This window comes from Phascolarctos cinereus, unplaced genomic scaffold (assembly GCF_003287225.1).
Source record: "Phascolarctos cinereus isolate Bilbo 61053 unplaced genomic scaffold, phaCin_HiC Scaffold_726;HRSCAF=1367, whole genome shotgun sequence".
NCBI lineage: Eukaryota > Metazoa > Chordata > Mammalia > Diprotodontia > Phascolarctidae > Phascolarctos > Phascolarctos cinereus.
This window is the reverse complement of record NW_027556098.1, coordinates 415,111,589-415,183,080: the sequence shown is the minus strand read 5'-3', so window position 1 is coordinate 415,183,080 and position 71,492 is coordinate 415,111,589. Positions and strand designations below refer to the sequence as shown.

The window sequence follows — 71,492 nt, the reverse complement described above, 5'->3', positions numbered from 1 at the left end:
GTGCTATAGTGAGGATGAAATTAGATCATGTATGTAAAGCACTTTGCAAAAATTAACATGATATATATTATTGTTAATTTCTTAAATTTCATACTCCTTTCAGAAGCAAACTCCCCCTGAGCAATATCCTTTCAACAAGTTACATTCATAAGCAATATTGAAACTCTTGACAATTTTTCATTAGGGTGTGACCACACTGGACACAACCGGATTGGAATTTTTAAAGAACTGAGATGGGAAAATGGGTTCCAGGTGAGTGATTCACTCTGACATCCTACGAACCTCCCCAGGAAACCCCTCGCTGTCTTTGAATGGCAGGGGACAAGGGTGCCCTAGTTAAAAGTCAAAGTCTACGTTTTTGAAGTATTTTTCTATTTGAGAGGTGCTATCTGAGTTTCAAAAGAGACCTCTGAGACATGTATAAAAGTCTGGCTGGACTAGTCCCACTTTACAAAGGAGGAAATTGAGGTTCTGAAAGAAGGTTCTACTCTAACAAGCACAACAGGGCTGAGTCTAGAACCTCAATCCTGCTCTAAGCCCAATGTTCTCCACACTTTACCAGGAGTGGTTTGGACTCTGGGGCAAAGTGTCCTAGTTAAGGGATGATTGAAAGTTCCCTCTGCTCTAGATTGTGAGTGGTGTCAAGGTGGATGAAGGTATTTCCCCACATGTAGGTGAGAAAGCAGAAAAGGTAAAAAGGAGACAGCAGCTCCGATAAGTTGGAAGTGCATTTAAGTACCGAACTACTTGCATGATGACATTGGCAAGATTTCTGCTTCAGTTTTCTCATCTGCATAGTGGTGAGGTGCGTCTCAGATAGAATCATATGTGTCATAGAGTATCAGAGCTAAAAGCACAATCTAGTAAAACCCCAGCCCAGAGAGCTGGGATGCCTTTCCCAAAACCACAGAGTAAATTAGTGATGGAACTGCAATTAGAAGCTGAGGCTCCTGACTTGTATTGCAGGGCTTTTCCCATGATGCCTCAGTGTTTCCAAGCAGGTTGCATTTGTAAAGGGCAATGTACAAAATGAGTAGCATTTTTATTATCATCATAATTTCTAATCTCCACCAAAATCACAGGGTCATAGATTTAGAGCTGGAAGGGTCCTCAGAGAGCAACCAATCTGAAGCCCTCACTTCACAGAGGAGGAAACTGAGGTCCAGATTGATCTGTCCAAGATCACACAAGCATTAAGCAATTTGTCTCTTCCAAGAGAGACAGAAGGCAGAAGTGATTCTATTTTGTCTTTGTATCCCCAGCACCTGTACAGAGAGGCATCTGAAAATAGTGGGTAGAGAGTGTTGGCCTGACCCGAGGAGACTTTAGGTCAAGCTCTGTCTTTATACACACTGGCCATCAGTATTGAACAAATCACCAAACCTCTCAATTGCAGACAAGGTGTTGACCTGTCATGTGGAAGATGTTTACTCCTCTGGGAGATCCCTGTACCAATAAAATCACCAGTCCAGTCCCCATCCCTGTTCCTATCTTATTCACAGCCCTTAACACAATACCCAGCATGAAACAGGTACAAACAATTCTCATTGATTGATTGACCAAAGCAGCAGCAGTGGGATCTGAAACCAAGTAATGTGACATTTGGGGCAGCTAGGTGGCACAGTAGCTTGGAATCAGAAAGATTCATCTTCATGAGTTCAAATCCAGCCTCAGACACTTACTAGCTGTGTGACCCTGGGTAAGTCACAACCTTGTTTGCCTCAGTTTCTCATCTGTAAAATGAGCTGGAGAAGGAAATGGCAAACCACTCCAATGTCTTTGCCAAGAAATCCCCAAATGGGGCCATGAAAGAGTCAAACACAACTTGATAACAACAATGTGACACTATAGCCAGTATTCTCCGCTACGCCGTTATGGAAAACTCATCATTATGAAGGTTGTCATAAATGTCTGACTACAGTCCTTGCAATACAAGATCTTTCAGGTCCTACCAAGGTAGAACATTCTCAGTTAGAGACTTAACAATGGAGAGGGTGTCCATTAGAGGACTAGCTTCATTAAGTAAAGAATGGATTGTCACCAGATTATTGGCCTCCAGGCGAATAATTTTTTCTGACCTCATCAACTCAGGAAGACTCTACTGAGATGTGGAAAAATTCATGGAAGCACAGAGATTTAGCACTATAACAGTGAAATGATCAATGTAAGCTGGTCTGGTATGAAAAATACAAAATGCAGGGGAAGAATACTGTGATCCAATGAAGCTTATTTTGTTTTGTTTTTCTACTTAGTGATAAAAAAAAATAAAGAAGGAAGGCGATGGATGGAACAAACGACACAGCTGTGACCTACTTCATTCTGGTTGGGCTTTCAGAGCACCCCGGGGCTCAGGCCATCTTCTTCTGCCTGCTCCTGATGTCCTATCTTGTCACCTTGCTAGGAAACACTCTTATCCTCTTCTTGATCCATTATGATTCCCATCTCCACACACCCATGTATTTCTTTCTCGGCAACCTATCCTTCCTGGACATCTGCTACATTTCAGCTAGTGTCCCTCAGATGATCGTTAACTGTTTAGTCAGAATTCCTATCATCTCCCTTGGCCAGTGCTTGGCACAGATGTGTGCTGGCCTCTACTTGGGGGTTGTGGAACGCCTCCTGCTGGCTGTCATGGCCTATGACTGTTGCATAGCCATTGGTGACCCTTTGCGCTACTCAGTAAGGATGGGTCCCCAGCTGTGTGCCCAGCTGGCAGGAGCATCTTGGGTTTCAGCCTTTCTTCTCACCGTGGTTCCAGTACTGACCATGCCACTAGAGTTCTGTGGCCAGCACATCATCAACCACTTCTCTTGTGAACTCTTGGCCGTCCTCAAACTTGCTTGCAATGACCTGTGGATCTATGAATTGTTGATTATGGTGACCAGTTCCCTGACTCTGCTGGCACCTTTTGCCTTCATCCTTGCCTCCTATGGGTGCATCCTTGGGGCTGTGCTGAAAATGCATTCAGCTGAGGGTAGAAAGAAGGCTTTCTCCACATGTAGCTCCCACCTCACTGTGGTAATTATCTTTTATGGGACAGCAATCTCCATGTACATGATGCCCCAGGACAAAGCCAGCAGGGACAAGGACAAGATTATCTCCATGCTCTATGGTATTGTAACACCCATGCTGAACCCCCTTATCTACAGCCTTCAGAACAAAGATGTGAAAGGGGCCTTACAGAAACTATTGGGAGAGAAGAATGTTCCATAGTGCAAGATCTTTGGATGCCTTTTCTGTAGCCCAAAGGTGATGGGATCACTGTTGTTAAAATATAACTGTTGAAAAAGAAAACAACTGCGGTTATCAAGACAATCATTGGTTTTACACAGATTCCTCCAACTACCAGGATTGTTTGCTCTGTGGTACTTTCATTTTGTTTATTTGTTTGTTTGGACTGAGTCTCCCTATATCACCAAAGCTGAATGTGCAGCAGTCAATCAATGGACCAATCCCACTTTGACCGGTATGGGAACTTTGACATGTGCTGCTTGCAACCTGGGCTAATTCTCTCTTCCTTAGGCAGCCTGGGCAGACCTTGTCTCTAAGTGATCACCATATTAGTACTGGACTTACTGTGGACACCTAAGCAGCTTAGTTTACTGTAGCTCAGAACTCCCCAAATTCTGAGATTAGAGGCATGCATCACTATACTCCGCCCACAACACTTACAAACACACCCAAATGTAAATGGGACAAAGCCTTTGATAGTTTCAATCTCAGAGATGTAGCATTAGCTATGTCAGAAAGGTCTTATCCTAAAGATTGGCAAGCCTATACCACTACAGAGGTACCAAGCATTGTCACAGCACCAAGGTGCCTGGGAGAAAGAAAAATTCAGATGTGACATACAGTTCCTCCAACCTCCTTCTTATGGATCAGTATATTTTTTACAGAAGCAACTGGAGATACTTCCCAAATACTGAAGCCACATCTTTCCCACACATGGCATGATGGAATCATGGTGAAAATAGCAATGGATTTTTAATCAGAAGACCTTCAGTCTGACTCCATCACTTACCACCTGTAAGACCTTAATTATGTCAATTAGCTTCTTGGTTTCCTCAACCACAAAATGAGAGGTTTGAACTAGATGCTATTAAAGTCCAAATTCTTTGAACTCTGAATCTATGACTCTAGAAAAATCACTCCCCATGAACAAACACATACACTCAAAGGCTGCACAATTGTGGACAGTCTATTTACTATCAACAATAAACACCCATCTTCCTCTGCCTCAAGTTAACCTCTGCATGCTTATAATTGCACCAAAATACAACTGAGTTATAGCCAGCTAAGTACTTTCCTTGTCTACAGCATGCAATAAAGCTAGCTGCTGTTCACTCTGCCACCACCCTTGTCCATAATGCTGACACAAAGAAAGAAATCCTCCTTGTTACCATGACCTACCAAACTCTTACATAAACGGTATTTTCCCCTCAGATAACTTCCTCCACAGTTCCACAACCTTGGTCACTTTTCAAAGAGCTGCCCAAACAATTGCCATCACTTCTCTTGAAAGTCTTACTTTACTCTCTTCTTGCCTTCCCTGGAGTGCCCTCTGGAACCTCGATGGTTCGCATGTACCTAGGCGCAACCCCTGAGCATAAGCATATCAGACAATTTGGTCAGCACATTTGACAGCTCCTCATTCTTAGGTTAGACCCTGCCCTTAAAGCATCTGGAAGCCATAGTTTTTCAGAACCATAGGCAGTCTTCCAAACATTAGGGTATTTCTAGCAGCCCTCTATATCTCCCATGCAGAATCATAAAATATCTGAGCTAAAAGACAGAGTTCTTGTACTCCAACCCTTGCCTGAATATAAACCATCTCTATAGCATTTCTAGCCATCTAAACTCTGCTCACAAATCTCCACATATTGAGGGAACTTACTTCTTCCCAAGACAGTCCATTCTGATTTGGGAGAGTATTGATGTTTTGAAAGATCTTGTTACAAAGCATTGATCTGCAGCTCCACAACTTCCACCCAAAATGCTAGTTTTTAACCTCTGCTCACAAATCAAATCTAATTTTTTTTTCTTATGACAGAACATCAATTACTTATTGACAATATTACTTCATGTTACCTCTTCTCCAGTTTTCAGGACTTTCAACTAGTTTTCACGTGGCATAGAATCTATTTCCTTTAGCATTCTGGCTTCCTTCTTCAGGATGTGTTTCTATTTGTCAGTATCCCTTCTGAAACAGAGCATTTAAAAGTGAAGAGCATACTCTAGGTGTGGTCTGACCAGGGTAGAGGAGAGCACGATGCTAGCTTCTTAAGAGGAAGGAAGATGATCTGCTCATGGTCCATTTTGAAGTAGATGGCTGAGGCACTTGCCTTCTATTCTGATTATTCACAGAATGGGCATTATCCACTTCTAATAAAGTTCCTTACTAAAGAGAGAAGAGTAATATGGAATCCCCCTCCAAGAAAATGGAATATAATCTTCAAAGACAATCTTGGTGTCTGATAGTTATAATGGTTCCCAGACCTGTTAAATGAGAAATGGGGATACACACACACACACACACACACACACACACACACACACATACACACATGCTACACAGCACACAACACATCCCCTATTCATTTTCAAAGTTCAGGTCTCACCAGAACCCTGAAACTACCCCCAAACATTTCAGACCACATTAATATTTCCTCCCTCTCAACTCTTACATTTGCTTTTTTAAGTCCTTAAATTTTAATATTTTATTTTTCCACTTACATGTAAAAACAAGTTTTGATCTTTTTTTTTATAATTTTGAGTTCCAAATTCTCTCCCACTATCCTTCACCTACCCCCTCATTGAGAATGCAAGTGGTAAAGGTTATACATATGCAGTCATGCAAAACATATTTCCATATTAGTTAAATTTTGAAAGAAAACATAGACCAAAAAAAAAAACAAGAAAAATAAAGAAAGTTTAGAAAACACAAACAGTACGCTTCAATATGCATTCAGATTCCATCGGTTCTTTCTCTAGAAGTAGAGAGCATTTTTCATCACAGCACCTTCAGAATTCTCTTGGATCTTTTTATTTTTGGGAATAGCTAAGAGTTATTCACAGGTGATCATCATACAATATTGCAGTTACTGTGCACAGTGTTCTCCTGCTTCTGCTCACTTCACTTTGCATCAGTTCATGTAAGTCTTTCCAGGCTTTCCTGAAAGCATCCTGCTTATCATTTCTTATAGCACAATAGCATTCCATCACATACAAGTGTGAAGTCATTTTTACCCAAGTATAGGCCTCAACTTTCATCACTATAACATTCATCTTATTCAATATGTCTCATTAATCAAAACCATTTTGGAGAAAGATTCTGCTGTCCAATGTGTGAGTTATTTCTCCCAGATTCAGAGCATCCACAAATTCAGTAATACCATCTATCACTTTGCTTTTGTAATCCAGCAAGGTTTGTTTTTTTTTTAATACAAATTTCACATGTCTTGATTAAATTAAGGGAATATATAAGGATCGATATTAGATCAAGTTTAAATACCCTACTATATTTCAAAGCAGTGTTATATACACATGTAATTGTGAGAGTTTCCATACCCATTCCAATTAATATAATCACAGAAGGCCTAGTCAGCTAGATTGAATTAATCCATCTAAGGTGGGAATTAGATCTGAATAATTTCTTAATCATTTTGGTAAAGTCTTTTATTACTTCATGAAGCCAGATGATCCAATACAAAAGAAATCTCTTTCGATTGCTGAAAGAATAAGACGATGGTCCCATATATAACACAGTAAACTAGTTTGAAATCTCACATTCCATTATCAGGTTAGGAGAGCGATGGTTGAATTCAACGATAAGTCCTCCTGAAAAGAAATTGCCACTCCCTCCCCTCATTAAAAAGGTTATGACCTTGAGAATTTTGATAGGTTAGAAGATCTGAATTTCTTATTATAGTGGATAGCAGTGTCCCTGAAATAGCATTGACAGATTGACAGCATGTACATTGGTAGCTAAGAGAAATATCAAGGACAAGTGAGGCACAGCTTCAGGACTCTACAAGAGTGTCAGTTCTTGGAACTGAAAAGGATACTCCACGAAGATCCCAAAAACAGAGAAAAGGACAGTCAATAGCCAGAGGGAGTGGGTAGGTCTTTGGTCCAGACATGCCCTCTAGGTTTGAACCAACTCTATTCAAGGACGTTATGAGCAAGAGAATGTTCCCCATGTTGGAGGCACATTTCTGTAACAGCTGTCCTTGCTATGCCTATTTCTAAAATACTTCCCTTTCTAAAATCCGAATTATTCTGAATGATAATTAACGGAGAGTGCACTGATGAGGAATCATGAACAACAATGCTAGAAAATAACCCAAACTTATAGAGTTATCCATAGAGTCCTGGGGGAATTAAGCAGTAATATGCTATCCTTTTTGAATCTTAACCTGTAAGTAAAAGATCAAGTTGAAAAAGTGACCTCAAGGCAGGAAACTATACATCATAAAAAAAAGGACTGGGCAAGTACTTGGAATTCTGTCAAATGAAAGAACCTTTGAGTTGCATACCACAGTCATAGACAGTTGGATCCAGCATTACGTCATGAACGATAAATCTCTTCACTCAAGTATGTGGCCCAATACTGTTTTCCAGGCAATGGAATTTTCTCTCCCTTCCTGCTTGGTAGATTCCAAGCTCACTACTAGAATCCATCCCATCTTCTTGCCACCACCTACCTCCCTGTATGCTTCAGAGCTGATGTTGCCCTCCACATTGAAGATGCCAAGAAAATAGAAAGGGAAATTATTTGGTACTGCAGGAGCTCCTCCATATTGCCAGCTTCATGCTTTCCCAGCGTCTTTACCCAATCTAACCCAGGAAGTTTTCTGAAAACATCTTTCCCAAGTTAAATGAAAAAGAGGCATGAGAGGATGGGGCACGGTGCCTGGCCCATAGTAGGTGCTTGATAAATGTTTGTTGGATTGGCGAATTGGGTAGGAAAGTGGGGATCTGTGACAGTGGGGCCCAGATTGAATCAAATATAGTCAAGAGTCAGAATTTACTCTCATGACCAAGTTCTACCAGCAAAATCAGACTCTCTCACTCCATCATTTCCTCTCCTCCCCTAGACAGTTCTACCTTTATTGCACTAAATTTTTTAGCCCTCTTCTTGAGATTCCTGGCTGATTTTTGCTCTGCCTATTAATTTCCAGTTCTCTGAAAGTTGATTGTGTCTTGGATTGTTGACTGAATCTGCCCACTACTTATCTTCCTCTGCCCACTTCCTGTATTCTCCCATCTAGTTCAAGTCCTTTCAGGCTTTTATTGTAGGGGAGGAGATGAAGATATGAAATACGGAGATCCAGAATCACGTTGGTTAAAGAGTGTCACAGTCTCAAGTAAACCTCACATCAAAGCCTTGTCAGCTTAGTCTACCCTTTCCTATTTCCTCTCTCCATCTGTCCACTTCTCTTCCCCTGTCCAATTCTACCACAGCTAATCATTTCTCTTCCCTGTATACTTTCAGCCTTATTTTACCAAATCCCTGTTTTCTCCTCTGACCACTCCATACCTTTACCTTTTAATTCCCTATTATCACCTGCCCAATTAATTTCTTATCTTTTCTACTTTCCACCCTTTCCACTTCCTTCATTTCTATTTCCTATCCTCACCTGACTACTTTCTATACAAGCTAGTCTTTTGGAACTCATGTGTTAAATGAAGACAGATGAGCTGGGGCCAATCAGGCATTGTGCTAGGCACTAGGGATACAAAAAGAGGCGAAAGACAGTCCCTGACCTTCAAGAAGCACACAATCTATTGGGGGAAACAACAAATAATGTATGTACAAAAATGCATGTATAGGATAAATGGGAAATAATTAAGAGAGGGAAGTCACCAGATTAAAAGGGCTTGGGAAAGGGCTTCCTATAGTAAGTTGGATTTCTTTTTTTAAATTAAGAATCAAAGGCTATGCAACACATGATGCCACTTTCCCCATGGAGATCTCACTGAGCATGGCCTTGTAGAACTTCACAGTCATAATGGACCTAAAAAGTGTTCTAGCCAACCCTATAGTGGCATTATGAAACCCCCCTCTACAATCTCACTGGCAAATGGCCATCCAGCCTCTATGTGAGGGCCTGCAGAGATGGGGAGTGGAGCACATGCCCAGGAAGCCCATTCTGCTTTGGGACAGCTCAAACTATTGAGAAGCTTTTCCTTCTGCTGAGCCCAGCTCCTTCTCTCTGCAACCTTCTGGGGCAAGTCAACTAAGTGTAACCCCTCTTCTTCTACATGAAATCTTTCAGCTATTCAACAATATCTCCCATGTCTGACCTTGATCTTCTCTTCTCTGGTCTAAACATCTATATTTCCTTTAATTGATTCTCATAAAGCTTGGTTTCTAGTCCCTTTATCAGCTTGGTTCCCAGCCCCTTATCTGGACACACGATTTTTTTTTTTTGGTCAAGCCTGTCCTTGCTAGACTGTGCTTCCCTGAAATGAATGTGATCTTGTTGAGTGACTTCCCAAGCTGAGCAGGAATGAGCATCCTCCATGCTTTTTTCATACTAGACACTCCTTCCTGGATCTGACCCTCTTCTAGGCTCCCATGACAGTAATTTTCTATACCAATCATTTGGGTTGCCACAATGCTTCTTTGCTATACAACACTTTACAATGCTACCTTGTATTATTGACCACTTTTCCATGCCCATGTACCAAATTCTGAGCTCCCTGAGGTGTATATCTTATGCTTCTGTGCTTTCCACATTTCCTAGCAAGTGCCTTGCTAATAAATGCTAATGCAATGCATTATATGTAGATTGCTTAATTGTTAATACACAGTCTTCAGTGCCCAAGAACCTTGAAGAAATCCCGTGGTTTAGACTGATGCCAGAAACCCTACCATTGACCACCTTCTCATTTCCCATCCCCAGAGAGGACATAGACTGGAGCCAAGGTGGCACAACAAGGCCTATGCTCAAGGGCACAAGTCTCACTTTCCCAGCTTCATTAGTAGAGATGGTTTAGGAGTCCCCAAGGAAGGTGACAGTGGCAGCAACATCCTCTGGCCTGGTACTTTCAAGTGATAGTGGGAAAGAGAAGACATACTGCTACCTTCTTGGATTCTTCCAAGGGAACCTGGATCATCCCTTTATCTCTCCCCTCCCTGGCACCCTCCCTGGGTGTTACTCTTCTTTATCTACTCTGCTCTCTCACATGCTTGGAGCCCAGGTAAGTAATCACCTGATGGGATGGCCACAAGATGCTGAGATGAGAGTTAAGAAGTTAACACTGTTGGCTAGAGAAAAACTGAGGTCTGACCCTTCAGGGCATCAGGAGGAAGTAAGTCCACATTGAGGGTACAAAGAGATAAGTCTAGGACTTATCTAGACTGCCAAGACATGGGTGCCACTGATGGATACAAACACAGCATGGAAGAGCTAGGAGACACCTTAGAATAAAGAACACAGAGGTCTCCAGCTAGAAGCTATCTTAGAACACAGGCCATGGCTTAAAACATTGAGCTGAAAAATCTGCCAGTGATCTCCCATTAGGGCCCATTTAGGCCCTATTGAGGAGGACCATTCACTAGGTCTCCACTAACCATGAATGGTCATTAATCCCCTCCCCCACCAAGCAGGGTGAGTTGATACAATGAGTTCACTGGGTCTGAGCAGGGAGTTAGGGCTAAATTGAATTGAATCCACAACAAGATATTTTAATGGGAAATTAAGCAGGAAGGACAGGTCCCAGAGAGCATCCATTGCACAGGACCTTCAAATACCTGAGAAAGAAAGGAGTGGAGGGATAGAGCAAGGGGCTTGGAAAGAGCCTTGTATTTGGGGCTGGAAAGACTAACATTTAAGCCTTGCCACTTCTAGCTATTTGGGTAATCTTGGACAAGTGACTTGCTCCATCCTGACCTATAAAACTTGGGAGCTGTATTAGATGATCTCAGTGGCTCCTATGATGATCTAAGAGGGGGAAGGAGGAGAGAGGACGTAGTCATTCTTATCCCAGAGATAATCAGAGAAGTTGCATCTGAGGAGGGGAAGAAGCATGTTCTGGGACACTTCAGGATTTTTGCTTTGCTGGAGAACTGGTCACTGCTGGGTGACAGGAGAGTAGAAGCGGGGGAGGGGGTATCACTTCCAGGGAGATAAAATATGTCCCAGATCAAAGCTGCTGCCTGGGTATTGGGGGAGCCTGGAGCTGGGGAGGGAAGTAGAAGGATGCCCCTTCTACTATGCTATGGACATTCTAAAGCTGTCACCCTAGGGAAAAGTCACAGTGGCTTCACCCAAGTTTTTGCTCTAATTCTGCACATACCCTGCCCTTTATACCTACATATCCACTGTCCCATCATTTTCTCTATCCACTGCCTCCATAGAAAGGTAATGGAAACATCCTTGAATTGAGAAGGGAGTTGGGGGCAGGGAGTACTGGAGATGAGCGGAATCTTGTTGCCACCCAGACATTTGTCTCTACTTTCACTATGTGAGCTTCTGAAGAATTTTTTTAGCTTGAATGTAAATGGATGATAAATTTGGTCTGTAAGAAATGGGTTCGAGTCCTACTTTAGACACATATTAGTTGGGTGACTCTGGGCAAATAGCTTAACCTCTTTTGCCTTAGAAAATACCCTAAGACTTATTTACAAAGTTGTAAATAGGTTTTTGCTCTTCAGTAAAAGAGGGAGATCCCACGTGCAGATCCACAGGTTTCTGAAACCAGAAATCCTTCAAAAACCATCTGTAACAGCCTGCTTTCTTGTGGGCATTCTCCTCCCTGGGGGCCGGGGTGAGGGTATGCTATGATATCAATTTAGTAGAGGGATCACACGGGGATAGGCAAGCAGCTGGTCAGGGTGAGGACAGAGTCTTCTGATGAAATGGCTAGGTCAAAATTCTCATTGCAGTTCTAGCTGTCAGTTGTCAGACAAGCGGAATGGTAAGCAGAGGCAGTCTGGGTAGAAGATGGATGTATCCATGCTACCTACCTCAAGCTTTGGCGACAACCCAAAATGATGAGACTAGGCCAACTCAAGCAAGGATCAGGATGGAAGCTGCTCAGATAATGAACAATGCTAGCAGATTCTAATTCCTATTCCACGATGTTTAGCGCTAGAAAGGGCCTTAAAGGTCACAGAGCCCAGCCCCCTCCTTTTATAGACAGAGAAACTGAGTAAATGAGAGAAAGGAAGCTGGGATTTGAACTCAGATCTCTGCCTTCCAAATTGAGCGCTCTTTCCCCTGTGTCACTGGTTAGTAACTGTTAAGGAGAGACTCCTTGGACCAAATGGTCTGTCTCCACTGAAGTCCCCTCTCATGTTCCATCAGGGCATGAAGGCAAGCTGGGGTTCTCAAAGACTATGCTGTCAATCTGGCACAATCGGGCAGCCCCAGCCTGATGGAAGTCCTGTGATCACAGGGCCAGGAGACACTGCAGCTCTCTCATCTGAAGGCCAGCCCAGCAATCTAAGAGGCTCAAGCACCAAAAGCTGGGCCGCCAAGCCAAAAAATGGCCATAGCAACTCGTGAAGACCACCAAGTATGATGGGGGAAAAGGTAAAGTCTACTTCTGTGGAATGGTAACTGCAACTAGGAAATCAGAGATTCCTAAGTTCATTTTATTGTACCTAACCCATAGCAGGCACTTAATAAATTCTTACTGAATAGATTGATGGACCAAGGATGGATGGATGGACAGTTGGATGGATGGTCATAGATTAAACACTGAAAGAGAAATAAGAGATCATTTAATTTAATCCTATCATTTTGTACATGAGAAAACTGATGTCCAGAGAGATGAATCGATTGTCTTAGTTCACACAGGTGTAAACAGCAAAGCCAGAATTAGAGCCTGGGTCCTAAAACTTGAAATCCGGTGTCCTTTCCATTGCATGCCACTGTGTCTGCAGCACTTCACATAATATTTCCCATGTCTTTTTTGTTCTTGACTTTTTCCCCATTAATGAAGGGGCAATGGAATGTTCACAGGCCACGACGTGTTCAGTCACTTCCCTGCCATGTAAACATAGGCTGTCTACAACATGTTGCTATTATCAAAAAAGCCAACAGTTGTACATGCTATAGACTTCAGGCTTCTCTTTATAATTAGTAAATCCTTCCTAAATGTACAATTATGATTCTGTCAGGAAGCATCAGGATGGGAGATGCTCAACCAAAGAGACATTTAACGTGTGGCAGAGGAAATCTGGCTGTCTAATGCTGGAGTCGGGGTGGGGGTGGGGGAGAGACTAAAGGAGTGTCAAATTATCAGGGCAGAACAGATCAACAGAATCAAGGAGAGTGAGGTAGGGGCCAAGGTACCTGGCAGGAGAAATGAGGGAAGAGACACAAGACTTCATGGAATTCAGTGGGGAATCAAATGCTCCTCTTGGGCAACTCTCAGCTCTCTGGGTTTGTTTCCACTATTACAAAAGCCAGTTACACCAGATGCAGGCCCCTGCCAGCTCTGACAGAACCCTCCAAGCTCAGACATTCCACTTTCTGAGGGATTTTTTTTTATTATTATTATTGTTGGCCAATGGTTTATTTTAGATTCTAGATCTAACATTCTCTGTTCTGATGCCTCTCAAGAGCTCTGACCTTCTGCATCCCATGTTTTTAGAGTCCCCTCTTTTCTAGCGGCCCATCTTCTGTGTTCCAAGAATATTTTAAAACTCTAACGTTCTATATGTTCTATGGACCACTAAACTAAGAAATCAATGCATGCTAAGACGTGACTAGGCATTAAGGAGTTGATATGGTCCTTCTCCCACATAGCATTTGTGCCATTCAAAAAAACCCTTCAGGGCTTTATTCAAAGGAGTCAATCACATGCCTAGGGAATGTACATGTGTTAGAGTAAATGGCATATTTGGGATCTGTGGGGATTTTGAGAAGATGTGGAGGGGAAATGGGAAGAGCAGAGAAATGAGGTGAGAGTCTTGCCACTTTGATCTCCAAAACATATGTCACTTCAAAACCTCTGCTCTCCATTCACACTGCCCTGCTTCCGGTCCCCATTACCTCTCACCTGGAATATTATCATAGCTTCCTGATTTCTTTCCCTCACTGAATCCCTTCTCTAATCTGTCTTCCACAAGCTGGCAAATGTATCTTGCCAATATACAGGTCTAACCAATGTCACTTCCCTGCCCCCAAATTACTATCCCAATTGCCTCCAGGATGAGACACAAACTCCTCATTCTGGCACAAAATGGCAGCCACCTACCATTCTAGATTGATTTCATATTTCTGACGTTCACCCACCCCACCTTTCAGCTGGGGCACAATGCTCTCACTATGCCTGCTCCTCCCTGGGCATGGCTACTCGCTACAAATTGCCCCATGGTGACTGCTGGGGATTCCTAGGGATGTAGTGTCACTTACGTTTTGTACCATAGTCTCCCAATGGTCTCATGCCATGAGTTGCTTGGTTGGCTCCTCCTTGCTATTCAGGTCCTTCCACTAGGCTTTTCAGCTCCAGTCTACTAGAAATTTTGATGAGGTATACTTCAGAAGTTATCTTTGGGCTTGTGGGAATTGATTTTTTTCCCCTACTTATTTATTCTTTTTTTTTTCAAAAAACTGGGATGATTATTTTTTTTAATCTCATGTAGTTTTCATTTATGATTTCTTGAACTATAGCTCTGGAAAACCAGGCTTTGCTAAGCCCGTTGGGATTCAGATAGTTCTACTTGACTATGCTTTTAAACTCAAATCACTTTGGCTTTCACTTATTGGCCAATAATAGGTCCCCCCAAAGCTTCACTTGCTCATTCTTTGGGTTTTGATGACTCATAATGAGTCTAAATAGCAATTGTTTCTGTTTTGACCAAAAAATCTGAGGATCCTCCCCTCCTAGATTGGTTCTTTTGTGAAGACATTCATTAAGTGCAGTGACTTGTTCAAGGTCATACGGGGAAGTGTCAGAGGCAGATTTGAACTCAAGACCTCTGACCCTAGAGACAATACTCTTTCCACTGTGTCATGCCTGTTAGACCTGTGCATTAAGAAGGCGATTTTGGTGGTGTAGCGAAGCCATGGCTTGGAAGAGGGAAAGACCAGGGAGCCAGAGATAATCTCAAAGTCAGAAAAGACACGTCAGTGAGCAACGAGTACAACCCATACCTGGAAAAAAGAATACCCTCTAGCTCGACTGGACACGGGGTGATCGAGCCTTTAGCCAAAGACCTCCAGTAAGAGGAAACTCATTACATCCAAAGGTAGCCCATTTTACTTTTTTAGAACCAGCTGTTAAAAAGGTTTCTTTCTTTTTTTCCCCTTATATTAAGCCTAAATTTGCCCAGTTACAACATATGCCAAGTTCTGCCTCCTGAAGCTAAGAAGAAGTCTCTTCCACATGGCAGTCACTCAAATAAATGCTTGAAAACATTATATGGTCTCTCTTTCCCCTCAAGAAAGAAAAATCTCCTCTTCTCCAAGCCAAACATCCCAAATCATTCAATACTTCCTCGTACGTCATGAGCTGGAGACACCCTAGATGTCCTCCTCTGCACATTCTTCAGTTGGTCAAAATGCTTCCTAAAATGTGGCACCTGAACTGAACGTAATACTCCAGGTGCACATCGATCAAGGCAAGGTCCAGCAGAAGCAGCAGCATCTCACTAGTCTTGCACATTCCTCTGAATAGAGTCTAAGATACATATATATAAATATATATATATATGCATGTATATATGTATATATATGTGTGTATATATATGTGTGTGTGTGTGTGTGTGTGTGTGTGTGTATTTGTTTTCACTGCATGTCCCATGATCACCATGGGCAGCTAGGTAGTGCAGTGGATAGAGACTGGGCTTGGAATCATGAAGAGTCGTCTTTGTGAGTTTAAATCTGGCTTCAGACATTTCTTACTTATGTGACCCTGATGCAACCATTTAACACCATTGCCTCAATTTCCTCATCTGTAAAATGAGTTGCAGAAAGGGCAAACAACTCTAGCATACTTTCCAAGAAAAGACCCCAAGTGGGGTCATGGAAAGTTGGACATGATTGAAAAACTGACTGAACAACAACAACCCATAGTTATCACATATTCAGCTTGTAATTCAATAAATAATGCAGGGAGTTTTCAGAAAAATATTTTCCTTTCTAGCTGTGCCTCTCCCGTCATGTGCTTCCAAAGTTAGCTTTTATGTACTTCTGATTAGATTTCATCTCGTTAGTTTCTTTTTTTTTTAATTTGGCAAGGCAATTATGGTTAAGTGACTTGCCCAGGGTCACACAGCTTGTCAGTGTCAAGTGTCTGGTTGGAGACCAGATTTGAACTCAGGTCCTCCTGACTCCAAAGCCAGTGCTCTAACCACTGCACCATCTGGCTGCCCCGCATCTTGTTAGTTTCAACCCAACATTTTAAACTCTCAAGATATGGGGGCAAGTAGGTGGCACAGTGGATAGAGCACCAGCCCTGGAGTCAGGAAGACCCAAGTTCAAATCTGACTTCAGATACATAACATTTACTAGCTGTGTGACTTTGGGCAAGTCACTTAACCCCAATTGCCTTACAAAAGAAAAAAAAGCTCTCAAGATATTTTGGATTCCTTCTCTGCCATCCAACATGGTAGCTATCCAACCCAACTCTGTGTCATAAGCTTGCCATATACACTTTAATCCAAGTCATTATTAAAATGTTAAATGAAAAGTGTCAAACACAGATTTCTGAAACACTCCTTGACAGACCTCCTTCTAAGCTGACATCAGATCACTAATGATGACGCTGAGTCTAGTCATTCAGAAAATGTCAGAATCCATGGCTGTATTAACATTTAGCTAGCGTCTCTGTTTTGTCCGTGAGAGAGGTAGGAGAGTCTCTGTCAAATGATTTTTGAAAACAGAGTTAATCCATACCAGTGCCACTTCCTTGCTCTACCTGCCCAGCAGGCCTGGCACAAGAGCGAATCCAGTCAGTCTGGCATAGCCTGCTTTCGATTAGTTGGTGACGATTGCTTCCTTTTCCATGTGTTTGCTCACCATCCCTTTAATTATAGAGTCGAGAACTTTTGCCACAAAGCAAAGTTGAGCTCACAAGCATAGAGTCTCCTGACTCCATCCTCTTCCATCATTTGAAGAAGAGGCCAGTGTTTAGCCTCCTCCAGTCTTGGGGCACCTCTCCCATTCTCCACTTTCCAAGATTGCAGACAGCAGCTCGGTAGTCACATCTGCCACTTCTTGGGGATAGGGTTCCCATGTGTGTGAGGGCAGCACAATCTATACACACAAGTGATTACATACAAGGTACCAAGTGTGCTCCCTGCTCGAGGGGATCAGGGAACGCCTAGTGCAGGAGGGCTTTGAGAAAAAGCTGGGGATTTTAGGAGAGAGATAAGGAAGGCCTTCCCTGCTTTGCCCATCTCCTTTGGCCCGCTGTGGCACTCAGCTCTACGTGGCCCTCTCTCTGGGCAGCACTGAGGCCCTCCTCCTGGCCTCCATGGCTGTTGACCGCTGCCTGGCCATCTGCCGGCCCCTTCACTATGTTGCTATCATGACTCCAGGTCTTTGTGGGGGTCTGGCAGGCGGTGCCTGGGCTCTAGGCTTCTTGCTGTCTCTGCACAATGCTGCCGCCGCTGTACACCTTCCTTACTTCTTCGGGCGCCCACCAATTGACCACTTCTGTGAACTGCCAGCAGTTCTGAGGGTGGCCTGTGCTGACACGGCCCCCAATCGGGCCCTGGTCTATGCCACGGGTGTCCCCATTCTTCTGGGGCCCTTTGGCTGCATTCTGGCTTCCTATGGTCTCATCTCGGCCACTGCCCTGTGCCTCCCCTCTGCCTGGGGCCGCCGCGAAGCTCTCTCCACCTGTGGAGCCCACCTGGCTATGGTTAGCCTCTTCTATGGAACCGTGATGGCCATGTACCTGAGGCCCAAGGGACCCACCCCAGCTGGGCACCACAAGCTCACAACAGTCTTCTACATTGTGGTCACTCCACTGCTTAACCTGCTCATCTACAGTCTGCAGAACAAGGACGTCCACAGGGCCGCCAGGTACGCTATTGTCCTCCTCAAGGGGATGAGGGCAGGAGCCATAGGATCATAGATCCTAAGGACAGAGAAGGTGCCTCAGCTGTGCTCTAGTCCCACACCCTTCCTCCTCACAGGATTCCCTTCCAAGGCATCCCCAGTCTCTACTTGAAAAAAAGGGACCTTGTCCTCCCCAAGCAACCTAGCCTGTGCAACAGCACAAGAACACAGCAACTAGGAAGCAGACTCCAGAAGGTGCCAGGGCAGACACAGGGAGAGTAACGCACGGTCGAGCAGGGTTTCTGAGGGCTTTTGGCAGGCCAGTAAAGGGCAGGACTCCTCAGAATAACTTTTTTTTAAATTCATAATTCAGTAGAAAACTAAATTTTAGTTATTAGCTATTAACAGTTGTCATTTTTCCCATCCAAGCTCACGGACTCCCTGAAATCTGTCTTATAGACCCAGGTTACGCACCCCTGGGGTAGAGAAGACAGCACTGGACCTGGGCATAGTGCAGAGTCGGCAGACCTGAGCTCAAGTCTACCTCTTCACCATAGAACCAATCACCACCCCTCTGGCTTTCGATCTCCAGGGTTTGGGGGTGATCCTCTATAAGGACCGCAGCATAAGTGTTTCAAAGACTCTTAAAGATGGCGGATCATCTAAGTCCAGCTCATACATGAGCTAGAATCCTCTCTCCAACGTCCTGCCAAGTGGCCAGTTTCTGCTTGAAGGCAGAGTGATGAGGAACTCACTACCTGCCTCTTTATGGAACAGCACAGAGGACATCCGGTCTGTCAGAAGACTCAGAATCCCAGCTCTGTCACTGACCTGTGTGACCTTGTGACCTCGGAGAAGTCAAGGCCTGTCTTTGGGTCTCATCTGGATAATGAGGGGTTGGGATCAGACACCCTCTCAGGTGCTTCCAGGTTCTAGCTAGGATCCTAGGAAACCGCACAGCAGCCCTCTCCACTTCTGGATAGCCCTCATTGTTAAGTTTGGTTCAGTTTGTTTATTCCCAGAAATCAAGCTGAAATCTGCCTCTACAACTTTCACCACCTGCTCCTGGTTCTTGCCCTCTGCAGCCACATACAAATCTAAAATCTATTCCACACAACGGCCTTTCCAATGCTAGAAGACAGTCAATCGTGTCCTGTGGAAGTCTTCTTTTCTCCAGTCTTAAACATCCCCAGTTACTGAAGCCAGTCCTCATAGATAACGGTCTCTTATCTTCTCAACATCCTGGCTGGTCATATTTGGAAGCACTCCTTTCCATCAACATTGTTCCTGCCGCAAAGAACATGTGTACATGCTCTGAGGACCAAAAGCAGGCAGGGATGTCTGTGAAACCGGGCAGGGAATGTCCCTGCCTGCTCCTAGGACTGCCCTCCTCACCATCACATCCCTAACATGCTGTATCCAGTTCTGAATACAGGGAAGTATCATGCTGAACCTTAAGAAGGGACCTCAGGATATCGTCACAGGAAGGGCTGCAAATGCAAACGTGCACTGCCCCTTGCAGATTGTGCCTTGGCTCTGATGTAGAAGATTTGCAGTCACGCTACTCTGAGACATAACCAAGATCCTTCAAGCCACAGCCACCTTTAACACACCCACTGAAGTTCTGTGGGGCTGCTGTCTGTCTCTGAGCACCTCTTACTCTCTGACCTCTGGGCTCTTTTCATGGGATGCTTCTATGGCGCCCTTTCTGGCCCCTCATGGTTCTGCCTACCCTCCTCTGGACAAGCCTCAAACTAGCTGTAATGCTCCATACGGGTGTGATGGGGCTAACAGCGATCCCTCCTCCAGCAAACAAAGACACAAACAGACGCAACTCAGTTGAACATTTCTGGGTTCCATAGTTGCAGTGCCCTGCTGGGCCTTCTGACTGAACCTTAAACAACCTTGTAGGTTACCCAGTCCAGCTGCCTTTTTTTTTTTACTGGATGAGGAAAGTGAGATCCAGAGAGGACATGTAACTTGCTCTATGTCACACAGCAAGCAGCAAAGCCAGGCCTCAGACCCAGGTCCTCTCGACTCCTTCCACTACACTCCAGGCTTGGATTTGTTGTTATTTTTGTTGTTCAGTCACGTCTGACTCTCCATGACCCCATCCGGGGTTTTCTTGGCAGAGATACTGGAGTGGTTTGCCATTTCCTTTTCCAGTTCATTTTACAGATGGGGCAAATGAGGTAAACAGGGTTAAGTGACTTGCCCAGGGTTATACAGCTAGAAGGAGTTTGAGATTGGATTTGAACTCAGGTCTTCCTAATTCCAAGCCTGGCATTCTATTCACTATGCCACCTAGTTGCCCCAATCCTGGATACTTTCCACCATTACCAGTCTTTGCTTGAGGAACACACAAAACACAGACCCTGAGACTGAGGTAGACTAAGACAGGGATAGATACTCAGACAGAAAACAAGATCCCTCCATTTAAAGTTCAAGATCAAAAAGGGGCGAGACAAACAGGGGTGTGCTGGAGCCAGTCCAATCAATCAACATCATCAACATTTATTAGGCACCTACTATATGCGGTCACTGCGCTAAGCACTAGAATCAGCTATTGAGAGCGTTGCTTTTCAGTGTGAGCATTTGCCCTTTTAAACCTGGACTTTGATTTACTGTTTTGTTGATTTCTGGACTTGAGAAAATGGAGAAAATGTTGATCATTCAACCTTAAAATGGGCTGCGCTTTTGGAGAGAGCTGTTAAACATTTGCCAGCATACACCTAGGGCCACAAAAGTCCAAATCATACCCCAAATAAGAAGAGAGTAGATTACAAAGACTAACAACAGCTAACATCTTTTAGCCTAAGATTCTTCTGGGCAAGTTGTCTAAAGGGGGCTGGGAGGCAATCAGGACTGAAATTTGTGACACCAAATAAGCATTTCTCTTGAGGAATAAGAAGGGAAGCTGGCTTGAGCCACATCCAGTGTATCAGAGAGCTCACTGGCCAGCGCAGACCTTTAAGAGACACATGCAGAAGTCAGAACTGAGAAACAGCATTTGAGGACAATCACAAAAGACTGATACAGTTCTCAACTGATATGGGGAACCACGAACCCAGAATGCTAAGGACAATCTAAAAAACCTTTTGAGCTAGCCTGAAAGCAAAAAGATGCCCAAGAAAGAGGTAAGAGCTCCACTTGGTTAGAGAAGATGATAATTTATGACAAACAGTGCTCAAATCCAGAATAAAGTAGTTTTTCAGTTTCTCTACCAAGAACCCTCAGGCTAAAAAGCATGACATAGCATACACTTATCAAGGCCCTCTTGTGTGGATCACACTCACTGGTGATCTGGAGCTAACATTTGATTGCTAAGGAGATAAAATGCAGAATTTAGATAAAACACAGTCCTTTCCCAAAGGAGTTTATAGTCTGACAAGCAGCACAAACACATATCCTAAATGTACAATATTGAATACGTGCAACAGATGGTTTTAAGAGGAAATTTTCTGTAAACTCCAAAGGTTAGCACTCACTAGGAAAGATCAGGTAAAGTTTTTAAAGGAGGCATTTGAGTTGGTCTTTAAATAATGGATACGAATGAAACTGGTGAAGAAGGAGGTTTTTCTAGACATAAGAAGCCATGTCAGCAAAGTTAGCAGGGGAATAAGAGTGAAGGGTTTATCTGGAATGAGGGATGGATGGAGGACTGAGAACAGTCCAGTTCAAACCTAGAACAGAGTTCCTGGAGGGAAATCACAGGAGATAAGACTGGAAAAGTATAGACCAGATGGTGGAAGGTCTTGAATTTCAGACAGAAAAATCCGAAATGGGAAACCATATGAAGTTTTCTGATCTTTGGAATGACATGCACAGAGAAGAAGATCAAACACAGACAGACAGGACAGCTGGGAGAGGGGAGAGAGAAGAGGCAGAACACCAGGGAATCACCATTGCAAAAGTCCATGGGGGTGTTAATGGGTCCTGTAACAAGGTCGTCCCTTACAGTGGGAAAGAGACAAAAAGGGAGATGAGATGTCACAGAGGCAAAATGAACAGCATTGATTGTTAACTGTCTGTTACAATGCACAATATTGGTTAATTTTGCTGAACTTTTTTTTTAACTTTTTTTCCCTAACTCTGTTATAACAAGAGGCTCTTGTGGTAAGGGAGAAAAATATTCAGAAATAACTATAATATAAAGACAAAAATTATTTTTAAAAAACTATCAATTGATTTTTGGAAGGTGGAGGGAAAATAAGGAAGAAAGAAGGATCAAAGTTAGTGACAGGGCCACAGTCAAGGGAGGCAGTTTGCACGGCAGTGGACTGTGAGTAATTAGAAAGGGCCGACCCCTGCAAGCCAGCATATGTTCGTGAAGGACAAGTCACTGGGCTATCATTTTAGTTTTAATGTGATGTTATACTGTCAGATGAAGGGCATCTTCACAAGGCATGTGATCAAGTCTACCATGACGTCCTCAGAGACAAAAGAGAGAGAGGTGCAGGCTGGGAATTAATAAGGTTAATGAAGTTAACATTGTCTCATTTATTAACAAGAAAGAGGGTTGCGCTTTTCACTCTTGTTCACTTATTTTCAGTCATGTCTGACTTTTCGTGACCCAGCTGGATGGTAATAAAGTGAGGTGGATTCAGGCCCGGTTAAGTGTGAAACTTGCCACAGTCCATGGTGACTCTGTCACCCAACTGAGGAAACAGCATCGGAGAAAGGGCAAATAAAGGAAGAGCTAGTAATCACACTCACACCTTGACTACAGAATGGGAGTTGTGTCATGAATCAATCAACCAATTCACTTTATTAAGAATGTACCACTAGGCACTGAGCGTTTACATTCTGATGTAAATGAGCGGGTACATGCAATGTGCCTACAGAGTAGATGGAAGGTCACCTTAGAGCTTGGGTTCTTAACCTTTTCGGTGCCCTGGACCCCTTTGGCAGTCTTGGGAAGTCTATGGATCTCTTCTCAGAATTGTCTTTTTAAATGCATAAAGTAAATAAGATTAGAAAGGGAAATGATCATGTTGATGTAACTTTTTTTGTCTATCCAAGATCACAGACCTCCTAAAATCTCTCCGTGGACTCTTTTGAGTGTCTGTGAACCCCAGGTAATAAACCCTACCTAAATGTCACTGCCACGGTGGCAGAGGACGTCCGTGTACTAGTCCCTTTCCCTCACTGCCCATCAGTTTCCTTATCCACAAAACAGGAAGGTTACAATTGACACAACTCTCAATCCCATAATTCTGTGATGCTATGGTTCCAAATACTGGGTTCTTTTCACTGCCCCCTTCTGCTTCCTTTCTACAAATGCATGTCAGTCGTCTGCCCAGTGGCCAAATCATCATCAAGGCCCCTTCCAGCTCAGTCTTCTGTTTTAATAAAGGAAGCAGCCACAGTCTTTCTGGGGACCATGATTGTCTTGAGGAAGGGAGAGAGTGCCACCCTGTGGACAAATGCTCTAACACATAAAAGAAGAGTCACCCCTGTGGCATAGCAGAGAGCCAGGCAGGGAATGGGCCAGGCTGAACTGGATAGAGTCCGGGAGCCCCTCCCAGCTCCAGATCTATGGCTCTCCAGTGCCCAGAATGCCCTCCTTGCTCCCCTCCTCCTTACTGGATTGTTAGCATCATTCAAAGCTCCAGGCCTAACTCCCAAACGAGCCTTCTTTATAACACTGCCCCTTCCTCCTCCTCCTCCCCCCTTTCTTTCCTCTGGGCCCCCCCTCCTCCTTCCCCTTCTGCCCTCCACAAAAGAACTTGCTACATTGTATATGCCTCACCTACTTCGTGATCCCTTAGTTACATGTGTGTTATTTTCCCACAACAGAACATAAACTACTTCAGGGTAAACTTTCATTCCGGCTTTGTATACTCAGCCTGGCACACAGCCCGGCAGATTCAGTCCCGTCCAACTCCTCATGACCCCATTTGGGGTTTTCTTGGCGAAGATATTGGAGTGATTCGCCATTTCCTTCTCCAGCTCATTTGACAGAGAAGAAAACTGAGACAAACAGGGTGAAGTAACTTGCCAAAGGTCACACATCTAGTAAGTGTCTGGGGCCTGAATTTGAATTCAGGTCTTCCTGACTCCAGGCCCGGTGCTCTACCCACTGCACCACCTAGCAGGCCTGACACAGAGTGGCATTTAATAAATTCTACTTAGGTGCATTGAATTCAATTTACAGTCTTGTACACTTAACAAAACACTAAGATCGTGAGGCTTCACTGTTTAATAAAGTTGTGGGGCTTTTAAAATCTTATTTCTATGGAATAAAAAGGTGCTTTATTCAGATTTGGGCAGAGGGCAAACCCATGCCCTAAACACATTAGTTTAGCACGATGGTCCCTCAGAACTGGGAGGGCCCTTGGGACCCCCACGTGGTATCAACGGCTTCTGCTTCTCTTTGCATTCTCAGGGCTTAGCACAGAACAAGGCACATAGTAGGTGCTTAATAAATGCTTGCTGGCTGCGCTGAAACCTCAGTTTCTTCATCTGTAAAAAGATGGGGTTGGCTTCCATAGCTTCTGAGGTCCTTTCCAGCTACGTTTATCATGAAGACTCCCCGTCCGACGTGAGCAGAGAACATTGAGGGATGCTAAACGGTCACAACTAGGACCCTGAATGCCTCGGCCGCACTGTTGCCATGGCAACGACGCAGCCTCTGGTCCTGCTCCTCTAAGGCGGGTCATATCAATCCCAGACGTTCCGTCATTGGCTCTGGGCATAGCTATCCAGAGTAGCTTCTGATTGGCGGAGATCCTGCACATGCTCCATATACACGCACAGGCGCAGTTACCTCTTTAGGCTTTCTGGTCGCATCTTTTACTGCTCGAGTAACTCTCCTCTTCAAAAATGAAGGACAAACAACACAATCCTGTCGCTCGCTCCGGTCCCCTACGTCCGTGAGATGACCGCATCGGGCGCCCCTACCCTTCCTCTCCCTCCTTCCGGGACTTTCGCGAGGAGGCCCAAGACCCCCACTACTGCGCATGCGCGAAGTCTCTGGGCTTGTCTAGGCTGGTGGAGGACCTGCCTCCTCACCTCCCCGCGGGGCGGGGCGGGGGGAGTGTCTTAAATGCTGTTTGTGCGCATGCTCCACCAAATCGCGTACTCTTTTGCCCTATTACCCCTTCTCACTGAAGAGAACTACCCCCAAGTTACAGAGAAGGAAACTGGATCCCCACCCCCTGTTTTACAGAAGAGGAAACTGAGGCCCAGAAAGGGCATGGGACTGGTCCAAGGTCACGCAGAAGGTCAAGGGCAAAACATCCCGGACTGGGAGAGCAGCTTATAGCTAACATTTATAGTGCCTACTGTGTGCCAGGCACTGGGCTGGCACACCCCACACTCATACCTCCTCGCCCCCCATGACTCCCGTAATGTCCCCCTCCACTTTCTGCGGCACTTTAGGGGTTGCTGGGGAGATGGCCACAGCCCCAAGTTCCCTAAAAGGGAACTGAGGCTCAAGCCTGGGGGATGGCCAGAAGTGCAAGGCCAGCCTCCTCTGACTTCTCTGCTCTCCCACCCTAAAGCCCCCGTGCTTTCATACACAGTTCCCTTGGCTAATCCATGCCTTGGGATGGAGTCCAGGCTCCGTGGCGTCCTCAGAAGCAGTCTGGCGATTTGCCCATAAGATTAGTCAGTCAATAAACATTTACTAAGGACCTGCTGTGTGCCAGGCACAGTGCTAACCACTGGCCATACCAAGAAAGTAGAACCAAGAGAGAGTAGTGTCACAAACGTCTCAAGAGAGGAGAGCGTGATGGCCAATGGGGCCAAGGAGAATGGTGACTGGGTGGGGGGGGGAGCCATTTCATCTGGAGAAAGCAGCTTCAGTCCAGGAAGGTGCCATGCCAGGATGCAATGGAGGCATCGACTGTAGACAAGTCCTCAAGGAGTTTATTGAGGACATGGGAAGATAATGAGCAGGGATGTGGGGCTCAAGTGAGGGTTTTTTGAGGATGAGGAAGACATGAGTGTGTAAGCAGGAAGGAAGCAGCCAGTATAGTCTGAAGGTAAATGAGAGAGTGGGGAACATAGAGGGGGCAACCTGCTGGAGCAGGTGGGGTGGCACTGCATCACTTGTGCATGTAGAGTGGTTGGTTGGGCCAAGAGAAGGGCCACCTCACTATGTGACTCTGGTGAAGGAGGAGATAGAGGCAGGAGGCATCTGGGTGATGTGAGATGAAGAGGAGGGAGAAGAGGGGGTTCTCGTGAAAGCGCCTTGCTTTCTTCAATAAAGTATAAGGCCAGGTTCTCAGTCGAGAGGGAGGGGAGGAGGGAAGCATGTCAAGCTTGAGAAGGAATCCAAAGGTTTCGAAAAGTCACTGTCCTGAGTGGAATAGTGAGTCACTTAGGGAGCTGTCCAAGAGTCGCCTTGCCACAGTCAAGGCCCAGCTGAGGTTATGTAACGTAATTTTGTAATGGCCCTAGTCAGGAGGTTTCATGATTTTCTCCAGCTTTATTCCGCTGTGCATGTCTAGGAGCAAAGACAGCCAGTGGTGGGAGTAAGCCAAGGCTGAGGCTCGGCTGGGCAAGATGGGCGATAGGATAAGCAGGCAAGGGCCTGTCAAGCAGAGGTCAGCATGGGGTCTGACAGTGTGTGTCTGCGAATGTGCATATGTATAGAGGGGCACTGAGGTGATGCAGTGGTTGGAGCTCGGGCCCTGGAGTCAGGAAGACCTGGCTTCAAATTTGGCCTCAGATACTTGTATGACCCTGGGCCAGTCACTTCACTCTGTTTGCCTCAGTTTCCTCATCTGTCAAGCCAGAGAAGGAAATAGCAAACCACTCCAGTATCTTTGCCAAGAAAACCCCAGATGGAGTCACAAAGAGGCAGACATGACTGAAACAACTGAACGACAAATATGTATACATATACAGCAACACATATATAACATACATGCATACATGCATGTTGTCTCCTCTGATAAGATCTTTATTTTTTTCTGTGTATCTCCAGGACCTAGGACGCTTAATAAATGCTTGTCACTTAATTGGCAGGACTTCAGAGACAGGAAGACCTGGGTTCAAGTCATGCTTCCCATCCAACATAGCAGCGTATCCATGGGCAAACACCTTAACCATTCAGTGACCCGAGCAATTCTCCACACTTGTCAGTAGGTTGCCGAGCAGTTGCGATCTGTTTTTGTGGGTGGAATAATTTCCCTACACCAGAGAAATATTAAGTTCCAATCAAATACACACACGCACACACACACACACACACACACACACACACACACACAGATCAATTAGCTAACAGGATTATAAGGAGCCAATGAAACTATAAAGTGCTTTGCAAACACTTTACATCACTTTGCTTCCTAGACTCTACCATTCAGCCAAATTGGCCTTCTCTCTGTTCATCTCCCACCTCCACGCCTTTGTACTGGCCATCCCCCAAGCCTAGAATGCACTCCTCTCTTCACCTCGGCCTCAGAGAATTTTTTCTTCCTTGTAGACACAGCTCTAGTCCTACCTTCTAGATGAAACTTTCGTGTTCCCTGCTTCCAACTGCTAGTGCCTTTCCTTCCTACCTTGTATTTATTTGTATTTATATTTATTATATTAATTTGTATGCATACGTATTTATGTATCCCCTTGTTGTCTCCCCTTTCTTTGTCTTCATATCCCCAGAACTAAGCACACAGCCCAGCACACAGTAGGTGTTTAATGTTGGTTGACCAATAGAAGAGATTTTTACTTAGATACTCATTGAAATAGATGTCCCATGAGCTGCCTTCAGACTCTGAGTTTCTGTGATTCTGAGGTGAGAGTCCATCCCTGCCCTGGGGAGTCCAAAGGAAGGTGGGGAGACAAGAGTCACACACCTGGAACAGAAGAATAAAGGATACTATCCATCCACCCAAGTCGTTCATTCCATAGCTCTGTATGTGAAGTATGCTATGTGCCTGGCCCCGGGCTCAGCCCTGAGGAAGTTACACTGATGAATGCAGCCCCAGTGGAATGTTGGATGATGTATGTATGAAAGAGTGAATCGGGCTATTCAGGGGGTGTGCTAGTACATGTTTAACAATCAGCTCTTGGAAATGGGGGGGTGGGCCGCCTGTATACACTTTAAGATTAATTTGCATTATTAACATTTTCTCCGTCACTTTCGTCAACAAAACAATAAATCAGCAAATTTCTGAGGGGTAAATGGTCACCCTGAAAATTTAACAACTGGCTCTCATCAGCCTATTTTACCTGGCTCCAGCACTCCCCTGGAAGAAGGGAAGGGAAAAGGGGAAAGCGGAGAGGAAGCATTTATTAAGCACCTGTTATGTGCCAGGCGCTTCACAAGTCTTATCTCATTTGAGATAGAAATATGGGTTCTGATCTTAGCTCTCCCCCCACTTTTCTGTATGACCTTGGGCAAGTCCTTTAACCTTTCTTGTACCAGTTTCCTCACTGCCAGATGAGGGGGTAGGACTGGATACCTTCTAAGGGCCTTTCTAGCTCTAGCAGCAGAGGATCCTGGCATTAAAGGAATCAGAAGAGGGAGAAATCAGCCCAAGCCAGAGTCATCAATAAAGGTTTCCTAGAGGAAGCAGGCATTCAGCTGGAGCCTGAGGGATGGAAAGAATTTGCTTAAAGACAGAAATTCACTTGGCGTGTGGGAGTGACTCCAGAGTTCACATGGAACTTCAGTCTGTCTTTGAAAACTCTCCAGTGACGGGAAACTCGCTAGCTCCCCAGGCAGCCCGATTCCATTCCAACTTGTTGCTCCGTCATTTCAGTCATGTCCAACTCTCTGTGACCCCATTTGGGGTTTTCTTGGCAAAGATACTGGAGTGGTTTGCCACTTCCTTCTCTAGCTCATTTGACAGATGAGGAAACTGAGGCAAACAGGGTGAAGTGACTTGCCTAGGGTCACACAGCTAGCAAGTGTCTAAGGCCAGATTTGGATGCAGAAAGATGCAGGCCTGACTCCAGGCCTAGTGTTCTAACCACTGCAACACCCAGCTGCCCCATATTCCAATTTGGCATGGTTCCAACTGGTAGGAAGTTTGTGGGGATTCCTTTTCATTTTGTTTCATTTTTCCATTTTATCAGCTCCTTATCTCTTCTACCTGCTGCTTGATGGACAAATATGGGCCCATGTTGGTACAGAGAGGCAGATGCGGTTGGATGGGGAGAGGCTTGGATGTTTGCCTAAATAATCAAACTGCTAACAACAAAGAGGGCGTTGGGAAATTCAGTTGCCCGATGAAGAAATAATGTAGAAGACTCAGGATGTGTGAGGAAATCGCCTTATTGTGGGTGGAAGCCATATGATTATATCTGTGGACTTGTGAGGGCCACTCATTCCACAAACATTGCTTAAGCAGCTACTGTATACAAAACACTGGTAGAGCTGGTAGAGGTACTGCACAAAGTTTAAATAAGGAACGTTTCCCTTAAGGAACTCATGGTGTGGTGAACTGGTTCCCTGCCCCCCACGCTCATCTGCCTGCTACTGCCTTCAGCCTGTGGCTGGCCTTCTCCAGGCCCCAGTATGCGCACCTCCCCTCCTTCCCCAGCCCTCAACCCCCATTCTCTTGGCCAAAAGAGGCTTGGATTTTCTGAAGAACTTCACTGGCCATTAACGAAAAGAAGATCAAGTGCTGAGCTGACAGGGCACAGGAGTGTCTAGTCCCCTTCAATCACCACATAGTAATTGTATTAATATGCAGAACAATGTTTTCCACACTGGGAGGGGACAAAATATGGATAAGGTGAGGTATCTGCCCTTTTGGAAGTCACAGGGAGGGAAGGAAGGAAGGAAGGAAGGAAGGAAGGAAGGAAGGAAGGAAGGAAGGAAGGAAGGAAGAGTGGAAGGAAAGAAGGAAGAGAGGAAGGAAGGAAGGAAGGAAGGAAGGAAGGAAGGAAGGAAGGAAGGAAGGAAGGAAGGAAGGAAGGAAGGAAGGAAGGAAGGAAGGAAGGAAGGAAGGAGGGAATTAGTGAATAAGTTAATGAATGAAAATCTTAAGCTCTCTTTCTGACAAGGAAGGAAGTTGAGGCCCAGAGGGGATATAGGCCTGCCCAAGATGATGCAGCAAGAACGGAGAGCCAGAACCAGAGCCTAGGCCTCCTGACACCTAATCCAAGACACCCGGAGAGTGATAGAGAAGTCCAACGTCACTGACACACATGTATACACGTGGACACCAAAGGTCATGGGCACATATCTCACAGTCATGAACATACAAATGTGTCCCATAGGCACACACATCAACATACTAAGAACTTGGGATTTTGCTAGTGTGGAAGTCTTCCACTGCAGCCCTTCACAGATCACCAATAGCACAGTCTATAAAGTCAGGTGTTTTTTCCCCAAGGCCACACGGCTAGTGTCAGAGTCAGATGTTCAAAGCCAAGTGGCCTAACTCATCTCCCTCTATTGTGGCCTGTTGCCTCTTCTGTAGGGGTTCACTCAGTAGTTGTACCCCCACACCTTGCCCCACCCACCCCAGGCAGTGGAGAGATTGAAGATCTGTGGCTAGAGATTGGATCTGCCCAATTCTATGCCTTAAGAGAATCTGAATGATACAAAAGATCATAGATCTATAGCTTGAAGGCCATCTAGTCTGACTGAGGCCCAGAGGAAGAAAATGACTGCTCAAGGCCATATAGGTAGCCAGGAGCAGAGCAGGAGTCAAACCCAGGGCACTCCAGTACCTACAGACATCCTCCCTTGTGCCCACTTCGAGGCTAGCCCCTCGTTTAGTTGAAAAGCTTCAGAACCCCCAGACTCCCAGGCTTCAGCAAAGCATATTCTAGTTTGGATGACATCTTCTAGTTTTCTGTTTCTGGATGACATCTTTCTAGTTTCCCCAAGCTGGGCAGCTAGCTTCATGAGGACTGGGTCTATGTATTCAAATTATAGACCTAAAGGGCCTTAGAGGTCATCTAATGCAAACTGCTTCTTTTACAGATGAGGAAACAGAGGGACATAAAGGTATGTGACTTATCCAAGGTCATTTAGGTAGTAAACATCTGAGGTAGTGTTGGAGCCAAGGTCCTCTCTGTTTCCAGAGTCTGGTTCTTTTCACTGCCCCACACTGCTAAATTTTGTTTCCTCTTCAATTTCAAGCACAATGTTTAGATAGATAGATAGATAGATGATAGATAGATAGATAGATAGATAGATAGATAGATAGATACCTAGAGCTTAATAGATGTTTATTGAAAGAACCAATTAATAATCCTCAACCTGGGTTTGAATGAATGCCAGTTTTGCAAGTAGCTACAAGGTCTTGAGCAAGTGATGTAGGCTCTCCACACCACCATTTTCTCATATGCAAAGTGAGGTATAACACGATCTCAAAATAATGTTTGCACGGCCTGCCTCTGAGAATTTTGGGCTAGGAAGGGCCCTTAAAGGTTGCCTGGCTCAACACTTACACTTTACTGTTGAGAAAACAGTCCCAGGAAGGGGAAGCGATTCAGAGGAACAGAGCTGGGATTGACCCCCAATCCTCCAAAACTGTTTGAAGTTTACATAGTAATATACATCAAGCTTTCCACTGCACCACACTGCCTCATAAAAGGTTCTCCTGATAACAAGACCAGGTTATCAGCCCCACTCAGCTCAGTTGTTATTACATAAGCACCAAGGTCCCTTCTACCTCTGTGATTTTATGATTCTGTGATATTAGGGATGGGGCAGCAGTGGTCTCCAGGTGGGGACTGAATGATTGATTGGCTGTGGGGGATTTTGTAGATTTTACAGATGAGGAAACAGAGGCACGGAGAGGGTAAGTGACGTGCTCAGGTAGCAAACATCTGAGGCATGATTCAAGCCTCAGTACAGCTAGCGTTGGGCATCCTCTCAGACCCTTCCCTCCCGGATACCCCATGTTCTTCAGCAAATAGAAGGGATATGACTTTGGTAAACTGCATCTTATAGATTTCATTCCTGAATCCATCAGCCTCCATCCAAAATGTCTTTGGTGTTGGGCATCTTGAACTGAGGCCTGTATCCCAGCAGCACCTGAGACCCATTGGCATTTAGCAAGTTGTTACATCATTGGCTGGCCCCTTGCTTTCCCGTCACAGGCAGGGATAAGCCTTCTTTGTCATTGTTTCTCCTTGCCTAAGCTCCAGGCATTATGTTCACTGGTTATTGTTCCTTCCAGGTTTTGTATCTACCACTCTCATTCACTTTATTCCTGACCCCTAATCCATTTGGCTGCATAGTGCAAGTCTTGACTTCCCTTCAGGTCTCAACTAAAATCCCCTCATTTACTGGAAGCCTTTTCTAAACCCTCTTAATGCCAGTTTATTATTTCCTGTTTATCCTGCATATGGTTTGCTTGGTATTATTTATTTGCGTGTTGTCTCCACCATTAGATTTTGAAAGGGCAGAAACTGTCTTTTGCCTCTCTTTGTATCCTTGGTGCTTAGCACAGTGCCTGGAAATAGTAGAAGCTTAATAAATGTTGGAAGCTAGGTGGCACAGTAGACAGAGCTCCAGGCCTGGAGTCAGGAAGACTCATCTTCCTACGTCCTAATTTGGCCCCAGACACTTACTAGCTGTGTGACCCTGGACAAGTCACTTAATCCTGTTTGCCTCAGTTCCCTCATCTGTAAAATGCTTCCAGTCTCTTTGCCAAGAAAGCCCCAAATGGGTCACAAGTTAGACATGACTGAACAACAATAAATGTTGATTGACTGATTAGTGTATTGCAGGTGTCTGTGACATTACTTTTCTATGAAAGCAGGTTAGGTATTCACGTGAAGGATTATTATAGCACCCACAGAGTTAATCCTCTGTTCAAGTCTTCCACTGGTACTTCCTTATGACACACTGGTGAACCTGCATTCTTGAAGGTCCTCTGGTAGACCTTACCTACCAAGCTTGTGTGATGATTAAAAAGGTTCGAGAGACATAATTTCTGGATAATTTAATCATTTTATTAATAATGCCAGCATTTTAATAAAAGGATGGTCATTTGGCCATCTCTGTCTTAGACCAAAGACTGTCATGGCGGAGGGCTCATGGCTCATATGTTCTTTTGAAAGAGGAGTATTTGAAAGGATGGCAATTAACTCTGATTGGTTTACAATTAATGAGAGGATGAATATTGCATTGAGGGGCTGGACTTGAACTCTGATTATGCCATCCACTTATAAGTCCCCACTCCCAATCTAGTCAAAGAATTTATGCCCCATCCTAGCCTGAGCAGAGCACCATGGCTGCCCCACTTGGGCGGGGTCTAGATAGAGGAGAAGGTTAGCTCAACCTTCAGAGAATGAAGTCTTGAAATGAGATTAAGAAAAAGGGGAAATCTGAATCTCCCCAAATCATTGGTTATTAATAATCACTTCTCTCACTTTGAATATGGGCCCAACTTCCTTATTCTATGACACTGTCCAAGTAGCACTTCAATTGAATGTAGAGTGGCTTATTACCAGAATATTGGCCATTAGGCAAGGAATTTTGTCAGCCCCAGTGAGTTCTGAAGTTACAGATTTGTGGAGGGGTTGAGATCTTCTTCAGGGACTGAGGGGACACCCCACTGGGGCCACAGAACCCTAAGGTATGAAAGAATTAGGTTCTCTGCATGTCTTTTCTTTGGCCAGTACATTATTTCTTGTGACCACAGGAGAAGAAAAAAGCCAGGGACATGCCAACTTCAGTACCATAGTCTCATTCTTCTTCCCAGGACTGAGAAAGAGGTGGTCAGTATATAATGGTCTTACAAATGGATTGAGAAAACAAAGGATAAGTGAGACCGGTGCAGAGTTGAAAGACAAACTAGGGGTGGAGGGGGTGGTGGTACAGAACATTCTCAGAACAATCAACAAAGATTCATTAAGCCCATACTATGTGCCAGGCATGGTGCTAGGTGCTGGGGATACAAAAAAAAAAATGAAAGTCCCTAATCTCAAGGAGCTTACACTCTGAGGGGGACAACACATCTGTAACTGAAAATATAACAAAATTAACACAATATAGTATTTTTGGAGCAAGCAGTAGCATCTAGGTGGAAGGGGGAAGGAAAGGCTTCATGTAGAAGATATAACTTGAAAAAGGTTTTGGAAGAAGGAAACCTGTGTGAGATGAGAAACCTAAACATAGGGCACAGCTTGTGGAAAGGTGTGGAGGTGAGAAAGGAAAATAAACTTACAGGCGGAGGTGCTTTAACAATGGACTGTCATGTGAGAGGAACTGCAGCTGCATATCAAATGCAGGCAGAGAAGGATAATAATGTTAGAAAGGAACATTTAGAACAGGTTGTGAAGGGCTTTAAAAGTTTGATAGAGAAGCTTATATCTGATCCCAGAGACAATAGGCAACCACGGAAGTTTATTGATTAACAGAGTGACTTAGATCTGATTTTTAGGAAAGTCACGTCAGCAGCTGTGTGGAGATAAAAATGAAAAGTGGAGAGGTTTGACGTAAAATTGCTGACAAAATGCTGAGCGGGGCCCTTCCACTGTTCTGCCTAGAAAAAACACCATGAGGACACTTTCTGAATAAGAGCCATTCCCCAGCCGATAAATGATCAAAGGATATGAATAGGCATTTTTCAGAGGAAAAAATCTAAGCTATGAATAACCATATGAAAAAATGTTTTAACTCACTAATTAGAGAAAAATAAATTAAAACAACTCTGAGGAACCACCTCACACCCATCAGATTGACTAAGGTGACAAAAAAGAGAAAGAAAAATGACATATGCTAGAAGGGATGTGTGAAAATAGAGACACTAGGGGCAGCTAGGTGGCACAGTGGATAGAGTTCTGGCCTTGGAGTCAGGAGGACCTGAGTTCAAATCCGGCCTCAGACACTTGACACCTAATAGCTGTGTGACCCTGGGCAAATCAATTAACCCTGATTGCCTCACGAGAAAGAAAAAAAGAAAAAAAATAGAGAACTACTGCGCTGTTGGTAGAGTTGTGAACTAGTCCAGCCATTCTGAAGAACAATTTGGAACTAGACCTCAAAAGCTACTCAATTATATATACCCTTTATCCCAGTGATGCTGCTACTAGGTCTATACCCTAAAGAGTAAAAAGACCATATGTACAAAAATATTTAAAGTAGTTCTTTTTGTGGTGGCAAAGAATTGGAAATTGAGGGAATGTTCATCAACTGGAGAATGGTTGAACACGTTATATTTGAATGTGATAGAATAGTATCGTGCCATAAGAAATTATAAATAGGATGATTTCAAAAAAGATGGAAAGACATGTATGAGCTAAGTAGAACCAGGAGGACAATTGATGCAGTAACAGAAATATTTATAGATAATCAACTTTGAAAGACATAATAACTCTGATCAACACAATGTCCCACCCCAATTCCAAAGGACTTATCATGAACCATGCTACCCACCTCCAGGGAGAGAAATGATGGACTCAGTGCAGGGTTTCTGGGGATCTCTTCCTGTAGAATGTCAGATTTGGGGTGCGTTCTGAAGGAAGCCATAAGACAGAGGCGAGGAGGGGCCTTTGCCATTCCAAGCCGAGGAGACAGCCAGTGAAAAGACATGGAATTAGTGTTCAGAAAACAGCAAGTAGTAAGGCACTGTATCTAGATCATACCATGTGGAAAACACCAAAAAGGTGTCGAGGTGCCATGTTGTAAAGAGCTTTAAAAGCCCAAGTGAAGATTTTGTATCTAATCCTGTAAGTCATAAGGATCTGTCAATGTCTATGGAGTCAATGGGCCTGGCCGTGGTGAGACATGCCCTTTCAGAAGATCACCTTGGCAGCTGACTGAAGAATGGAATTTTAGTGGGGAAGTACCGGAGGCAGTCAGAGCCAGCAGCAGACTGTCACCATAACCTAGGTGTGAGGTGATAAGGACTTGCACCAGGGTTCCAGCTGTGTGAGTGAAGATAAGGGGCATATGTGAGAGATATTGAGAGGCAGAAACAATAAGATTCAACCACAGATTGAATATGCAGATTAAGTTCAAGTGAGAAATCAAGAAAAAGATCTAAGTAGAAAGCTTGAATTGCTGGGAGGATACTACAACTCTAGATATTTACAGAAAAGTTGGGAATCAAAAGGTTTAGGGAGTGTTGTGGGCTAAGTGTAAATTTGGCTCATTCCAGCAGGTTCAAGGCTAATTTAAAATATAATAGTCACTCCTGAACTAAAAAAATCTGATTAAAATTACTTCAATACTCTAATGAATACTCTCATTAAAAATAATGAAATAAATGTGAAATATGAATACAAATCAAATATACATAAGTATGAAAGAATGAAAATAAATTAAAGAAAATTAAATAAAAAATACAAGACAAAAGTGAAAAGGATATGGAACATAATTTCTTCCCATGGTCAAGAACTGAAGGAAACACCCTGCAGGGAGTCTGAACTTTGGAAATTGCTTCTGACCACCTTTCCATCCCCAGGCCAAACCTTTTATAATTCAACCTAAAATAAGCCTAAAAAAGTAATCAGATAGGCTCAGTCAAGAGATGGAGTAGAGGGTAGACTGCAGTCACCACAGCAGCAATAGCCCCAAGAGCCAGCCCAATCTTTCACTACATCCCACCCCTTGGTGGGAAGGTCCTAACAATTTTCTGGAGCATCCTTCACCATTAAAAATAATCTCAAAATAATTCTAAACTGGGGAGTGAGCTTAGAACAAATTAAAATAAAATATAAAACAATGTAAATAATCATTTTTAAATAGTGGGAGAAATGATATAAGAGCAATTCATTAAAAGTATATGGGAAAAAAATAAATGTGACAGACAAGAACAGCGCTAAGAGTATCAGGTCCACTGGATGGATTAGAATATTTCCACTGTCACTGATTGTTACTGGTCCCCATCTCCTGTATGGACCATCTGAATTAAACCAGCTAAGAGGTCACAAATATCTTGCATGTAGCCTATCCCAAGGATTATGTTGACATCAGGTCTTACCCTGTATCACCACTCAGTCAGTGTTCCCTGGCCCGTCAGCCAAAGAACCACCACCCTTTCTCTATCATCCATAGCTCTTTCAAAGAGAGATCATTGTGTTATTTCCTATCATTGTCCCCATTTGTTTTGGTTGAGTATCTCTGTCTGGTGCAACTGATCCCTCTGACTGAAAGAGTTCAAACAATCAACTGATTCAGTAAAAATACACAGGTTGTCCCAAAAGTCTTAGTGCAGCATTGAGCTCTGATTGCAAAGGCTATCGAGTGAAAACAGGCCCCTCAACAGCTAAAAGCAGTCCAGAGAATAAAAGCCAATTAATGTCCCAAAAGCCCTTAGTCAGAAAGGAGGTTCCCTGGAGATTCCAGTTGACAAAAGTCCTAACAGATCTGACAAAGTCCTAAAAGAACTGATTTTAGACTCTTGTTGTGCAAAAGGTACAGGTGGATCCCAGATCAGTTACCAAGGAGCAAAGTTAACCCCACCTGCCCCAGTTCTTTACCACCACCTCCTTGCTTCAAACTGTTCCAACTGGTGTAGTGGAAATGTGGAGGGTTAACATGTACTCCCCAGTTCTACCAATATCCTCGCCCCAGCATCTTGGTAGTGTCAGATACAGGTCTGTGTTCCCATGTTAAGCCTAATCATGGGAGATATACCAATGGAAGCCAAATTCCTAGAATAGACCTTTTTTAGGACAAAGAAGTCACCCTCTTAATGAAGTTCTGAGGAAAGAATATCCTTTAGAAGCCCACAAACCATTCATCAGTCTTGAGTGGGCTTCATATATGCCCCTTCACTTACTGTGTGACCTCCATGGAGTCCCTTCTCTTTTCTGGGCCTCAGTTCTTTCATCTGTAAAAATGAAGCAATTGGACTGGACAATCATGGAGGGTTTTTCCGGCTCTGGATCCTGTGAACTGGTCCAAGTTTGCTCCAGAACATAGCATCGGAAATAGGACTAGAACCCAGGCCTCCTTGATTAATTCTCTTTCCACTGCCCCTTTGACCAATCCTGGAATGTGGTGCCCCCATACTCTGATTCTGCCCACCCCTGACCCTCCTGTCTCCATTCTCTATCTGTCCCAAGCCAGAGACATGGTGGAATTGAGCAGTTGGCCTATTTAGAAGTGAAGAATATCATTTATAGAATACTCAGTGATATGACAGAGCCAGGCTACCCTGTCATGGCAGGAGCACCAGACAGGACCTCAGAAAACCTGTATTCAAAGCTCAGCTCTGCCTCTCATTACCTGTTATGAGTCCTTAGCTTCTCTATGTCTCAGTTTTCTCAGATGCAGAATGTAAGTAAGAAGTCCTAGTCTACCTACTTCATGAGGTTATGGGGAAGAAGAGTTAAAATAATGGATATAAATCCCTTTGTTAGCTATAAAATGTGGTATAAATGTCAGTTACTATTCCTGAACAGGCCCAGTTAGCAAGCAATAGAACTGGCTGGTGATAGCTTTCTTAGTCTGAGGCAGCCCCTCCTAAACACTTCCCAGGAACAGGCCACAGCTATTCTGCCATCTTCCCTTCCCTTTTATCTGTAGGAGGCAACACTATGCCCTCTGGGAAAAGCTTCCAATGAGGAGTCAGGAAGCCTGTCTTCTGAGGCTGTCTGTGCTGTGTGACCTCGGGCCAACTACTCAACCTCTCTGGTCCTCCCTCTTCTCATCTACAAAATGATAGGATTGAACCAGGTGACCTTCAAGTTTCCTCCCAGCTTTTAGACTCCTTCTCTCCACCATCCTGGGGTGCATTTGTAATGTGTGGTTCTGGAGGTCCTAGCCTTGTTCTTCTCTCTTTCTCTCTCTCTCTCTCTCTCTCTCTCTCTCTCTCTCTCTCTCTCTCTCTCTCTCTCTCTCTCTCTCTCTCTCTCTGTCTTTGTATCTTTCTCTCTGTCTTTCTCCTCTCTCTGTCTCTGTGTCTCTATTTTTCTCAGTCTGTCTGTCTCTCCTCTCTCCCTCTCCCTGTCTCTCTGTCTCTATCTCTGTCTCTTCTATTATCTCTCTCTCTCCCTCTCATTCTCTCTCTCTCCCTCCCTCCTTCCCCTTCTCTCCTTCTCTCCTTCTCCCTCCTCCTCATATCCACCAATGCTCAAGGAGATCTTAGCTACATACCCTGAATGGCCACAGGGGGACAGCAATAGTTCAGGAAAATCAATGCACAGTTAACCATGACTGGATATTTGGGTGTCTGCCACCTCCCGCCCTGGTCCTCGCCTTTCTGAACTCAACACCCCACCCCCACCCCAGGGGCATTATATCTCCATATCTCCTTGAGATCCCTCTTCCCAAACACATACACGCACATACACACACACACACACACACACACACACACACACACACACACACACACACAAAACACTCACGCACACACATACCTCTCACAGGCAGCTCTGAGGGGATGAGTCTATAACGACAGGAGTAAAGGAACCAGGCGGGATAGGCCCGTCACATTTATTTAGTCCAAGAGGCCAGGCCGATTATTTAGGGCAGGAGTGTGGTCTTCAGGTCTGAGGGTCCTAAGATCTTCTCATTTCTGGACCTGAGATCGAGACAGAGATAAAGACAGCAATTGACAGGGACCCAGTGAGACAGTGGCTGACAGTCAGCAGCTCCTATTCCCCTGCCTATCTATCTGTCCTTGTAGCCTTGGTCTTGAGCCATTGAAACAGTCAGCTGCTGTGTGCAAGGCTGTCCATTCTCAATGCTACAGATACAAAAATGAAAAACAGGCTTTGCTCTCAAGAGGTTTACAGTCTTACGGGTGGATTATGATTAAGTATCTAAATACAAGATATTATGTAACAGAGTCAGACAAAGCGCTACTAAGGAGTTTGAGAAGGTTAAATCACTTCAACCGGGGGACCCAAAGGGGGAAGGCATAGGAAATGGGGGGGGGCAGTGGCAGGGGAGGCTTGCTAGAAGAGGTGGCATCTGGATTAGGCCTTGAAGGATGGAAAGAATTAAATAAATTATTGGATTGAAACAGGGGGTGAGGCACAAAAAGGAGGTTAATTCAACTGTGGGGAATGGTGTGATCATGAGTTCTAAGGTAGGGAGAATAGGAGAGTGGAGGCATTGTTCAGTCTGATGTACAGTACCCAAATGGTTGTGGGATGAAATCATCCAGAGCAGTGACATTAGAAGGGCCTTGAATGCCAGGATTAAAATCTTAAACTTTATTCATTAGAAACAGGGACATTAAAAGAATTCTGAGTGGAAGAGTAACATGACCTTAGCAATGGGTTGGGTAAATCTCACTGAACCTCAGTTTCCTTCTCTGTAAAATGAGGGGCTTGAAGAGGTCTCTAAGGTCCCTTCTACTCCCACGTGTTGAGTCATGGGATTGTGGAGTCAGAGCTGGAGAGTATGTTAGCAGGAATCAACTCCAAATCCTTCATTTTACAGAAGAGAAAACTAAAGCAGGGAGGATTCGGTGGCAGACCCAGTGTCACAGAGGGCTCAAGACTGACAGATGCAAGAGACCTCAAGAGAGAGGGAAATGGAGAGACGTGAACACACAGGAAGAAGTGAAGAGAACAGGAGAACCCCTGGGTAGTCTGTGCATTCTCTTTGCTCCCCAGTCTCCCCTCACCTTGTGGAAGAAGTAAATGGAGGCAAAGATGGTAACCACCGCCATAGCCATGGTGACATTCTGGGGAAGGTGGAGAGGTAGAGCTCTGGTCTTCTCCGTTCCCTTCCCCACTCCTAGCTTTCTGCCCCTCCATGCCCCCTCCTCCATTTCCCTTCCCAATCCTTTCTCCCTTAAGGGCCCCTGCCTTGGCCTCTTTCTCATGACCCTTCTTTATCCCCTTTCCTCCTATTCCTCCCACTCTCTAATGAGTATTCCTTCTTTCCCATTACCCCTCCCTAAGCTCTTTTGCCCTAATAAAGCCCCCATTCCTCCTTCACTCAGTACCCAACCTTCCTCCTCCCACTCCACATCTCCCCCCACCACCTCCTGCAAGTTCATTGCTTCTCCTGCCCTCTGTGGATTCGGGACCCTCTCCCTCTAGCCTCTTCTGGGGATATGGGGTTGGGTGCAGAAAGCCCGGGATTGGACATACCGTCGCCTGGAAGAACAGAATGTTACCAGGGAGATGATGGCTCCTCCCACCCTACGGCTCATGGAATGGGGACAGGGGGGTGGGGCACTTAGAGACTTTGGAACAAGGCAGAGTCAAGAAGGAGGTGAATGCTGGTTCACAGCACCTTCAATCTTCTTTTGGGCCCCTCCCATAATCCCCCTATACACTTTGGGGGAGGATGATCCCAGAGACTTTGGGCATCTAGGTATGACCACACACTGGTCCCCCATGATCCAGGCTTATTAAGTGCCTCCTGGCCCTGATATTTGTGTGATGTAGCTTCTCTAAGCCTCAGTTTCCCCATATGTAACATGATACCTAAAATCCTCCCTTCCCACTCTAAATCCTATCATCGTAAGCCAAAAATGAAAGACAAAGACGCAAGTGAAAATGTCTTTACCCTCAAGGAGATTACATTCTGATGGGGGAGACAACATGGGGATATCTAGGAATATACAAGACACAAACCAGTGAGGTCATACAAGGCAACCTTAGGGGGAAAAGGTGCTGGCAGGTGGGGAGGAGGCTGGGGTCTTTGGCACAAGGTGGCCTTGAGCTGAGACTTGAAGGAAGCTGTGGATTCCAAGAGGCAGAGGCCAGGAGGGAGCACATTCCAGCTATGTCAAAGGCGTGGAAGCACCAGGGGGAATGTTGTATGTGAGGAACAGTGAGTGGGAACGCATGGCTGGACTATAGAATTTGCAGAGGGGAAAGTTGTGTAAATGGACTGGAAAGCTAGGGAGGAGTCAGGTTATCGAGAAATTTAAATACCAAACAGAAGAGGTTCCTTTTAATCCTAGAAGTAATGGGGAGCCACTGGAGTGTATTGAGTAGGGGAGTGAATGATATTAAAAAGGAGCAGATATTGATTTCGTATTTTACATTCAACTCCAGTCTGTATGTTATATTTTTATTCTACTCTGTAAGTGATTTTATTCTGTAACTATATTCTGTAGTCTTATATCACAGTCCTAATTCTCCTCTTCCTCTCTGGGCAAAGCAGCTCGTAAGTTCAAAAGTTTGGCCTCCATCTCTGAGCCCGAATGTGTAAACTATAGGTCTCCCATAATCACTGCTAATTCAAGAGAAAGTCTGAGCCTGGGAATTGTTATATCAACAATACCCGCCAATCATGCCTTCCAAGGGAAGTTGCTTATTTCACATCACTTCAGTCTCTGAGAAGCTGAATGACATCATGGGTCCACCCTGGAGAACCAGAACAAGATGGCCATGGCCCATCCTAAGGCCCGATCCTTGTAAATTCAGGTACCCTCATCCCACACCCATGTGCCTTCAAGGCTGGGGCTTCTGTCCAGTGTCTAGAATCTCAAGATGCACCTGGACCCTGTCAATTCACAAAAGTCTTCTTCAGACACAGAGAAAGATGGGCCTTCTCCCCACACATGTGTGCTTTATGCCCCTTTCTTCATGCAACCAATCATAACTTTCTAACTCTGTGATGCTACCAATCTCCTAACCAATGATGTGGTTTTTGTTTTGTTCTTTGTTCTACAATTATAAAAATATATTCCTCCCTCAAATTGGGGTCTTTGGGCTATTTTAGGGGATAGTTCCCCTACTAATAAATCATAACTTTGCACTGAGAAGCCTGCCTCAATTTACCTTTTTGTTAAATTGTATTCGTGACAATGTCTCCCCCAGGGAAAGCCACTTAGGTAGCTTCTTGGAGGATGGACTGCAAGGGGAGAGTCTTGAAAACTGAGAGGCCAAAATGGCAGAGTCCCTGCCCTCAAGAAGCTTACAGTCTACTGAGAGGTATCATCATGCACGGCCACATAACAGAATGTCATCAAGACAGCAGAGAGCTCTCAGTGCTGAGGAGGAGAAGCTCATCTTCAGCTGTGGAGTCCAGAGATGGCCTCAGGGAGGAGATGGCACCTCAACTGGATTTCCACTGGAAAGATTTCAGCCGGTGGCAAGGAAGGAGGCAGTGTCAGCTACTTCTCAGTCGTATGAGTGGAAGGTTTCTCTGTAGAATGAAGGGAGGTGACTTCTGGGGTTCCTTCTGACTTGTTATTTATTAAACATGAACCACCTACCACGGGCCACACAGACTGAGCAACAAGACCGTCCCTGCCCTCATGGAGCTCACATTCTAGTGGCTGATACAATGCATACCCAGACAAGTTTAAGGGGGGAGGGAGCACTCCCCTCTGGGAGGATCAGGGAGGACTGTCCAGAGGAGATTACACCTGAACTGAGCCTTCAAGGAAGAGAAGGATTCAAAAGGAGGAGTGTGTGTGTGTGTGTGTGTGTGTGTGTGTGTATGTGACAGAGACAGACAGAGACAGAGATGGAAGGAGGGAGTAGCGAGTGGTTTTCACAGAGTTAGAAGATTGGGGGCAGCTAGATGGTGCAGTGGATAGAGCACTGGCCCTGGATTCAGGAGGACCTGAGTTCAAATTTGACCTCAGACACATAACCCTTACTAGCTGTGTGACCCTGGGTGAGTCACTTAACCCCCATTGCCCAACCAAAAATAAATAAATATTTTTTTTAAAAAAAGAAGATAGAAGGATAAGTTCTGGGAACAGCCAATAATCTTGTTTCTCTGGAGCCTAGAATGTATGAAGGGGATGGTGAGGAGGAATGCTAGAAAGATAAAACAGAGCAAGACCATGGTGGTCTTCAGTGCCAAGCTGAGGACTTGATACCTTGCAGAAGTGGCCTTCTAGGTCCTTGGGTGCGGCCTTCTGACTGGGTCCAAGTTTTAGGGAACAAATCCTTTTATTAAGGGGATTTGTTCTGTGAAGTTTAGACTCAGTCAAAGGGCTGCACTTGAGGACCCAGAGGGCCACCTGTGGCCTCAAAATGGCAGGTTCCCTACCCCTGCAGGGCAAAAGGGAGCCACTGGTCTTTCTGACCAGCAGATGACATTGGGCCTAAGGAGGAGAATTTGGGCAGATGTGTGGATGGTGAATCCTGCAACTTCCAGTCCAATGGCCTTCCCATTCCTTGCTGCCCCAGACCCATCAGAGTGAATACAAAGGTATAAACCTGCTGGGGCATTGGGAAGAGGGACCATACAGTGGGGTCAGACCACTGGGATTAGGGGAGGCTCACTGAAAGATAATAACAGGAACATGGATTTAGAGCTGGTAGGGACCTTAGAGGCATTGAGCCCAACTTCCTCAGTTTACAGATGAGGAAACTGAGGCCCAGAGAGGTCAAATGGCTTGTCCAGGGTTGCACAGTCTCTGAAATGGGATTTAAATCAGGTGCTTCTGGCTCACAGTCCAGCGGCCTCTCCCCTACGCCAAAGGGGTCAAATACCACGTGGGCAACATTCCCCTCTCAAGTGCAGGAACCAGACTGAAACATAATTGGGAAACACTGAACCAAAGACCAGAGACCATGTCAACATGTGACTTGCTAAGTCCACACGCAGCCCACTGGGATCCTTAGGTATTGTCCAGTGACCCCATTTCTCTTTGAGTTTGATACCAGCACAGGCCCCCAAGGACCATTTATCTGGGCCTGAAGAAGAGGCAGAGCTACCAGGGAAGGACCCGGCTCTAGGATTAGTTTGGAGGAGACAGGGTTAGCCAAAGAGAGGAGGGAAAAGGCTGGAAAGATGGTGTGGGGCCTGAGGGAAGAGAAAAAACTTCTGGGAATTGTTGCCATGTTTCCTGCTCATCAGCCCTTTTGTTATTTTAAATCACTGTGGGAGGAAAGAAGAAAGAAAGAAAGAAAGAAAGAAAGAAAGAAAGAAAGAAAGAAAGAAAGAAAGAAAGAAAGAGAGAGAGAGAGAGAGAGAGAAGAAGGAGGAAGGAAGGAAGGAAGGAAGGAAGGAAGGAAGGAAGGAAGGAAGGAAGGAAGGAAGGAAGGAAGGAAGGAAGGAAGAATGGAAAGAAAAAGAAAGAACAAAAGGAAGAAAGAGAAAAAGGAGAAAAAGAAAGAAAAGAGGTAACAAAAGAAGGAAAAGAGAGAGAAAATGGAGGGAAGGAAAAAGAAAGAGGAATGAAAGAGAGAAAGGGGAGAAAGAGAGAGGAAGAGAAAGGAAGGAAGGAATTGAAATGGGAATTTAAGGGGGTGCCCATCAGTTGGGGAAGGGTGGAAAAACTGTGATTATATTAATGTAATGTAATATCATTGCACCATAAAAAAAAAATAACAAAAGAGACTACCTCAGAGATTCCTTGGGTAACATGAGCAGAAGCTATGAAGTGAGTAAAATCATAAGAACAATTTATATGAGGGCAACAACACTGTAAAGAAAAACAGTTTTGAAGGCTTCTAGCACTGTGATCAAAGCAATGACCACCCATGTCTCCAGGAGCCCCAGGGACAAAGCATGTGACCCACCTCCCAACAGAGACAGAATGGACTCAAGGGGCAGGAAGAGACACACACTTTGTTTCACTTGACTGTTCGTCGGTTGCTAATTTTTTTCCCTTGGTTTTTAAGTTAAGAGTTGAGGGGAGGGGGCAGCAATCACGATTCGTAATAAAGAGAGGTGCTGAAATATACATTATACATATGTATATATATATATATATATATATATATATATATATATATATATGAACAGAACTGTGGAAGGAAGCACAAACAAGATAATTTTGAAAGTGATAAAAATGCCATTTATTATATACCTTTTGAAAAACATTCAAACAGCATGAAATGGAGATTCATACTTTCATATCCAGTCCTCTTGTGTTCTGCTGTGTATATGGAAATTCTGACTTGGGAATGTTTGAGCAGAGAATATATTATATATATGCATATATATATATATACACATGCATGTGTTCTATGCACATGAGTACATATACATAATATATAAATGTGTGTCCATACATATATGTGTACATGTGCTGCATGTGCATACACAATATACATGTGTCTGTATCTGTGCATGTACGCATGCATGTACATGCATCTACACATATATCATATTTGAATATGGATACATTTATAAATAATGTCCCAAAAGTATTATAGCTTAAAAGCATACTGAGACTTTCATATCCTCTCCTCCCCTGCCTCCTTTCCATCCCACCTCCACACCATCCCTAGACCACCTTTCTTAGCCTCTCCTTCCCCTTCCCTAATCTGACAGCAAAGTCTGTCCCCGCTCTGTGTCCCAGCCTCCTCCTCATCCTCATCCTCACCTCATTCCCAGTGTCTCCCCATCCCCACCCCACCGGCCAGCTCTGTCTCTAAACCCAGCTCCATCCCAACCTCTGTCCCTGCCCCAGCCCCAACTTCATCCCAGAGGGAGCCCCAGCTTTCATCCCCACCTGTCATCATGAAGAGGAAAATGCCTGCCCATGTCAGGTAGTAGTTTATTTCCAGGGTGTAGCCCATTCTCTCCTGCAGGAAATTCCAGGCCTGAAGCAGGTAGAACAGGGTGCACAGGAACAGGAACAGGCCTTGGCACAGGACAGGAAACACAGGTCACAAGAGGCAGGGTTGGGGGCGTGGAGAGAGAGTGCTGCCTGGGAGGTAGGGGGATATGTGGCATGTGAAACATGGCAACCCCCACCTTCGGGCCAAGTCGGTGTTTCCTGGGCTGGGCCGTCCACCAAATTGTTTGTTTTATAACCAGATCTGGAGAGAGATCATAGCCTGGGAACAGGACTGGATCTCAGCGGCCAGGTTGGCATCTCCCCAGCCAGAGGGAGATGGCTCAGCGGGCAGAGCCAGGATGCCCATTGGTAGAGGCACCATCCACAACAGTGAAGTCACAACTCCTCAAAACAGGAAGTGTGCAGTCAGAAAAGAAAAAGACACCTGACATTTCAAGTGATTAGAAGTGACCAGGAAAGAAAACCACCTAATCACAGGCTCAACTCCTTAGCTATTCTACCCGGCTCCTGTTCTGTAGGCCAGGCTGGTCCAAGATAGTCCCTAGGTTTGGAAACTCTATGGCTGGGGCCCTAGGAAAAAGGGGTTCAAATGCCCCTTCTGTCACTTCAATCAATCAATAGATAAACATTTATTAGGTACCTAATGTATGCCAAACACTGTACTAAGCACTAGAGATACAAAAAGAAGCAAAAGACAGTCCGTCCCCTCGTGGAGCTCACTCTCTAATGGGGGAGACAAGAAGCAGATAGGTGCAGAAGAAGCTATACACAGGATAACTTGGAAATAATTAGGTGCTGGAATTAAGAGTGAGTGGGAAAGGCGTCCTGTGGCAATTTTAGTTGTGACTTAAAAGAAGCCAGAGAGATCAGTAGTTGGAGTAGAGGAGAGAAAGGATCCAGGCTCGTGGGAATGACCAGAGAAAATGGCCAGAGCTGAGGCATGATGGAAAAGCCAGAAGGCCAGTATCACCCGGATTGAGAAGGATGTGTCAGGGATTAAGGGGTAGAAAGATAGAGGGAGAGAGGGAAGACTGGGGAGGGGGCAGCATTTTGTATTTTATCCTGGAGTGTGTTGAGTGGAAGGGGACATGATCAGACCTGTACTTTTGGAAAATCATTTTAGTGGCTGAACAGAGGAGGGATTAGAGCAGGGAGAAACTTGAGGCAGGCAGACCAGGGGCTATTATAATAATCCAGGTGGAAGGTGATGAAGGTCTGCACCAGGAGGGTGGCAGCATTAGAAAAGAGAAGGGAGCATGTTGGAGAGACACTGTAAAGGTCACATTGACAGGCCTTGGCCACAGATTACATCTAGGTAGGGAGAGAGCCTGAGGGGTCCAGGAAGACTCCAAGGTTGGAAGTCTCAGGAATTGGGAGGATAGGGAAGGTGGAGGGGAGAAGGTTTCAGGGGAAAGATAATGAGTTCTGTTTTGGAGTTCTGGATGTCTCCTGGAAATCCAGTTCTAGATATCCGAAAGGCATTCAGAAATGTAAGATTGGTGATCAGCAGAGAGGGTGGAGCAGGATAGGTAGGTTTGAGAATCACCAGCATAGAGCTGGTAATTAAATCCATGGGAGCTGATGAGATCAAGTGAAGTAGTGTGGAGGGAGAAGAGGAGAGGGCCCAGGACAGACCCCTGAGGGATGGTTAGAGGGTGTGCTCTGGAGGAAGGTCTAGCAAAGGAGACAGAGAAGGACTGGTCAGAAGAGTAGGAGAACCATGAGAGAAAGGAGTGTCTCACAACCTAGAGAGAAGAGAGTATCGAGGAGAATGTGCTTGACAGTGTGAAAGGCTGCGGAGAGGAAGAGAATGAGAACAGAGAAAAGGCCACTGGGTTTGACAACAATCTTAAGACCTAAGAGACCTCACAGTCTTCAATGCTAGCAATCAAATGCACATGAACAGGAATTAAATTCTCTACCATGTTAGCCCCTCTAAGAACAAACCGCCAACTTGTTTTCTTAGGTCTTCCCAATAAGCATCCCCCCTACAGGTGCTCAATGACAGGCTTCCAAGAAAGACAAGGTCTGTCTTCCTAACCCTTCATAATCTGTCTTCCAACCTTATCACTGCACTAAAAATGCTCTCTCCAAAGTTACTAATGATCTCTTAGATGTCAAATCCAGCAGCCTTGTCTTAAGCTTCATTCTCCTTGACCTCTCTGCAGCCTTTGACACCATAAGTCACTCTCTCCTCCTCCGTACTCTCTTCTCCCCTGGTGCTTGGGGCCCCTTTCTCTCTCCTGGTTCTCCTCTTCCCTCTCTGACCGCTCCTTCTCTGTCTTCTTTACAGATTCTCTTCAGCTCACACCCTCTAAATGTAGGTGCCCCTCAGGGTTCTGTCCTGAGTCCTCTTCTCTTCTCTCTCTATACTACATCACTTGACAATCTCACCAACTCCTATGGACTTAATTAGCATTTCTATGCTGATGGTTCTCAAATCTGCCTTTCTTGCCCCAATCTCTCTGCTGACTGGCAAACCTGCATCTTCAGCTGCCTTTCAGACAACTCAAACTGCATCTCCTGTAGACATCTTAAACTTAACATATTCAAAACAGAATTCATTATCTTTCCCCTAAACCTTCCCCCCTCCTCTTACATTTCCTTTGACCTAGAGGACAACACCACCTTCCGGTCCCTCAAGCTCACAGCCTTGGAATCATCCTGGACCCCTCACTCTCTCACCCCCCACAACCAAACTGTGGCCAAGACCTGTCGATTTCACCTTTGCACCACCTCTCAAATACACTCCCTTCTCTCTTCTGACGCTGCCACCTGTACTGTGGTGGAGGACATCATCTCCCCACTCCTGCTCAGTCTACCTGCTTCAAGTCTTTCTGCACTCAACTACACCCTCCATTTAACCGACAAAGTGATTTTCCTAAGGTGCAGGTCCAAACAAGTTACCCCCTACTCAGTAAACTCCGCTGGTGCCCTATCACTTCCAGGACCCAACGCACAGTCTTCTACTGGGCATTCAAAGTCTTTCGTGACTAGCCCCCTCTTATTTTCCAGCTTTATTACACCTTAAACCCACCTCCTCTTCCATCCAGCGACACCGGCCTCTGAGCTGTTCCTCAAACAAAACCATGAGTCTCTCAGTTCTGGGCCTTTTCTCCGGCTGTTCGCCCACACATGCAATTCTCTTCCTCCTGCCCTCCCTCATTCAAGTCCCATTAAACACCACCTTCTACCAGCAGCCTTTCTAATCCACAGTCAATCTTTCCTCTATTGATTATTTAGAATTTATCCTCCATACAATATGCTTGTACCTTTTTTTTGAAGCCTGTCTCCCCCATTAGATTGTGAGTTCCTTGAGGGCAGGAACTTTTACCTTTCTTTGTATCCCCAGTGCTTCGTACAATGCCTGGCATATGATAGGTGCTTGGCAAATGTTTATCGACCAACATTTATGTGTGTGTGTGTGTGTATGCATGTGTATATATGTGTGTATGCATATACATACACGTCACCTGTATATACACATGTGACTATATAAATGCATATCCATAGACATGCATGTGTATATTTATGTAAATACTCCTAAACATACCTGTGCATACAAACACATATGTTAAAATATAAATGTGCACATGTGTATATAAATGTGCATTGTGTATATATATAAAGAGAAAGACATATACTAACCTATGTGTATAACCGTTTATACAATGCACATAAGCATATATGTTTACGTGTATCCATATGTGCATATGTGCCCAATATATATATGACCCCAAATGGGTCATGGAGAATTAGATACCACTGAAAAATAACTCAATGAATACGCATGCATGTAAACATGTTTGTGCACATATGTGTATACATGTAATCTGTACCTATATAGTATGTGCTATGAGGATGTGTGTGCATGCAAATATACTGGCATATATATATATATACATACATATATACATATATATATAGTTGTTATTATTCAGTTATTTTAGTCATGTCTGACTCTTTATAATACCATTTGGGGTTTTCTTGGCAGAGATGCTGGCGTGGTTTGCCATTTCCTTCTCCAGCTCATTTTACAGATGAGGAAACTGAGGCAAACAGGGTGAAGTGACTTGCCCAGGGTCACTTAGCTAGGAAGTGAGGCCAGATTTGAATGCAGGTTTTCCTGTCTCCAGGCCCAGAACTCTATTCACTGCACCACCTAGCTGCCTGATATATATATATATACATATATATACACATATATATATATGTGTGTGTGTGTGTGTGTGTGTGTGTATGTATGTATATATATATATATATACACATAACCATATACATGTACACATATAATATATACATATCAATATACATGTGATTGGCTGGGAAGTGAATGACTTTATAAGACCTTGATTTTTGGTCTTCCTATATATAACACACATTTCTTTCCGAGCATCAGTCATTTTGCTGTGTGTATAAGGTAACAGCTAATTCATGGAGAGAATTTTGACCTTACTCTTGTAATGCACAGTGCACATGCAAAACCAATTTATTGACACTTAGGCTAACTAGTACTAGAGAAACACTCATTCGATTTACCCTTCTCAATTGCAGCAATCAGACTTTATCTATCAAATGCATATAAGTATTCATTTATATAACCCATTAGACAACACATACATTAGCCCCACTAGGAACAAACCACCAGCCTGATTTCCTGGGTATCCTGGTAAACATGTGTCTTACCTGTAATCAATGACAAGCCCCCTTTCTGAACAGCTGCAGAACAGGTATCGCTCTCAAAGAGGTCTGCCTTCCACGTTGGTAGATCTCCATCAGCCAATCAGCGCTGCCCTAAACATGCGGGATATTTGAGCCTCAAGCGCTGAGAACGCAGGAGTCAGCCTCAGACCTGTCCCTAGGTGAGGCTGCTGATGGGAGGTCTAGTTACGCCCAAGTTTTGGTTGGTGGTTGGTTACTCAAGCATTATGATTAAAAGAAATTATCAGTCAAAGCTCACATCAATAGTAAATATTTGTCAGTTGTTTACCACATTTGAGGGACTCAGTAGCTATTTGGGAAAATGCAAGTCATTGACAAATTATACCATTCAAGTACCACTCTTAGGGCATTAGGTGGCACAGGGGGTAGAGTACTGGGCCTGGAGTCAGAAAAACCTAAGTTCAAATCTGGCCTCAGACACTTATTAGCTGTGTGACCCTGGGGAAGTCACTTAACCATGTTAGCCTTAATTTCCTCGTCTGTCAAATGAACTGGAGAAAGAAATGGCAAATCACTCCAGGATCTCTGCCAAGAAAATCCCAAATGGGGTCATGCCGAGTCAGACATAACTGAAATGACTCAACCAGTGACATCCAAACCTCACTTATCCTTCCAGTCTCACTCAGATCTGACCTTCTCTATGAAACCTTGTCTGGCCAACCCACCTCACAGTGATCTCTCTGTCCACTGAACTTATTTAAAAAAAAGAAAAGGTCCTTATCTTATTACAGGGGGGAAAACTACATAGCAACTACTCCTTCAAAAATGGAGGCTTAAAATAAAATGGAGCCAGTCATGCCCAGGCAGCAAACGTGCCTACATTAGGACCTGACTGTGACCCTGGGCAAGCTGCAAACTCTTAGTGCTCCAGGCCCCACCTTAAGGCCATTAGGTGTGGAGAAGGTGCCAGCCTACATTGGCGGAGGGAATTTCCTTACAGGGGAGCTTTCTATACCAGTAAAATCAGAGATCCAGGCCATATCCCTATTCTAAAGTATCCTCAAATCTACAGGTGGAAGAGATATTAGCCAATAAGCATTTATTAAACACCTATCATGTGCCATGCACTATGCGAAGCCCTGGGAATGCAAAAAATAAAGGGGAACAAGGAGGAGACATGGGCCAAAAGAAATCTCTGATCTCAAGGAGATTCCAGTTTGATACCAAGTCAAGCACATACAAACCAGATATTTCCACCAAAAAATAGAGATAATAAACAGAAGGAAGTCAATTTCATTAGTCTTCTTGTAGAAGTTGGGGTCTTACCTGGGACATGAAGAAAGCCAGGAAGACCAGGAGATGGGAGAGAAATCCAGGCATGTGGGACAGCTGATGAGAATGTCCAGAGTCAAGAAATAAAGTCTCTTGTACAAAGAACAACAATGAGGAAGAGGGGTGACGGGGGTAGACCTGCACTTGAAGAAGATCCATTTAGCCAGAGCAGAAGATGGCGTGGACTCAAGACAGGGAGGCAAATTAGCAGTCTATCACAATAGTCCAGGAACGAGATGATGAGGTCCTTCACAAGGGTGGTGGTAGTGTTAGAAGAAAGAAAAGGCATATACTAGAGACTGCACAAAGGTAGAAGAACTGCATAGGTCTCCTTTTCCAACACTCATTTTACAGGTGCAGAAATGGAGGACCAGGGTGAGTAAGTGATTTGCCCAAGGACAATAAGTTTCTGACTTATTAGCTTATTATGGACTACAAGTCTAATAACCTTATCTCTCTACCACCTAGCTGTCTGTCTTCAGAAAGACTCTAGCCCCCAAAAAAGTGATCTACCTTTTGCCTTTGGTAAGCCTGAAATTGAGGGCTAGACCTACTACACTGCAAAGATGAAGGTGATAGAGTTCAAACCATGAACCAAAGAGAAAGAAGAGGTCAGGGATCCCAGAGCTGAGATCTCAGATAACCATGGATAATAATAAAGGGGACAGCAGTCAAAGAGGTGGGAGGGGCCAAGTCTGACTATGTCAAACCCTGCTTAAGATCCTTAGTGACCCTCTATTTCCTCTAGAAAAACAACATCCTCAACTGGCCAATGACAGCCCTCCACCATCTTGTCTCTCATCTACCCTTCCAGCTGTATCTGATATCCTTCCACTTTCCCTACATTCTAGCCCAATTCATCTACCTGCTATTCCCTCAACTCCACATTCTACTTTCCATATTCATGCCTTGGCTCAGGAGGTCCTCTACGCCTGGGACATCTTTCCTTCCTTCCTTCCTTCCTTCCTTCCTTCCTTCCTTCTTCCTTCCTTCCTTCCTTCCTTCCTTCTTTATTTCCCTTCCTTCTTTCCTTTTTCCCTCACTTCTCTCTCTCTCTCTCTCTCTCTCTCTCTCTCTCTCTCTCTCTCTCTCTCTCTCTCTCTCTCTCTCTCTTTCTCTCTATGAATCCCTATCTTCCTTCAAGGCTCAATCCAGCATATGGATCCTATCAGAAGCTTTTCTGATCTTCCTACTTCCTACTATTAGTGGTTTGTCCAGTCTATAAATGAATATATTAATGTACTTGTCTGTATCTAATAAATTGTAATATTCCTAAGGAGAGGCACACTTTCCTTTTTGTGTATCCCCATACTTGGCACAGCACCTAGTATATAGTAGTTTGTTTGTATATCATTTTGTTTGTTTTTAGATTTTTCAAAGGGATAGTTTGAAAATATACAGAGTGAAAGTACAAATATCTCCACCACCACCAACCCCAACTCTGGGCAGATACACTCTCTCCTATACCACCACAGTTCCCAGGGACAGTGGTCTTAGACTAAAAACAGTTTCCATATAGCATGGGTTCCACCAAGTTCAGCATTATCTAAATCCAGTATTATTCAAATTCATCATAGCTATTAGAAGAGTGCATGTTTCAACTACAAACAGAACACATCCAAAAGTCATTCCTTGACTCAGATGGCCTGCAAAACCTGTCATTGACTCGACTCCCAGACCTCAGGTCATTCAATCTCTTGAATATCATCAGGTCATAGTCATTGCCAATCTCCTTCATCTAAAATAGAAAAACCAATGTGGATGCAAAAAAACAAGGAATATATTCCTGGGCCACATGTCAGTCTAAGATGGAGAGGGTCCAAGGCTTCTACTCTCATAGCCTTGTCTCTCTCTCTTCTCCCTGGAACCCAGCCAAGCATGGAGGAGTCAGACCCACTGTAATAGTCTGAGTGTTGGTATACTGAAGGGATGGATGATTGGCTTGGTCCAAAGCACAGAGCTATTACTTGAATCTGAATTAGTCCCACTCCCCTCCCATGACACCTCACGGCCACTACTCTTTTTGGAGTTGAGGACTTCTCTGTGAAGCCTCCCTGGATTTTTCTCTAAGGAGCTGCTATGGAAGTCTCCATTTCTCTCCTTCTCTTCTTAATCCCCAAGTCTTTCTAGGCCCTTCTGTCTCTTAGATCTCTGAACCAAGAATTCTGTCCTGGCAGGTGGGGGTTAGCAAGTCTGGGTGTTCTATGGCAGTTGCTCAGGTTAGTTAGGATTAACGCTATGGATGTAACTCCAGAGATATCAGCCTCACCAAAGAATGACATTGCGAGTGCTAATTCCACAGCATTAAGATATGGTAGTAGTATCATGATATTGCAGAATGAGGGAAGTAAAGGAGACTTTCAAATTACTGGAAGTACAGGTAGGAATGAGTTCAGGGGAACTGGCAATTTGGGGGTTAGAAGTACAAAATGAGAATTTAGCTGCTTGAGATGAGACAGAGATGAAGATGGGGATGGAAAGCAAGGATGTCAGTGGAAACAAGAGGGTCAAGGCACAGGCTGGAGCTTTCTACCCAAAGGTAGAGATGCCAGAAAGTCATATAGGATTTTTTGGGGGCAGGGCATTACTTGCAATGGGAAGGGTGGGCTCAGGGAATGACAGAAGTCAGAGAGCTGTGTAATTCAGGGTAGAGATGTAGAGCGTTATTTGGAGGCTTCGATTTGGAGCTTACGGGACATGTAGGAGTGAGCAGTTGAGAAATAAATTTCAGGGAGTAAGGACAAGATTAAGGGGTTTGAGGATTAGGGGATAGGGATAGAGGTCAAAGGCTTAGTGGGTAGGCCAAGGGCTAGTTCAAGACTGATAGTTGTGGTTTTAAGGGAATCAGAGCAAGAATTAGGGTAAGGTCTATGGCAACTCAGAAGATGAATATGGGGGTGGCAGAGATGAATTATGATTCCTCAAGAAATGGAGGCTATCTGAAGTCACCATCTCCCCTCTTCTCTCCCAACCCACCCCATGCCCCAAAAGAAACCCAAAACCCAGACTTGTTCTTCCTGTTTACACTCCTGTTTTTGTAAATGGCACCACCATCTTCCTTGGCATTCCCTCCAGAGTATGACTCCACTCCAGCTTATCTTTTTGTTCACGTTGTTTAAAAAATATTTTATTGGGGGAAAAGCCAAGATGACGGAGTAAAAGCAGTGACTTGTTTGAGCTCTCCCCCAAACCCCTCCAAATACCTGTAAACAAATCTAGAGCAGCAGACCCCTACCTTAACAAAGAGTTTAAAACTCAAGTAATTGGCTAGGATCATTAACAAACTGCACAAAATAAGTCAGACCATGGAATCTTTCTTTGGTGACAAAGATCAAAACATACAACCAGAAGAAGACAACACACTTAAAGCTCCTACATCCAAAGCCTCCAAGAAAAATATGAATCAGTTTTAGGCCATGGAAGAGCTCAGAAAGGATCTTGAAAAGAAAGTAAGAGATGTACAAAAAAACTGGGAAGAGAAATGAGAGTGATGCGAGAAAATCATGAAAAACAAGTCAACAGCTTGCTAAAGGAGACCCAAAAAAAATACTGAAGAAAATAACACCTTAAAAAATAGCCTAACCCAAATTGCAAAGAGGTCCAAAAAACCAATGAGAAGAATGCCTTAAAAAGCAGAATTGGCCAAATGGAAAAGGAAATTCAAAAGCTCACTGAAGAAAATATTTCCTTAAAAATTAGGATGAAGCAATTAGAAGTTAGTGACTTTCTGAGAAATCAAGACATTGCAAAACAAAACTAAAAGAATGAAAAAATAGAAAACAATGTGAAATATCTCATTGGAAAAACAACTGACCTGGAAAATAAATCCAGGAGAGATAATTTAAAAATTACTGGACGATCTGAAAGCCATGATCAAAAAAAGAGCCTAGACATCATCTTTCAACAAATTATCAAGGAAAACTGCCCTGATATTCTAGAACCAGATGGTAAAATAGAAATTGAAAGAATCCACCTATCACCTCCTGAAAGAGATCCCCAAAGGAAAACTCCTAGGAATGTTGTAGCCAAATTCCAGAGTTCCCAGGTCAAGAAGAAAATACTGCAAATAGCCAAAAAGTAACAATTCAAATATTGTGGAAACTCAATCAGGATAATGCAGGATTTAGTAGCTTCTACACTAAGGTACTGCAGGCCTTAGAATATGATATTCTGGAGGGCAAAGGAGATAGGATTACAGCCAAGAATCACCTACCCAGCAAAACTGAATATAATCCTTCAGGGGAAAAAATTGACATTCAGTGAAATAGAGGACTTTCAAGCATTCTTGATGAAAAGACCAGAGCTTTAGAAAATTTGACTTTCAAATACAAGACTCAAGAGAAACATGAAGAAGTAAACAGGAAAGAGAAATCATAAGGGACTTACTAAGGTTGAACTGTTTACATTCCTACATGGAAAGATGATATTTGTAACTAATGAAACTTTTGTCTGTATTAGGGTAGTTGGAGGAAAAAAAAGTTATATGTATAGATAGATTGACAGATAGAGGGCACAAGGTAAGTTGAAGATGAATGGGTGATACCTGGAGAATAAAATTAAGGAGTGCGAGAGTATTATACTGGGAGAAGGAGATAGGGAGAGGTAGAATAAGGTAAATTATTTCACACAAAACAGACAAGAAAGAACTTTTACAGTGGAGGGGAAGTGGGGGAAGGTGAGAGGGAATGAATGAATCTTATTCTCATTGGATTTGGCTTAAGGAGGGAATAACACACACAATCAATTGAGTATAGAAAGCTATCTTACCCTACAGGAAAATAAGGAGGAAAGAGATAAGGGGGGCAGGGAGGGATGATAGAGGGGAGGGCAGATTAGGGGAGAGGGTAATCAGAAGCAAATACTTCTGAGGAGAGACAGGATCAAAAAAGAGAATAAAATAAACAGGGGGTGGGATAAGATGAAGGGAAATATAATTAGTTTTCCACAGCATGACTACTATGGAAGAGTTTTACGTGACTACACGTGTATAACCTGTATTGAATTGCTTGCCTTCTAAATGAAGGTGAGTGGGAAGGGAGGAAGGGAGGAAATTTGGAACCCAAAGTTTTAAAAACAAAGGTTAAAAAATCGTTTTCACATGCACCTGGGAAATAAGATGTATAGGCAATGGGGTATAGAAACCTATCCTGCCCTACAGGGAAATAGAAGAGGAAGGGGATAAGGTCGGGGGAGATAGAAAGGAGGGCAGATTAGGGGAATGGGTATTCAGAATGCACACTGTCTTGGGGTCGGGGGAGGGACGAGATGGGGAGAAAATTTGGAACTCAAAATCTTGTGGATGTGAATGTTGAAAACTAAAACTAAATTAATTAATGAATCTTTTAAAATATTTTATTAGTGCATTTTGCTAAATTCCATTTACTTCCAAGAAATCCATCCCTATTCTTACCTTAACAGAAAAAAAAAGGTGACTAAAACTGTCTAATACTTCCACCGCAAAGAATAGAGGATATGGTATTCTTCAAATCAGTCATTGAAACAAGAGTGATCTTTGCACTCCATCAAGTATCTTTGGTCTATGAGTACTTTGTTCATTTCTACTATTGTAGTCATTGCATTATTATTTTTCTGCTTCTCCTCTCCTCATACTAAATCCATTAAAAAAAATCTCCTTGTGTTTCTGTGGAATTCCCCATGTTCGGTGCTCCTTAGACAGTAGCAATTCTTAACATGGGGTCTACAAGCTTGTTTTTCTTTTTAGATAACTATTGCAACATGACTGGTTTCCCTTGCAATTCTGTGAATTTATTTTATGCATTTAAAGCCAGTATTCTGAGAAGGGGCCCATAGGCTTGCCTCTTTATATATCTCCAGAACTTAGCATGGTACCTGGCACATAGTAGATACTTAATGAACGTTTGTTGGTTGACTAAAAGAGATCTATTACACACAAATAAGATTAAGAACCTCTATTATAGAGAAATGTTATTACTCATGCTCAAATACCCATCTCCTGAGAGAGAAGTGATGGACCCAAAGAAGATTGATTCAGATATATTTTTGGACATGGTCAATGCAGGAATTTGTTTTGCTTAACTAAACATATTTCTAAGAGTAAGGTTTTTTTTTCTCTTTTTCAATGGGGAGCATGGTGGGAGGGAGAGAAGGTGGGTTTCTGTTGGTTGACAAAAAATATAATTTAATTTAAAAATTTTAAAAATATCAAAATTTTAAAAAATCGCACATAACCATTTGTTTAGCCATTCTCCAATAGATGGACAACTACTTGTTTCCAGTTTTTTTTCCTAATACAAACAGAGATAACATGAAAACTGTGTCTGTCATTGACTTAAGGTAGTGAGTCAAAAAGTATGAGCAGTTTAGTAATATTCTAACATAATTTCAGGTGTAGTGGATACAGTGCTGGGCCTGGAGTCAGGAAGACTCATTTTCCTTTTGAAAAATGCTTGTACATATCCTTTAACCACTTGTCTATTGGGAAATGGCTACTAATCTTATATATTTGGGTCAATTCTTAATACATTTGGGATGTCAGGCTTTTTATCAGCAATGTTTGATGCAAAATCTTTCCCAGTGAAAGTTCAACTTCTTAGCTTAATTGAATTTGTTTACTCAAAAGCTCTTTTAAGTTTGAATCACTGCAATTATTTACTTTGAATTTTATAATCTCCTGGTCTTTTATAATCTCTCCCTTATCTAGTAACAAATTCCCTTCCCACTCCCAATACATAGTTGTGAAAGATAAACCATCAATCTTCCTTGATATGTTTTTTTACATATTTAGGTCACTTGTCTTTTTGGAATTTATTATAACATAAGGTACAAGATGATGGTCCAAACCTATTTTCTACCAATCTTTTCCCCAGAAATTTTTCATATACAAAGAGTCTTTCTCCCAGTAGTTTGTGTTTTGGAATTTATGGAACACTGAACTACTCTATTTATGTTCTTCAAGATCGTGCTTACCTAGTCTGGATCAATGATCTTTTTTTTTTAACCAGACCAAACAGTTTTGAAGATTACTGTATTAAAGCACAGAGCTCAGTCTTTAATGTAGAATGCCAGGCCCCCTTCATTCCTGCTTTTTCCTCATTGTGCCATATTATTTTTCTATACATGTCCTAATCTCAAATAGAATCAAATATCAAAGACAGAATTTGTTCTTACCCACCTTTGTACTCCTAGTAACTGACTTGCACAAATTAAGGACTTGAAAAGTGTATGTTTAGTTGAAATCATTTCCTGATTCCTACTTCTCTTTCATTTCCCACGGCCAGGCCTTCTCACTTCAACCCTTCATATCATCTCTAGCTCAAACTCTTCACTGGCTCCATATTACCCATCGAATCAGATTCAAACTCCTTAGCCTAGCATACTGTCCAGAATGGTCTCAATGCTGCCCACCACATTCCATTCATTCCACAACATTTAGGTTGTCTTCTCTCTTCTGGAGAGAAAATTGTAGCAAATGAAAGATGAAATGACTGAAGAAACAAAGGTTCAATCTTCTAAGAATATTGATTTATTAAACAATGCATGCCAATTGCCCAACAAAGCAGGTCCAGACCCCTTCCTCATCTTAGGGCTAGAACCTGAATACAGTGGGAGACAGACTTTTATATATTAAAAACAATTAATTAAAAAATCCAATTAATCAAATAAGGCCAATTAATTAAAAGGAAACAACAATACAATATTAGGTAATCTGATTTCTAATTGGAGGAAAGATTAAGAACTTTCCAAGTTGGGAAAGGGAGAGTGCACAGATGTAATTCCCTGAAATCAGAAAAAGAGGTACACTCCTCCCCACCCCAAGTGTCTATAAACAATCAAAGGAATGTGGAAGCAATAACTGCTTGATCAATATGGGGCCAGTTTTCAGATAAGACATATGAATTCCTTGAGATGTACAATTGTGCGAAAACGTCTTTAGTTAAGGGTCTATCTAAGTAGCAGGTAGGGGTGGTACAGCTTCCCAGTCACACAGGGCTAGGTTCAAACAATGCAATAAGGTTTCCTTTCAATTCCCACAATTAAATAGTTTTCTCATTGGACAGAAATTGGACTAGACCCATAGCTGAATAGAAAGGGACCCAGAATTGGGTCACTAGATGGAGTCGGTGGGGTTCACTCAATTCTCACAATTAACCATTTGCTGTCCTAATCCCCTCAATTCCTTCACAATTTGGTATAGTGGAAAGTGGGCTGGATCTGTACTTGGACAACCTGACCACCTTCTACTTCTGTGACCTTGGGCAAATAACTTCACTTTTCTGGTGCTCCATTTTCTTATCTGCAAAATGAGGGCAGACTAGATCATCCAATCACATACTCAAAATCCTGCCAAGTTCCATTAAATTCAGCCGAAATTAACAAGTATGAGCTTTCTGCTAAGTATACAAAGATTAATACAAGACAGGGCCTGTTGTACACATGCAAACTAATTACTTTGACACATAGGAAAGTGATATAAGTGTCAAGGAGAGCCAGGGAAAGTGCTACGAAAGAAAAAAATGAGGAAGGCAAAATTCACTGCACACATGGGGAAGAGAGATTCAAGGTAGGCTTCTCAGAAGCAGCACCTGAGTTGAGGTTAGACAAAAGAAAACTGTTCATCTCTGGTGATGGGAAAGGGTTTCTCTTATGGTCTCCAGGGATGGTATAAACACGGGCACACCCACAAAAGGCAGGATGAAAATGGGGTTGGAGTGGGGAAGGTACCTAAGAGCTCAGCTCAAGTGTTATATACTTCTCTGACCCTCCCACACATTTCCTGTCCGTACCATTTTTTCTGGAGTCAGGAGGGGAGATTAGAATAAATTTGACTGTGAGATGGTGATGATGTGTGGTTTGGGGTTGAATTAGCGTGATGAAATGATAGAATAGAGACATGACGATAGGGTGAGCTTGGATGAAGACAAAGATAAAAGTGGAGTTTGGAAGAGGGGATAGAAATAGAAATAAGAATAGGCATATGGTTGGGGATGAGCTTGGGGGCAAGGGGATGGGATTGGTGATGAATTGGGTGGGCACTGCATATAATGAATACAAATCTCCTTTGTCCCCTACTCTTCGCCTAGAAACTCTGTTTCGAATACCTATCACTATCTGGGATGAAAGTCGATTTGTCCTGAGGGCCTGGGCTCTCTCCATTAGTGCTTTAGCATTTTTGCTGCTGCTTTCTTTGGCTGATGGACGACTGGCTATCATTGAAGTATCAGCAATTCACACTGAAGTCCTGGGCTACTTTACCAACTGCCAACGGCACACCTGCCCCAAACTAGACAAGGTCACAGGTATGGATGAGAACCTCAAGCAGGCGGGGTATGGGAGGACAGAGGCAAGAAGAATGACAAAGCTCCCGTTGTACAATTCATCTTCCCTCTATCTAAGCCTACCGCAGTCTCATTCTTACCCCTATCCCTATCCCTGCACTGAGGAAGGTCTGGGAGGAAACTGACTAACGGCTCTACCAACATCACTTCTTCTCTCCAGTGAGTAAACACCTGGGAATGGGCTTCATGATCCTTGCCCTGGCCACTGAGACTTTCTGCCTCTTCTTCATGGGCTTCTCTTTCCGGCCCATCTTCCGAAGAATCAATCGCTGTGATTTGGTCTTTGGTATCCTCAACTATACCACTGGTAGGGTGGACCTGGGGTCGGGCTTGAGGTCCAGTGGGGGGGGGGGTTGGGTCAGGGTGGGAAAAGGTGATCTCACATGAGAGAGGAGACTTGGTTTGAGGAGTTGGAAGGGGGAAAGAGGAATGGTTCCAAGGCCATCCTGTGGATCTTTGCGCCTCTTCTGTACTCATCTCTCCTTGGCAGCATGTCTAAGCCCTACTGTGTCTAGGTGTCCCTCTGTTTCTGTCTTCAAGGTCTTCTATCTCATGTTGCACTTCCTATGAGTCTGTCTGTACCTCTTTTTGGTCTCTCTGTCTCCATGTGTCTGTCTTTCTAAAGTCTTTCTCTCCTGTTGTGCCCTTGTCTTTCTGTCTCTGAATCTACTTCTGGTTTCTCCGTCTCCATGTGAAAGACCCTTTCTAACATGTGTTTTGTTGTGCCCCTGTCTCTATCTTTGCATCTCAGTCCCAGTGTATTTTACAACACAAGGTTCTCTCTCTCTCTCTCTCTCTCTCTCTCTCTCTCTCTCTCTCTCTCTCTCTCTCTCTCTCTCTCTCTCTCTCTTTCTCTCTCTCTCTCTCTCTCCCCCTCCTCTCCCTCTCCCTCCCCCCACTCCTATCTTCATCTCTTAATATCTCCGGTTCTCTTCTATGTCTCAGCACTTTCTGTCTCCTCCTGTGACTCTGTCCCCTTCCTTCGACTCTCCCTGAGTTCTCTCAGTCTCTTTGCACCTCCGTCTGTTTTGGGGTTACTCTGAGACCACATAGTGTAGCAATAAGAGGCAGAAGACACTTTGAGTGTCTCAGGGCCTCTGTGTCTCTGGCCCCACCGGAGCCCAGGGGTCCTGATTTTCCTCAGTATGCTGCTCTTCAGTATCGAATGCTGGAACCTCCACTTCGACAAAGTCACCTTCGTTCCCCCTTACTATTTGTGCTGGGCTAGCTCCCTGATACTGATCTTGTCAGGTAAGGGGGCAAGGGAGGGGAGACTGGAGAGGGAGAAGAGAGAGCCAAGAAAGGAGGGGAGATGCGGGAAAGGGAAAAGGGAGACGAGAATTGGAAAGAAGACAGAAAGACAGGAGAAGAAAGATGGGGGAAAGAGGTGAAAGAAGGAAAGAAAAAGGGGAAAGGAGAGATCGAGACACGGAAGCAGGGGCTGAGATGACTAGAGGCGAGAAGGATGGAAGGGAGGGGAGGACAAGTTGAGTAGAGTGAGTGCCTCAGGATCAGATGGGGAGGGGGCGAGGACAGAGTCCCCCCCAAAAAAAAGGAAGGAGCGGGAGGGGATGGATGGCCTCTCCCCCACTCTTCTCGCTTCCCTTGCCTTCCGTGCCTCCTCTCTTCTTCTCTCCCCCTTCCCTCCCGTCTCTCCGGGGAGCCTGGCCAGCTGTGTCTCCACCCTCCTTGTTCCAGGCACCCTCTGCCTGATCAACTACTGGCATACCTTCAGGGTTCCCACCTCGCCCTCGAAGCCCGGCTCGATGATCGCGCTGCAGGGATCCTCGTCTTCCTACTCCCATAACGTGATGAAAAAACTCCGGGTGGGGCGACGCAGGACCACCTTCCAAATTACGCCCCATCTGTCCTAGCGAGCCCCGGCCTCCTACTGCCTCCCTCCACTGGCATGCCCCCAATTCATTCAATTCAATGTCCCCAATAAAACTTGCCCGTCTTCGAGTCCTAGAACTTTTAGTCTGGCGTGTTTGGGTTGGGGGCTGAGGAGGCGCGCATAGGGGTTGGGGGTGGGGAAGTAGGCGAGTAGTGAAAACGAAGGAAAATCCTATTCCGTTTCAGGTCTAGGCAGTCATTTCAACCAGTCTCCTTATCTGTAAAAAGGGAATGGGGTGGGCGGGAAGTGATTCAATGACTTCTCAGGACCCTTCTAACTCTGTCTACTATTCGGTGACCTGGGTCCTTTTGTCTCTATGTCTCTGTCTCTGTCTCTGTCTCTTTCTCTCTCCTTCTCTGCCTCTGTCCCTCCCTCCTCCCCTCCCAGACTGTCTCTAATTCACTCAATGTAGGTCTCTCTGTCTGTCTAGCTCTCTGTCTCTGTCTGTCTAGCTCTCTGTGTGTTTGTCTCTAGTTCTCTCTCTGTGTCTCTATCTTTCTTTCTGTCTGTGTCTCCCTGTCTCTGTCTCTCTCTTTCTCTGTGTGTGTGTCTATAACTCATTTCTCCAGTTGTAACTCCCACTCTCCATCCTCTTGCCTTTCCCTGTCTTTCCCAGTCTGAGATGTTCTCCCTGTGTCTCTAATTCAAATGTGTATTACTGCCTCACTGCCTTTAGATCTGTCTCTGTCTCTGTTTCTCCCTGTCTTGTCTCTGTTTGTCTCTCAGTCTCTGTCTCACTTTCTTCCTCTCCTCACTCTCCTTTCCCCTTCTCCCTCCTTCCCTCCCTCAGAGTCTCACAATAGCAATGCCTCTGCATTGATGTTTCAATACCTGCTTCTGTCTCTCAGTCTCTATCTCCAATTCTGCCTGGGTTATTGGTGATTTAAAATGAATGTCATAGGTCTTTAGAGCTGGAGCTAGGAAGAAGCCTCAGAGACCTTTTAACCAAACCCCTTTCATTCGACAAATGAAGAACTGAGACCCATGGAGCATAAGGGTGGAGGCTCACAGGGGAAGCCTGGGAGGCCCCAGGAGTCTCTGTCAGCTCTGGGGTCCCCATGAAAGAACCATACTATTCTAATTCATGGATATGGCTTCATTAATGTGACCAGATCAAAGGAGGCAATGTGCTCTGGAGTCAGAAGACCTACGTTCCAATCTTGCCTCTCCTACTTGCAACCTGAGTGACTTTGGACAGACCAATCTCAGTTTACTCCTCTACAAATGAAGGGGCTATTCTGCAGCCTCTGAGATCTGTCCTAGCTCTAGACCTCCATGAACCTCTATCTCTATGACTTGCCCAAAGCCAGGGAGGTCAAGGCAGGAATCAAAATCAGGTCCCCCGATTCCAGTTCTCCATATCCAGATGTATTTTCACTACAGCATTGGATAAGGACTTGAGATTGGGTTTGGTGTTTGGTTAAGGATAAAAAAGGAGGCAGACACATGGGAAGTGCATCTTTTCTAAGTTTACAGGAAACAGGGCCAGGCAGTGAGAGATGAGAATGGGCCTAAAGAGGAGACTCAGTTCTTCACAGTCTTCTGGATTCAAACTAAGTGTTTCACATACCTCCCACCACCCCCATCCCCCACCCCAGGTAAAGATGCTAGGTTTCCCAGCAATCCCAGAGAATATTACCCCAAGATAATGATGCCTTGGAGGACACCATTACATATTAGGAGGCCACCTGAATCACCCTCGAGAGATGAGAGAGCCCAGTCTGAGCAAGAAGGTTTCCCTGCAGCCCAACTCCTATTTGCCCTCACCAAATCCTGGTTCTCCAGGACAATTAGCCAGATGTGACCAGTGGCTGAAAAGACATTGTCTCTATGGTCTAATCTGATGAAGAAGGATTTCTGACAGTGGTTTGTACTCTGGGAAGCATCTGGGATTGGGATGCTTGAAGACTTTCAGGCCCTTGGTGGGGGTCCATCATTCTTCTCCCCCCTCCCATTTGGCTGTCAGTCTAGGAGACAGCAATGAAAAGGCTCATCCTTTTGGCCATCCTGGGAGGGGGGTGAGGGTGAACCTCTCAATTTAGACTAGGACAGGGGTAGGGAACCTGTGGCCCCAAGGTCACACATGGCCCTCTATGTCCTTAAGCGTGGCCCTTTGGTTGAATCCAAACTTCACAGAACAAATCTCCTTAATAAAAAGATTTGTTCTGTAAAACTTGGATTCTGTCAAAGGCCTAGAAGGCCACATGTGGCTCAAGGCCACAGGTTCCCCATCCCTGGACTAGAGGATACTAGAATACCCAGCCTTAGGCTGCCAGAGCCCTTGTGCTTTCAGATGGAGCCCTTCAAAGCAAAGGTGGAGGAGATGCTGAATCTCCAGCTCTTCAGGGCCATCTCTGACCCACCCCAAGGAAAAGGCCTTTTATTTCATCCCTCAGCCCATGGAACCTTAGAGATGATCTCCAACTCCCCACATCAGAGAGAGGGAGCTGAGGTGCCAGGTGATGCAGAGAACATCACACATTGAGGTGCCAGTGGAGGTAAACTCCAGTCTCAGGTTCCTGATTCTCCAGCCATGACTACACCATCTTAGACAGAGGAGTATCTGCCCCCCCCCCAACCCTGGACCTCTCTCTGTCCAATCGGGTAAGTTAGAGTTCATAGAGGGCTGCGTGTAACTTCTCTCTAGCTCTCAACTTATCCTACATATAAAATGCAGGATGGGAATTAAATGATTTCTAAATCCCCTTCCACACCTGACTTTGTTTAGGAGTTTGTTTCCCGGGCCGGGGGAAGGGGACAGACTGTGCCAAGGGCAGCAAACTGTCCAGGACTAGGAGTTTGGGAGAGAGGAGTCCCTGGAGTGATCATTGGACTCTCCAAAATGTCAAAACGGAATGGCACCCTGTGGATCCTCGCCAACCTACTCATTTTACCAATAAGCAGTCTAGGTCTCAAAGGGGAGTTGTCTTGGCTACAAGTCAGTAGTAGAAGTGGGGATTGATCCCACATCTTGACTCTCTACAACACTTCTTCAAGGCACCCCACCATCTTGCCCTGGGATACTCAACCCACTACCACCTCCCAAGGCTCCCAGGCCTTGGAGAAGACTTACTAGGCATCCTTCCTTGCTCCCAGCTAGGGTCACAGCACACAGCATGTATTGGGTCATGTTGCAGGGGTGAGTATCATCACAGATTTGGTTGAGTAGGATTTCCAAATCCACATAATTCAGCTCTGGGGGGAAAGAGAGAGGTCAGGTCCAGGATCATGCTGGAGATAATCCCTTAGCTCCCCAACAGTTCTGGGACTCAGGTACCTGGACCCTCAATATTCCTACTTTCTAAAGGAATTCATAGATTCAGTCTTCAAGTCCCTGCCCTTCCGGACTGGGGCTTCCCTAGCCCTACCCCAGAGACCCAAGTACCCAATCCCCATTCCCTACTTTTCTTAGTTAATCCAGGCATGCTGATCTCTGATCCCATCCTCATCTGAATGTCAAGAGTCCCCATTGACTTCCCATTAATTATTCCTTTGGGAACCCAGACATCCTGCTCTCCCAGTCTCCTGCTCCTTAGGGATTTAGACACCCTGATTCCCCTAATCCTTTTCTCCTTAGGGACCCAACTATCCAGACCCTCCAGTCCCCTGCTCAACAGGAAGCCAGGTGATGCTATCCCAGCCTGAAGCCTGGCAGATGGGCTGACTCTGAATGTGGCCTAATGGCTCAGAGTCAGGGTCAGGGGCCTCATGGACCTATTGACCCTGACTGGAGAGGCCAACTGTAGCAGCATGGAGTCATGGCTTGGGTCAGCCAAACTAGGGAGATTCAGGAGACTCTGGTTGGAGCAAGGATGGATGAAGCTAGCCTTCACTGGGAACAACTTACCATTCTCCTCTTCCTGTAAGGTATGCCAGCCCAGCCAGGTCTGATAAGAGCTAAGCAAGAGATGAGAAAAAGTGGTAAAAATGAAGGAGAAAAGGAGCAATAGCAAGAAAGAGAAGGAAGATGAGGAGAGAGTAGAAAGGGAGGAGAGAAAGGGGACAAGAGGTAAGGAACGCAAGGTGAAAGAAGGGGAGGGAAAGATGGAGAGGGAGAGAAACAGGGAGATAAGAGGAAAATGGAAATGAGAGAAAAGAGAACAAGAGAGGGATAGGGAAAGGAGGGAGAAGGCTAAAAAGAGGGAAATGGAAGAAGGATGAGGAGAATGGAAAGAGGGAGAAGAACAAGAGAAAGGAATTGAAAGGATACTCAGAAAGAGGAAAGACAAGGATACAGAGGGAGGAGAGATGGACAGAGCAGGGAGAAAGGAAAGATGCAGAATAGAGGGGAAATGACAGCAAGAAATTGGGACAGAGGAAGAAGCAAAGAGGAGAAGCAGTGTGAAGAAATGAAGTGTGGCCAATAGGATTAAGTTTGGGGAAAAAGTTCCCTGAATCCCAGGGATGGAGCCTGGAAATCTTTCTCTGAGGTTGCCTCCACATCTACCCCCCCCCATCTATTCCCTTTTCCCTTCTCCCACACAACCTGAGAGGTCACTAGCAGCTGGCCCCAAGGTCCCAGGAGCCCTCTCTCTTCCTCCTTGACCCCTTTTGCCCCAGATCTGGAGCTGACAGATTCTTCACCTCCCCAGTTCACCAGGTGGCACATGAGAGTGCCAGAGAAGGACAGACAGTCCAAAGAGCAGAGATCACCTGGTCTACAACACAGGGGGAACTGTGACAGAAAGGCACAGGCATGGCCAACTGAGACAAAGACTAACAGACATAGGGACCGCAGTGGACCAGTGTGGACAATGGAGAGTGACAAAGAACCGGATACAGATGGCAAAGACCACTGAGGTCAACAGAGACAGACAAAGTGCCAGGGACAGCCATAGAGAATAAAACAGGCAAAGAGCCATGGAGTTAGTGAGGACAGAGGGAGGGTCTTGCCGTGGGTAGCAGGTAGTGCCCACTTGGGAGCAATGAGGACGCCTGCATTCATACAAGGCGGCCTGCTGTAAGTGGGGCTACAGGACAGTCAGAACCAGCCAAGATCCAGAGTCGAAGGGGCCTTGACTTTGAAGTGAAAGGGGACAAAGTAGAGAGCTGAGGTGCCCTGGGGGACAGAGGAGGCCAGGAAGGGCACTGGGAACCAGGGCTAGACAATAGATGGGAGGAGATTCATCGCTTTTCCAGCCCCGAGCACAGCCTAGACTCCCAGCCTACTCCCTTCAATCTTAGGTAAGGGTTAGGACCAGGGCTAAGGGCCACATGCTGGCACTTGGGAGCCAGGATGGGGAATGGCTCAGAGTGTCTGGGTAGATGAGGCAAAAGAAAGTGATTATCAGACCTTCTTAAAGGGGCCACACCTCTGGCCCCCCATCTGCCAAGTTGGCACCCCACAACCATCAGGAAAATACAGGTGGTTCTATTTCCCACTTTGGGTTCTTCCCCCTTCACACCTCAAGCTCCATGTCAGTGTCCCTGTTGATTTGGCAGGTGGAAAAATTGTTCTAGATTTGGCACCAAGCACCCTGGACAGCCTGAAGTGACTCTCAGCTACGTTTTCTGGCCAGGTGCCTGCCCCCCAGGCACTATGGACATTTAGCACCACCATTCCCCTGGACCTCTGCCATCCCAATAAAAAGCCAGAGAAAGGAGAGGATAAACGGAAGGAAATTGAAGGAAATGGGTTTGGGTTGGTAGATCACAGTGGAAGGGAGAGGATGGAGGTGAACAGGGGTGGAGGGGTTGGGGGGGTTAATTCTTAAAAACCTTGTTTGGCATTGAAAGCCTTCAAAATCCAGGCTAATTCCATATTCCCCCATCTTGTTCTCTCTGGTTCAGCAAGACTGTCCTACCTGCCTGGCCCCTATTCCATCCCTGCCCATTTCAAAACCATGTTACCTGTACCCTGGCCACCCTCCTCCTCCTCCTCTCCCTGGAGTCCTGCCCCTCTAATAGCTGACCTTTGCTCCTAACTTGTTCAGAGTCAGGCTACCACCCTTCAGCTGCAAACCTATCTCCCACATTTTCTATGTGTGTTCTTCCCTGTTAAAATGGAAGCCCCCTGAGGGCAATTTGTTTTTAAAAAAGGGGGAGCTAGGTGGAGTAGTAGGTAGAGTGCCAGCAGGTAGATTTGAGAAGACCCAGTTTCTAATCTGATCTCAGACACTTCCTGGCTAATTGACACTGGGCAAGTCACTTAACCTCTGTTTGCCTGTTTCTTCATCTGTAAAATGGGACTAATAATAGCACCTCCCAGGGATATTGTGAGAATCAAATGAAAGAATATTTGCCAAAAGCTCTTAACACAGTGCCTGGTGTATGTTAAGTGATATATTACTCACTGTTTGTATTTCTGCCCTAGTGCTACTTAACAAGGTGCCTGGCACATTGCTTAATAAATGGATTTTCATTCATTCATTTGCAGAACATCCTCAACTCATGATGCCTTACGGTAAGCTCTTCCCCTGTGCCTCCAATGGCAAGACCCATTTAAAGACTGTTGCCTTCAAGAGGCCTTATCTGACTCTTCTAAATATTTTTGTGCCCTTCCTCCCCCACAAACACATTTAAATTACTTTGTATTTATTTTGCTAATATTTTGTATTTATTGGTATGGGGGCAGCTAGGTGGTGTGGTGGATAGACCACTGGGCCTGGAGTCAGGGAGACCCAAGTTAAATTCTGGCCTCAGACACTAACTAGCTGAGTGACTCTGGGCAAGTCACTTGACCATGTTTGCCTCAGTTTCCTTATCTGAAAATGGGGATGATAATAGTCCCTACCTCCCAGAGTGGTTATGAGAATAAAATGGGATAGTAATTATAAATCTCTTAGCACAGTGTCTGACACTGTAAATGCTATATAAATGTTAGCATTATATATGGTCATACATGACACACTGATTTCCCCTCAGTAGAATGTGAGCTCTTTGAGGATAGGAACCATTCTGGTTTTAATTTTGCATTCTCAGAACTTAACCACAGAGCCTGGCACTAAGTAAATGTGTTTTGAATGAAATAGAGGGGAATGAGGGGGAAAAGAGGTGAACGAGAGAATTAAAAACAAAACAGCAATGGGAATGAGTGAGAAAACTGGAAGAGGGGTAGAGGGGAAGGAGGAAATGGAACTGGAGAAATGGAAGGGAATGTGGGAATCTGGGTTCTCCGCAGCTCGCTTTGCACTGTACCTGGTGGAGTGAGTGCCTAACAAAGGCTTGTTTACTGGCTGGCTGGAGAAAGAAGAGAAATGAATAACAAGAAAAGAGATGAACAATGAAGAGAGATGAATGGTGGAATGGAGGTGAACAGGGAACATGGAGAAATAGAATGGCATAGTAGAAAGACTAATGGTCTTAGAGCCAGGAAACCTGGATTCAAATCCCACATCAGACATCAACTGACTGTGTAACCCCCAAAGAAATCACCCCTCGCAGAGTCTCTGTTGACTCACTTATACGATGAGGAAGATACCATCTAAGTCACAGTATTGTTGTAAGAAAGGTATAAATTTGTATTTTGTTACTATACTGGAAACAGAAACATATAGGATGGGAATGGTAGAATGTAGGGGAAATGAGTAAAAAGAAGTGTGCATTTGTGTATTGAGGATGGAGTTGCGTATAAATTTAACCATAACAGATGATAGTGAGATAGAAAAGGACTACATTTCCCCATATGCCTGGGCCCAGAACCGGACCATCCACTGGGGACATCAAATCCATAGCTAAGCTATGAAAAATGGCTTCAAGGGAAATAAAGTTCTTGCTTTCCTACAATGACTATTAGCACTCTTGAGCCTAAGCATTCAGGAATTGGGCTTAAAAAAAACATGCCTGATACATAAGGGAATATAGCAACATAATGATAGTCATAGGATTGGGAATTGGAAGGAAACATAGAGACCAGATGGCCTATCTAATCCACCCCATCGTTTCACTGAAATGGCCAAGAAAGGTGAAATGACTGTCCCAGGTCCTACAGCCCACAATCAAAATCAATCCCTCTGACTCTAAATCCAGTGTTCTTCCTGTTATACCATACTGCTTCCTGTGAAAGGAGGGGAAAGAAGAGCCTGAACAGGAGAGAATGACA

At 44.5% G+C, this 71,492-nt stretch overlaps 4 protein-coding genes across 6 annotated transcripts; 3 read left to right on the top strand and 1 right to left on the bottom strand.

Annotated features, from left to right (window-relative positions):
* The first annotated feature begins 2,277 nt into the window (after positions 1–2,277).
* On the top strand, positions 2,278–3,213 carry LOC110219798 (olfactory receptor 13H1). Its single transcript, XM_021003495.1, has one exon. It carries the CDS (start codon positions 2,281–2,283, stop codon positions 3,211–3,213), a length of 933 nt encoding a protein of 310 aa, XP_020859154.1. The 5' UTR covers positions 2,278–2,280.
* Positions 3,214–17,364: 14,151 nt separating this feature from the next.
* On the top strand, positions 17,365–18,042 carry LOC110220045 (olfactory receptor 2G6-like; the record flags this gene model as incomplete). Its single annotated transcript, XM_021003893.1, has 1 exon — positions 17,365–18,042. A coding segment is annotated over one exon (678 nt), but the record flags the coding sequence as incomplete, so codon positions are not given.
* A 21,190-nt stretch (positions 18,043–39,232) lies between these two features.
* Positions 39,233–40,888, bottom strand: SMIM47 (small integral membrane protein 47). Its single transcript, NM_001384855.1, has 3 exons — positions 40,784–40,888; positions 40,421–40,480; positions 39,233–39,367 (listed from the first exon to the last, which is right to left on the bottom strand). The coding sequence occupies exons 1-3, from the start codon at positions 40,796–40,798 to the stop codon at positions 39,356–39,358; spliced, it is 87 nt and encodes a 28-aa protein (NP_001371784.1). The 5' UTR covers positions 40,799–40,888; the 3' UTR covers positions 39,233–39,355.
* Positions 40,889–54,452: 13,564 nt separating this feature from the next.
* On the top strand, positions 54,453–63,517 carry LOC110220016 (uncharacterized). Of its 3 annotated transcripts, none has more exons than XM_021003865.1 (5): positions 54,453–54,620; positions 61,303–61,518; positions 61,718–61,864; positions 62,683–62,808; positions 63,256–63,517. In XM_021003865.1, exons 1-5 carry the CDS (start codon positions 54,479–54,481, stop codon positions 63,429–63,431), a joined length of 807 nt encoding a protein of 268 aa, XP_020859524.1. In that variant the 5' UTR covers positions 54,453–54,478; the 3' UTR covers positions 63,432–63,517. The 3 variants fall into 3 exon arrangements, with proteins under 3 accessions (XP_020859524.1, XP_020859526.1, XP_020859525.1); XM_021003867.2 differs by having other exon boundaries at positions 63,293–63,369; XM_021003866.1 differs by lacking the exon at positions 62,683–62,808.
* The last annotated feature ends 7,975 nt before the right edge of the window (positions 63,518–71,492 follow it).

Bases quoted from the DNA above. Each gene is read 5' to 3' on its own strand.
- LOC110220016 (XM_021003865.1), top strand. From the start codon at position 54,479: ATGGATGTAACTCCAGAGATATCAGCCTCACCAAAGAATGACATTGCG. The intron at 54,621-61,302 runs GTAGGAATGAGT...CTCTTCGCCTAG, and splicing joins TCAAATTACTGGAAGTACAG to AAACTCTGTTTCGAATACCT. The intron at 62,809-63,255 runs GTAAGGGGGCAA...TCCTTGTTCCAG, and splicing joins CCTGATACTGATCTTGTCAG to GCACCCTCTGCCTGATCAAC.
- LOC110219798 (XM_021003495.1), top strand. From the start codon at position 2,281: ATGGATGGAACAAACGACACAGCTGTGACCTACTTCATTCTGGTTGGG.